Source organism: Pinus tabuliformis, chromosome X (assembly GCF_031772625.1).
Source record: "Pinus tabuliformis cultivar Carrire ecotype Pingquan chromosome X, CPIR1, whole genome shotgun sequence".
Taxonomy (NCBI): domain Eukaryota; kingdom Viridiplantae; phylum Streptophyta; class Pinopsida; order Pinales; family Pinaceae; genus Pinus; species Pinus tabuliformis.
The window spans coordinates 531,126,773-531,198,861 of NC_142308.1; the positions used below are offsets into that span (position 1 = coordinate 531,126,773).

Consider the following 72,089-nt stretch of genomic DNA (forward strand, 5'->3'; position numbering starts at 1 on the left):
CGGATTCACCTCCTTCCCAGGAATTCCAAAATCCACTATTAAGATCAAGGAATGCCTCTAATGTCCAACGCTACAATCCTTGCACTATTTTCTCTCTCAGTGAACAATTACTAGCTCATTATTTTCAGGCACAATCTCAATGTGCTTATGATTCCAATCAACAATGCTAGTGACAAAAGAAGAATTATTCCCCGAACTTCCCTTCTATGATTTCTAGTCCCTTAGGAAATCCAATCACCCACTTCCATGTAGTCACTTACCTTCCAAGTTCCTCAACACCCCCTTCTATGCTTCCCAGTCCCTTGGGTGATCCATCCCTTGGCAAGGTTTCCTCGCTTCAGAAGGTCCAAAAACCGGGGCATACCCTTGCCTCAAAAAAATTATACCCATCATAGCATGCTTATGGAAATCAATAGACACTATTGGGTAGCAGTGTCCCACAATGGCTCTGCTCTTGAATGCTTTAGAATCATATTGTTGCATGTTCCAATTTATTTTGCTGTTGCTACTAACACTCTTGTAGCTAGGTCCAACCATCCATGCTAGGTATTTTCCATGCTAACATGTACCAAACACATAATTTTCATTAGAATCAAAAGGAATTGTAATAAATTAAAATCATCCTCATTGGTAGCTCAACGACAATTCTGTTTGATTAAAATCATACTTGCAATTCTGTTTGATTCTTGCCACAACAAGTCAAATTAGCTCCTTGATCAAATCATAAAAATATCACGTCTAGTTAGTTCAAAACTCAACCATCATAAATTAGAATCCTAGATTATGTGCATAATTTTAAAATTAAAAATTGAAATAAAATATTGATACTTATTTTCAAGTTCTTTGCTTTTTCCTTTGTGCTTTTTCTTTCTGTACACACATTGGATCAATTACCAAACCTAGCAAGCACCCAATGCCTTTTCTTCTATTTGATCATGTATAGACACTAGATCGGTTGTCAAGCCCCGAAAAGCACCCAATTCCTTCTCTTCCATATGTAGTATCAACAACAAGGGCACCTAGAGACTATACTACCTCTACCCTCAATATCAACAACAAGGGTATCCAAAGACTATACCGCCTCTACCCACAATATCAACAACTTAAGATTGGTCTCATCCCAAGATGTCTAGGGCTCTTGGTACTACTATCTCAATCCACAACCTCCATGGAACCCAAGTTTTCTAGGGATCTTGGGACTACTAACTCAATCCACAGCCTCTAGGGAACCCAAGCTGTTACAGGGCTCCAACCTACAACGTCCATGGAACCTAGGCTGTTACAGGGCGCCAACCCACAACTTTCAGGGATCTCGAGAACCAATCCACTTCACAACACATACACATGCACATACACAATGTACAACATAACACATATACATACACACAATAAAACACACGAGTTCACATGACACAATACAACAACTACACAATACACATGACATAGTACCACTTGTACACAACACAACATGTACAACATGTACACAACAATAGTACTGCACATCCAGAGACTACACCATCTCTATCAAACATTCTTGTATCTAGTGTCTTTCCCACACCTTACTTCATGCATCCATGACCCAAGTCCTAGGTTTGTGGCTCTTTCCACTATCCATGCTTGTTCCAACATGCCATAGATCACACTACTTTCATTCCATTAGAATCAAAAGGAATTGTCATAAATTAAAATCATACCTCATTAGTATCTCAACAACAATTTTGTTTGTTTATGTTTGATTAAAATCATACTTGCAATTCTATTTGATTCTTGTCACAAAAAGTCAAATTAGCTCCTTGATCAAATCATAAAAATATCACGTTTAGTTAGTTCAAAACTCAACCATCATAAATTAGAATCCTAGATTATGTGCATAATTTTAAAATTAAAAACTGAAATAAAATACTCATACTTATCTTCAAGTTGTTCTTTTCTTCTGCCTTTGTGCTTTGTTCTTTCCGTACACACACTGGATAAGTTACCAAACCCAACAAGCACCCAATGCCTTTTCTTCTCTTTGACCACGTATAGACAGTAGATTGGTTTCCAAACCCCGAAAAGCATCCAATTCCTTGTCTTCCATATGTAGTAACAACAACAAGGGTACCCAAAGACTATACTGCCTCTACCCTCAATATCAACAACAAGGGTATCTAGAGACTATACCACCTGTACCCACAATATCAACAACTTAAGATTGGTCTCATCCCAAGATGTCTAGGGCTCTTAGTACTACTATCTCAATCCACAAACTCCAGGGAACCCAAGCTTTCTAGGGATCTTGGGACTACTATCTCAATCCACAGCCTCTAGGGAACCCAAGCTGTCACAGGGCTCCAACCTACAATGTCCAAAGAAGCTAAGCTGTTACAGGGTGCCAACCCACAAATTCTAAGGATCCTAAGAACTAATCCCCTTCACAACAAATGCACATACACAATGTACAACAAAACACATATACATACACACAATACAACACAACGAATACACATGTCACAATACAACAACTACACAATACACATGACATAGTACCACTTGTACACAACACAACATGTACAACATGTACAAAACAATAGTACTGCACATCTAGAGACTACCCAATCTCTACCAAACATTCTTGTATTTAGTGTCTTTCCCACACCTTACTGCATACATCCACGACCCAAGTCCCAGGTCTGTGGTTTTTTCCACTATCCATGCTTGTTCAAACATGCCGCAGATCACACTGCTTTCATTGCACTGATGTAGCCTTCAACATTTCTTGCCATAACATAAGCATATAAATAGTTATAAGCACATAATATAAAAATCATATCCACATGATACTAACCTCGTAGGCCTTCCAGGGCTACTCTGCCCACTTGATTGCTTATAAAACTAGGAACCTTTTCATGCCATTCACCTACATAAAGCAATTATTCTTCCACAAGAATGATTCCTAATGACTCTGTTAGACATTGACATTCACACACACACACACACACATACACACACATACACACTAGCATAATCATAAACACAATGCAATTATCTGTGTTCATAAGGTCAAGGTTAAGAGGACTTCCTTTATTTGTGCACAACATTCATAACATTGAGAACAACAATTCCCAACATAGACAAGGCATCTGTTACCTCAAGCCCATTTAATTTTCCTTTCTTATCACCTTTCTCATAACTATCTGGCCATTGTCCATTTACCACAATGGACCCACGCAACCTAACCCACTATCATATTCTTACCTTCAAATGCCATTTACTCATGCATCAGGCTTCGTTTAGGTCTTATATTACCTGTTGTGTTTCACTTAGCTCTCCCAAGCTCCATTACTTTCCTCTTTCCCTAATTAATTCCCAATCCCTCAAAACATAAAAGGCAAGAACAAGAAGGAAAGATAAGGAAAACATAAAAATCCAAGCAACCACAAACAAAGTGGCATGTCCATGCACCAATCACAGTAAAAACCGCAAATAAAGCACAAACAAATCATAAAACATAGAAAGAAAAAAACTTTCAACATACACCGTGAATCAATCCCTATGGTTCCCAGTGCGTCCAAGGATTCATGAGTGAAATCTCAGCTCAAGCCTTCTGCAAGACCTATGTCAGTATCTTTTACCATGCAATTCCATGTGTCATACTTCCATAAAAACATAATTGTCAGTGCATAAATAAATATATCAATAGACAATTAACTTTCCGTACTGTACCCAACGCACTTCCTTGCAATTGAACACCTGCACATATCATCTCTCAAGGGACTCCAATTCCCTTGACGAATCAAGCTATAAATGAAAACCTGCATCTATGCCTACATCTGATCAACCATCTTCCATGTAGCTTCCTCATCCCAATGTGATTCCACACACTTTAACTTGCTCTATTGCTCGGTCCCAAAGCATGAGCTTATTCTGCTGCAAGATGTATTAAGTCTTTTTTTGGAACTCTCCCTCTGGTTCCACCTTCCATCTCGATAATGGATGCCTGATGATTTTCCCACCTGTAATCCATTGTTGCATATATTGGGGGAATTCTCTGACCTACATCCCTAATTGTCTGCACCTCCTAAGCACTACAACTATGAGGCCTAACACACATCCACTGCACCACTATGATACAAGGGAAAAACAAATTAGCACAATACAACATCACAAACATGCCAACTTATACATGGATAGCATAACCATTAAAATAAATAATCAACATGCATGCATGATAAATGTTGGGTTGTGTTATATTCTTTTCACGACTAGCCCACATAGTTTACGGGGGCGAGGGGGAGTTAGATGGCGAGCGGAGCCCCCCCTTTGTTGCACTGACTATGCAGCGAGGAGGTCACAGGGGGTTTGAGGGGGGTGGTTAACCCCCCTATACGTGGTTCAGGGCAGTGCCCCAGGGAATTTTTTTTTTGGACCCTATATTAGGTTGGGCGAACCTACCTATGGTTTTGTGCATGGTTTTCGCACATGGTTTTGGATGCGATGGTTTTCGATCCATGGTATTGGATGATTTGGCATGTATAAATATGTATTGTAACATTGAAAGGAATATAATGAAAAATCAAGCGGTAGTCCCGGTTTTGGGATCTAGGGGAAAATCTCTGTGTATATGTGTTTTATATGTTATGCTCTCGCATTATTTATTTTCTGTGTTTTAGAATTTGTATTTAGGTAATTTTTGTACGGGGTTAAAACCTACATTTGGTATCAGAGTTGTTTTGGCTTCAAGGGGACGCCTTTATCATTGAGGGGTTTCGCTCGGGCCTGTGGTAGACCTTGTTTAGTGGGAGATCTGCAGGATCGATTTTGGTGGTGAAAGAAGATGGTGAGTAGTGGAAAGATAGAGATTAAGAGATTTAATGGTCAAATTTTTGAGTTATGGAAACTCAAGATGGAGGATCTGTTGGTGGATAAAGATCAGTGGATCGCAGTAGATCCGGGTACTAAACCAATGGGAGTGTCCGATGAAGAATGGAAGAAGTTGGATTGGAAGGCAAAGAGCACAATACGATTGTGTGTATCAGATTCAGTATTGCTGAATGTATTTGGGGAAGCTACAACTAAGGCTTTGTGGGACAATTTAGGGACTTTGTACCAATATAAGTCTCTGGTGAATAAAATGTTCCTACAGAAAAAGCTATATAATCTGAGGATGAAAGATGGAGACTCGGTGACATAGCATCTGAACGCATTTAATACTGTGGTAAGTCAGTTATTATCTGTTGATATTAAAATTTCAGATGGAGATATGTGCATCAGTTTGTTGTGTTCTCTACTCGATTCGTGGGATAGTCTGGTTATTGCAATAGGTAGCAATGCAACTGCCTTGCAGTTTGATGAAATAGTCTCATCCTTGCTGACGAAGGAGATAAGACAGAAAAATATGGAGAGCCAGAATGGTGATTCCTTGTCTATACGAGGACGGTCCTAGAACAGAAACAAAAATAAGTCGTCAAGTGGGAGATATAAATCTAGAGGGAGATCTAAATCTCCAGGAAAACTTGTAAAGGTGGTTTGCTAGAAATGCGGAAAGGAAGGGCACTACAAAAGGGAATGTAAATATAAATCTCCTGACAAAGGAAAGGGATTTGATGATGCTCCTTCTGCAGAGGCGAAAACCACCTCCGATGAAGGTGGGGATGTGTACTTGGCTTCTTCAAGTACACATGTAGATCATGAGGCATGGTTGATTGACTCAGGTGCATCCTTTCACTTCACTCCTCACAGAGAGTGGTTTTGCGAGTATGAGAAATACGATGGTGGTGATGTCTTCTTAGGGGATGATAGGAAGGCTAGAATCATTAGTTGCAGAAAATTAAAGTTGAAGTTGCAAGGTGGAAGGGTTAGAACACTTCCGGGTGTTCTTCATATTCCTGCATTAGCTAGAAATCTGATTTCTATAAGCAAGCTGGATGATGCAGGTGTAAAAACAGTGTTCGAGAATGATACCTGCAAGATGGTTCATGGAGCACTGGTATTGATGCAGGGATTTCGGATTAGAACTATGTACAAGCTGCAAGGTAGCAATGTTGTTGATGGGTACAACAGTTCTGTGGCATCAAAGGCTTGGACATATTGGAGTGAAGGGCCTTCGAATAATTCATGGTAAAGGTATGAGTAATAGCTCTCTGGATTTTGATTTCTATGAAAATTGTGTATATGGGAAGCAGAATCGGGTGAGTTTACCCTCTGGTGTTAAGAGGGTGAAACAGATATTAGATCTTGTGCACAGTGATGTGTTTGGACTTGTGAAGGTTCCATCACTGGGTAAGTCTGTGTACTATGTATCATTTATAGATTACTTCTCAAGGAATACATGGATATATTTCCTTAAGAAGAAATCTGAAGTCTTTGACAGGTTTAAAGAATTTAAGGTTCTAGTGGAAAACCAGACAGAGAAGAAGATAAAGGTGCTGAGGTCAGATAACGGTGGAGAGTTTTGCAGCAAGGAATTTGAAGAATTTTGTAAGAAGTGTGGTAGCACGGCAGAAGACTACTCTATACACACTTGAGCAAAGTGGAGTTGCAGAAAGAATGAACAAGACATTGATGGAAAGGGCAAGAAGCATGTTTAGTGGTGTCGAGTTAGGACAAGAATTCTGGGTAGAGGTGGTAGAGACATCATGTTACTTGGTCAATAAATCACCTTCATCAGTGTTGGAGGATAAGACTCCACAAGAGGTATGGACTGGTAAGAAACCCTCTCTTTCACATCAGAGGGTATTTGGATGTGATGCATATGTACATGTTCCAAAGGAGAAAATAACCAAGTTGGATAGTAAATCTGAAAAGTGCATCTTTATTGGGTATAAGGATGGTTTAAAGGGTTATAAGCTTTGGAACCCAGTAACAAGGAAGGTTGTGTACAACCGAGATGTGGTGTTCAGAGAGGTGAAAGATGTTATTAAACATGAATTCCCATCAAAGGAACCTAAGAAGATAGGGTTTGAGCTAAAGGAGGAAGAATCAGACTCTACAGAAGAAAAGGAATCAGAAGATGAAGAGTCGCAAACTCCGGTTGTAAGAAGATCAGTTCGAGAAAGAAAGTAGCCAGAAAGGTATAGTCCATTTGCTTTCTGTTCAAATCTTTCTTTATCTATTACTGATGATGATCCCAGAACTGTGAAGGAAGTAGTAGATTCAGAGGATGGCAAACTCTAGAAAGAGGCCATGGTTAATGAAATGGCATCTTTTCACAAAAATGAGGCTTGGGATCTGGTGGAGTTGCTGACTGGAAGGAAACCCATTGGCAGAAAATGGGTGTTCAAGAAGAAGACAAATGCAAAGGAAAGGTGGAGAAATACAAAGTTCGGTTGGTAGCAAAAGGTTATTCCCAGGTGCTGGGAATTGATTTTGGTGATATTTTTTCTCCTGTTGCCAAGGTAGCTTCTATTAGATTACTTTTATTTGTTGTTGCTGCTTTTGATTTTGAGGTAGAATAGATGGATGTGAAGACAAAATTTCTTCACGGGGATCTGGAAAAATAGATCTACATGAAGCAACCTTAAGGATTTGCATTGAAGGGTAAGAAAGAACTGGTATGCAAGTTAAAAAGTATCTGTATGGGTTAAAACAGTCACCAAGGATGTGGTATCAGAAATTTGATACATTTATATGGGGATATGGCTTCACTAGAAGCAAAGCAAATCACTGTGTGTATTTTAAATTAATTGGTGACCATGTTATTTATCTGGTCTTGTATGTGGATGATATGTTGCCGGTTGGAAATGACAAAGAAATTATCCAGGATTTGAAGACCCAATTGTCCTCCAAATTCGATATGAAAGATATTGGTGTTGCAAACTATATTTTGGGCATGGAAATTAAAAGAGATCGGGCAAAGAGGAAGCTCTGGTTAAACCAAAGGAAGTAGTCAAGAGAATACTGCAGAGGTTTAATATGTAGGATAATAAACTAGTGAAGGTTCCTATTCCTATTGGTGTAAAGTTATCTGCTGAATAGTGTCCCAAGACACAAGAAGAGGAAGAGGACATGTCCCGTGTTCCATATTCAAGTGCAGTCGGTAGCCTGATGTATGCGATGGTCTGTACTAGACCAGACATTGCGCATGTAATGGGAGTATTGAGCAAGTTTATGTCAAAATCGGGAAAGGATCATTGAACAATAGTGAAGCAGGTTTTCAAGTATTTTAGTGATTATGGTTTGTGCTACCAAGGAAGACCAGGATTGGATAGAGTTTTTGATATCCGTGGCTTTGTTGATGCAGAATGGGTTGGATATCTGGATCAAAGAAGATCTACAAGTGGGTATGTGTTTAACCTATTTGGAGGTGCAGTCATCTGGATGAGTAAGAAATAATTTGTAGTGGCATTATCAACTACAGAGGCAGAATACATGACAAGCACTCATGCAAGCAAGGAAGTAGTTTGGTTGCAGAGATTGTGTTCAAGTATGGGGTTAGTACAGGGAGCTATAAGGATAGACTGTGACAGGAAAAGTGCAATTTTCTTGGAAAATAACCCTGCTTATCAATCAAAGACAAAGCACATTGATGTTCAGTATCACTTTGTGAGGGATATGATAGAAGACAAAAAGGTGTTGCTAGTAAAGGTGGACACTTTGAAGAGTATTGCAGATGCATTGACAAAATCTGTGAGCTCTGAGAAGTTCTCTTTGTGTAGAGAAACAATGGGCGTTTTAGGGCTGGATAAATGACTAAGCTCTCCTTTGGAAAGAAAACAACAAGTGGGAAAATGTTGGGTTGTGTTATATTCTTTCCACGACTAGCCCACGTAGTTTACAGAGGGGTTAGAGTGGGGGTAGAGCCCCCCCTTTGTTGTGCCGACTGCGCAGCGGGGGGTTTGAGGGGGGTGGTTAGCCCCCTCTACGAGGTCCGGGGCAGCGCCATGGGGAAATTTTTTTGGACTCTATATTAGGTTGGGCGAACCTGCATATGGTTTTGTACATGGTTTTCGCATATGGTTTTGGACGCGATGGTTTTCAGTCCATGGTATTAGATGCTTCGACATGTATAAATATGTATTGTAACATTGAAAGGAATATAATGAAAAATCAAGCTGGTAGTCCGGTGTTGGGATCTAGGGGAAAATCTCTTATATATGTGTTTTATGTGTTATGCCCTCGCATTGTTTATTTTCTGTGTTTTAGAATTCGTATGTAGGTAATTTCTATACGGGGTTAAAACCTACAATAAACACATAGACAACTGACATGCATGCATAAAAATCCACATTTACCCCAAGGTCCAGTGCTACAACCTCGCTCTGACACCACTCTGTAACCACCCCATCCCACATTTACCCGCTTTTACAAGATCGCAAGGGTAAACATGAGTTGAGTGTTACTATGACACGACTCGACTTCCAAGTTCTAGTTATGGAAGTGGGGCTAATAACCTAAAACATAATGTCATCTCTTAGGGACACTAAATCACCCAGGTGACTGACAACAATCGGTGGTGATCAATTCCTGAGAAGGAACCTTCACTTCTCAGACTTTACACCCCAATCTCATGATTGACACATTATGCATGTGGTTGGAAGGCTCCAACCACATGCATAATCTTTCCTCCATGTTGTTATAATTGAAATTCTCCAATTCATAGGGCATGGTTGCAAGATCTGCGCCACGTTTTTAGGTAGGGCCTACAATCCACTACCCAGCACCACCTAGAACTCTTTCGAACTCATTCTAGAATGACAACATGTATGTTCAATGAATACTAAGGCTATAACTTGCTTAAACATGGCAGTCACATGATAAAAATTTCAGTAAACATGTAGTAAACGTAGTAGTTATAGGTCATGAATGCATATCTGATCAAAATCTTCTTAAATTCATCAGAGAATCATTGAGAAGGTTCAATTCCCTCTCAAGCTAGTAGCAACAACACTTGTTAGCCCTTGCATACATTAAACATTTAATAAATTCTCAAATCATGAACAAGATCCATAACAAGAACACATCGTTCAACTAAGCCTATAACCAACATATAACCAGAATATAATCCATGACAAACCAACATAAGATCAACATAATAACCAATACAAGTGCTCATCAATCACAATAATAAAATATTTCATGTTAATCATATTCAAAAGTCAACCAAGTCAGGGATTTCTATGTACAACCCCGCCGTAGATTGGGATGAACCAAATCTCTGTTTCAGCCAATCATCCCCATGCCATATTCCAAGCATGAATTTGGGATCACATGGGTTAAACCAAAATAAAGCAAACCAGGGATTCCAAAGACCAAACCAACTCAACCCTCGACCACGATGATTTCACCTAAATCGATATAGAAATCACTAACATCAAAACAAGCTTGGAAGCCTCTGAATTCCTTCACTAGCTCGAGAGAAATTTTTCTGTCCCCACCCATCCATCAAGAGTTCCAGGAGAAAGCCCATCTCCACCCTTGTCCCTTGGGAATTTTCTTGAGACCACCTCAACCAGGATCCAAGTTTATTGGCCATCTAAAGCTTAATCAAATAGAGAACCCCCCACATCATGGCTATCCAGGAAATGAGAAGGCATGACAAGTGTTGAGAATGCAACAAGATGATGGAGCTTAGTGGAAAGAAGTCGCCTTCACTAAGTGGGCCCACAGGCTATTTTTGGTGCAAAGTCTATTTTTAGACATATGGATCATGGTCTATGAGTTGCAGGATGCTATTTATGGATGATTGGTCATGTTGGGAAAAATAGATGGACTTCTATTTTTGGTTCACAGCGGAGTGATCAGAGTCTATTTTTAGACTGCCAGGCTAAAAATAGAAACAGTCAAATATTATTAGCCCTTAGTAATATTTGGACTCTAAACATTATCTTATTCTCTTGGAGCACTTCAGTTCAAGCTACGGATGTGGTACATGCAGTTGACAGAAGGAATCACGTGGTTTCTTATGTGTTAGTTGAGCTATTGAATGAAGGACTTCAGTTAGAACTCATGCATGTGAGTTCTGTGGAGTTGGATGTGGAGTTGATGGAGTTGTGTTCAGTTTGACTTGGTTGAACTAGTTGTATTTAGTCTAACTGACAAATAGACTAGTGATGAGTTGTGTGAATTAATTATTAATTAATTCACTAATTATTAACTCATAAATCAACTAAAGAATACATCAGTTAAGTCAGTGCATGGACAGTTCAACAGAGACAAGTGTTAGAGGTGAGTGAAAGGGTGAGACTGCTATCAGTTGTGACTATAGTTGTGCATGAGATTTGCACATGCATTGATTGAGATTGCCAATGATGCTCACGTGGTATAAGCCAAGGAAATACGAGTTTGCTTCAGCCATTCATCATTATTCTCATGCAGGATTGCGCAGTGGAGGCAGGCAAACAGTGGAGGAGATTTGAGGCATCAGATCTGAGCTAGTATGTGTGTAACAAGTGGAGATAGTACTGAATACTTGTGAGGAGTATTTCACTATGTATTGTTACATGTTCTCAATCATTATAATATACAGATAGTGTGGGGTTTTCAGCTGTATGCTTTCCCCGGGTTACATACTGTGTTAATGTGTGCATGCAATTGATGTTTCATTGTTTTTAATGCTGCTAAATTGATGATCAACGTAGAGGAGGTTATGTATTATGCATGCATTCTGCAATAGTGTATAATCGGGATAATCTTTGTGAATACGTGTCATATTATTCAAAATTTCTACATGGTATCAGAGCAAGTTGATTTGTAGAAGAAGTTCTACATGATACCAGAAGCTTCTTGATCATCAGATCTATTATTCAGAAAGTGATTACATTTTATTTCTTTAGGCAGAGTCTATAATCGGGCCAGGTAGCCTCTGGATTCATCCTTCTTTTGGAAGGTGAGATATCCGGTGAATGTCCATACAGTCAATCTCTGTATGAGAAATACTTTGTTCTCACGAATTTTAGATCAGAGGCGGTTGAGTTTTGAGCTAGTGGAATTCGAATTTGCAGCAGTGTTTTCTTGGTGTCGAAGTTGAAATGAATTTCAACGGATACTTGATGTGGAAAGCATTGACAGATCTATTCCAAAGCAAGAGCGACCAGAGGAAGTTGGCGCTCAAGGATAAACTCAGAAACATTAAGTGTGAGAATGGAGACAGTATGCCCAAGTATCTCACGAAGTTCACCCAATGCCGGGATGAGCTGGGAAGTGTGGGGGTGACTGTCGATGATGAGGACTTGGTGAGCTTGGCTCTTCTTGGTCTTCCGAAGAGTTGGCATTCCTATCAGGACTCTGTCAATGGTCGGGAGAAATTGCCAGGATGGGAGAGACTTTGGTCGGATCTTGTGCAAGAGGAGATCAGACGGAGCACCAGAGACAGTTCTTCATCCATGCATGATGAGGAGAACTGTGCCTTAGCGAGTAAGGTGAAGAAGGGGAAGGAGAAGGGTTCTCTTTCCGAATCCAGTTCTTCCAATGATGGGAAGAAGGTTGACAAATCTAAAGTGCGATGCTTTCATTGTCATGAAGTGGGCCATTATGCTTCAAATTGTCCACGGAGGAAATCCAAGAAGAGATCCGGGGAAGGATATGAAGGTGAGGCACTTGCTTCACAGTTTAAGTTGGATTTCACACTCTTCACATGCATGGTTTCATCCCTGGTGGGAAGTGGTTGGTTTCTTGACAGTGGAGCTTCTTTCCACATGACCAGTGACAAGAGTTTGTTCAGTACTTTGGAGGAGAAAGATCTCCAGATACTCATAGTTATGGGTAATGATGAGAAGTATAGTGTCTCAGGTGTAGGCACGGTTATTTTTCAGAGGGAGAATGGAGCTCGCCTTACCTTAACCGATGTCAAGTATGTATCAGGACTGAAGAGAAACTTGGTGTTGATTGCGATGCTAGAAGACAGAGGCTATGATGTAGTCTTCAGTAAGGGAAAGATTTTCCTTAGACACATCATCACTAGACAGGTGAAGCAGATTGGTTCACGGGTTAAGAACCTGTATGATCTTGAGGTTCAAGATGCATGCAAAGCCTTGAGCAGCGAGGCAACTGATGGAGACTTGGTGGTTGAGAGGGAGTGTATATTACCTCTCAACATGCAGAGCCAGAAGAAGTCTTAGACGATTGTGGAGGAGCCACGATTGGTGCAGCAGCTTCAGGAGGTTGTGGAGCAGCCACAACAAGGGAAGCTGAGTGGAGATCGAGCAGAGACATCTACTCATGCAGAGACCTCCAGTAGGGGGAAACTTCGAGCCAGGTGGGCAGAGGGATCGCATGCAGCCATACCTCCAGGTAGGAGGTGGGGTGATGTGGATTGATTGTCCCAAGGAGGAGGGGCAAGACCTGATGTGGAGTAGCAGGAATTGACTGATTGGGTACAGACAGATGCAGATGGAGTGACAGAAAGAGCGACAGTGTAGGGAATCCCAGGACAGCGCATAGCTAGCAAGCTGCAACAATATGAGAGGCACAAGTGTTTTGCACAGTGCTAGGTGGCACAAAGAGGTGTGCAATGGTGCGAGATGCATGGAGATGTTGCAGTAGCGCAGATGTCAGAGAGGGGGCACTTGTTAGCAGCAGGTAGACCTTCAGCATTAGAGTATGTTCCTAGCACAACAGAGTGGTCAGTTGGGATTATTTTTGTTCCAAGTGTTGTTGGCGCAAGTGGACCGGGCAAATGTGTTGCATGCAGAACATTCCAGAGTTACAGGATAGGGGTTGCAGATAATCCATATCTTGTTGAGAGGGAGCGTTGAGAATGCAACAAGATGATGGAGCTTAGTGGAAAGAAGTCGCCTTCACTAAGTGGGCCAGCAGGCTATTTTTGGTGCAAAGTCTATTTTTAGACATATGGATCATGGTCTATGAGTTGCAGGATGCTGTTTATGGATGATTGGTCATGTTGGGAAAAATAGATGGACTTCTATTTTTGGTTCACAGCGGAGTGATCAGAGTCTATTTTTAGACTGCCAGGTTAAAAATAGAAACAGTCAAATATTATTAGCCCTTAGTAATATTTGGACTCTAAACATTATCTTATTCTCTTGGAGCACTTCAGTTCGAGCTACAGATGTGGCACATGCAGCTGACAGAAGGAATCACATGGCTTCTTATGTGTTAGTTGAGCTATTGCATGAAGGATTTCAGTTAGAACTCATGCATGTGAGTTCTGTGGAGTTGGATGTGGAGTTGTGTTCAGTTTGACTTGGTTGAACTAGTTGTATTTAGTCTAACTGACAAATAGACTAGTGATGAGTTGTGTGAATTAATTATTAATTAATTCACTAATTATTAACTCATATATCAACTAAAGAATACATCAGTGAACTCAGTGCATGGACAATTCAACAAAGACAGGTGTTAGAGGTAAGTGAAAGGGTGAGACTATTATCAGTTGTGACTATAGTTGTGCATGATATTTGCACATGCATTGATGGAGATTGCCAATGATGCTCACGTGGTATAAGCCAAGGAAATTCGAGTTTGCTTCAGCGATTCTCATCTATTCTCTTGTAGGATTGCGTAGTGGAGGCAGGCAAACAGTGAAGAAGATTTGAGGCATCAGATCTGAGCGAGTTTGTGTGTAACAGGTGGAGATAGTACTGAGTGCTTGTGAGGAGTATTGTACTATGTATTGTTACATGTTCTCAATCAATATAATATACAGATAGTGTGGGGTTTTCAGCTGTATGCTTTCCCCGGGTTACATACTGTGTTAATGTGTGCATGCAATTGATGTTTCATTGTTTTTAATGCTGCTAAATTGATGATCAACATAGAGGAGGTTATGTATTATGCATGTATTCTGCAATAGTGTATAATCGGGATAATCTCTGTGAATAAGTGTCATATTATTCAAAATTTCTACAAGTCTGAAACCACTATCAATCTAGGAAAATCCTATGCCAATGACAACAACATAAGACCATAAACCAATGCATGCACCATGCACCAAATCTCTACATGCTAAATCACACATGCACATTATCACCTGCAAATCCACAATTATTTTCTTCTCCTCATTGCTACTATCCAAACTTCCTCTTGTGCACCATTGCTTTCCTTTGCTTGATCTCTCTTTCTTGGAGTTCGATTCCTGAAACTAATCAAAGGCTATGAAAAAGTTGTCAACTATTTCTTAGGTGCCTTTTTATCATTGATGTCTGATGTCTTTTCCTTTCCCTTTCCTCTTTTCTTTCATTTTCCTCTAATTTCTCTCTAATTTTCTTTACAAGCACATTCTTGTCTCTTCATCTTCCTTTTCTCCTATTTTCCTTTATTTCCTTAGTTAAATGCCAATTATTGCCTCTTTGCCTTGGCTGATGCCATTTCCAATTTCCACAGCCAATAACAAACCATAAGTGGCCCCCAATGTGATGTTTCTCCCCCTCATTCAACTTGGAATATGTGTCCCATGAACTAGGTCGATTTTTGCCTTTTTACATGGAAATATAACCGGGACTGTTATAGGAGCATTGTAGAATGCATATGGGGTCATAAGAGAGGCATCATGTCACCATACTAGGGATATAAATATAAAGCGGTGTAAAAAATGTTATTGAAAAAATGGATACCTACAATATTTAGTGAAAGTAGGGGTTTTTTAAATGGGTAAGGTGTATTGGGTTTGTATTGATAGAGGGTTAAATAAAGTGTTTTTTAGAGGTATTTTCCAATATGTAGTCAGATTAAGGGTATTGTTTGGTATGTCACAACCACACGTGCTATGTCAGAGGTTCATTGAGTGAAGCCCCCATCATGGGGGGTCAGGGGTGCGGTGGGGGTTGGGGGGAGAGACTGACATTTCGTTGTATAACGACACTTACATTGGTTGTAGTACATTGAGGCTCCTTGATTGAAGACTCCTCCTCTCACATGCACTTACAATCAAGCTTCACTACATGCATGCTTATTTCAAGTTGGGGTTCTCTTGTCACTCCTACAACATAATCTTATTTTTCACTCTATTTTTCTTTTGCTTCATGGTGGAGGCTTGATTTATAGTTAATCTGACAAGGTTGAGGGGATGGAATTAGGCATTCTTGACTTGTCTTGACATGGTTTTGTCATCGCTATCCTCCTTTTGCTCACTATTTGACCTTGTCAAACCCTTATCCTCATTCTAGCAACCCTAACCTCTTGAATTCTCTTTGCCCAAAGTGTAGAAGCATTCAACACTTTCTGTTAAACCACTAGAAGCATGCAATGCTTTGTGCCAATGTCTCAGAAGCATTGAAGGGATAAATTTTCCCATTTTTAGGGTCTTCCCATGAGGTAGATGCAACATACTTACCATACTTTACAATGCTTCTCTAATGGTTTCAAAGGAGAGTGAAATTGAGACACAACATATGGGGTACTTAAATACTAGACTCTACACTGTCTTCAGGAAGTTAGAGCCTTGAAGCTTTAGTAAAACTAATAAGCTTTAAACTTAGTTCTAAAGGTTGAAAAAAACCTTTAAAATATTCATACTTTTCTAGTATTGTGATATACCATTCGATGCTTATTATGATCACTTTCCTTCATTCTAATTACAACCTAAAGTGTTATATACAGAATATAAAAAAAACTTACCCCCTCTGATGTTAGTTATATAGCGTTAAATGAAATTCTATTGTATATAATAGAGCTGTATCCATAAATAATGTTTGTGTTTACAATTATAGAGGTAATCTATGATTAAAGTCACACTCATATCAAGGTGTTTGATTTGATTGCTTAAGGAGATTGAAAGATCAATCTATGATTAAATTCACATTTAGGAGATTGATTTGATTGAGGAAAGGGATGGAAGACATGACATAGTCTATATTATCCTTGACAATTTCCACGAAATTGGGTGTCAAAATCAATATGCTAAGCATGATAAACGAAGAAGAAAATAAAAAGTTTAGAATCATTAAACTAATTACGAAGTTTCAAAATATTTAAGAGGAATTTATCTGTTCATTACATTAAAATAATGTTAAGTATTAATAATTACTCATACCAAGTCTATTCATTTTATTATCAAAGACTGACTCATACCAAGTCTATTCATTTTATTATCAAAGACTGACTCATACCAAGTCTAAGGCTGTGGATCACCGCAAATTTCGAAGTCAATGTTTCAGTAGTTAATTACTCACTGTGATTTTATCATCAAAGACTTCCGAAAAGTTGAAAGTTATGGTTAATTAGTTATTGTATTTTATGATCAAAGATTACATCCAAGTCCAACTTTGTGGATCCACTGAAGTTGAGTGTGAAATGGTTAATTATGAGTATTTTTATTATATTTGTGTGGGTTACAATTAATGTAAATTTAGAAGTTTTTGTCATATGTAGTTTAATTTATAGGTGAAATAATATTTTTCACCAGAATTCACTAAAATCTGATAATATAATTTCAAGAATTTTTGTTGTTTAAAATACATTTTAAACAATTTAAATTTAAGTTTTTAAAAATACATTTTAAACAATTTAAACTCAAGTTTTTAAAAATCTGTCAGTTTTTGATTAAAATTAACTAGAAAAATGTCGCGGAAAAAATTATTTAATCTATAAATTAGACTAAGCCTTTAACAAATCCTCTTTATGAACCTTTCCATATAATTTTTAAACATTGTTATATTTTATATTTTATGTAATATCTTGATATGCATCTTGAATCAAAGTTATCCTCACATTATTTCTAAACAATATTATATTTTATATAATATTTTGGGTAGATTATCCTTGAATTATTTCTAAATAATGTTATATTTTATATAGTAATGTTTGGAGTTTTATGTATAAAGTTATTGTTTTGTAAAATATTAAGTATTATGTAGCTAATTAATAATTAGTTTATTGTTTTTTTTATCTTATATATTAAATATTATATTATTTTTATGTAAGAGATAAGATGATGGGCATTGGAGATAATGTTTCTTGAAGGAGCATCCATGGCGATCAGGGTTTATGGCACTCAGGATATCAAGATCTCTGCGCATGTAGGTGTCGGCACTCCCCAGGTCGGCGTTGAGGCTTTACACGAGAAGCCACAATTAGTATGGAAGGAATTTGGAGGCCGTGGGGCTCCAGCGTGGGACCTGAATATGCACAAGCTGCTGTGACCCGATCTCCCTTTTGCTCATCCCCAGAGCGTGATGGCTTTGGTGGAGAACAATGTGAGCGTCGAAGGGGCGAGTTACGGAAATCGAACCCCTGATCTCTCCCGGGCTGAAAAGAACGGCGGATTCAATGGCGACATGCGGGAGCTTGTAGATTTGCTCTCCAAACTGAATCCTTTAGCCGAGGAGTTCATTCCTCAGCCTCACAGGTCGCCTTCTTTTATTTTTAATGGCAATGGCAGCTTCGCTAATAACGGCAGGAGGTCTAGGGTTACTGCATAGTCTGCGGTAGTCTAGAACCCAACTGAACAGGCGAGGGTATATGCCAATGAACTGAAGCCGGGTATTTCGGAGGCCCGGATCTTCCTGCTGAATACAAATACTCTTGACAGAGCGGATGGATCTCTGACAAACGATCCCTATAAGCCAAATCCGGAGAGACCAAGGCGTAGACAGGATCCAAAGCTAAATGGTGCATTTGGGTTCACAGAGGAACTGCCCGATCCAATAGAGCGAGGCCCCAAAAAGATCGATCCACTCTGCATGGATGAAGATCTGATACAAATCTTTATCAAAACGATAGGGGGTAGACATTACTGCATGCCGCTCAGTAAGGGGATGAGTACCCATGCTTTAAGAAAGGAAATACAGGTTCAACTTGGAACCCCAACAAAACATCAAAACCTGATATATACAGGACATAGTCTGCAGGATAACCAAACTCTTCAGCACTACGACATCATCAAAGATTCAACAATCATTCTAAATCTACGACTGCATGGCAGATGCAATGGAGCCAGCTCAAAAAATACAGGTTCCTTTCGGGATGCAGTCAAAGGAAAGGAAAAAATGCAAAATAAACCAGCACCACCACCAGAGCTACCAGGCCCCTACATTGTCGAACAAAAACCGGAATCACCAACGCTACAAGTATCTTTGCCGGAGGTAACTAATCTACACACAGATCTATCCAAAAATGCAGTTATTTGTAGATTTAATGGGTTCTGGCCAAAATCAGATGCTCTGCACCAATGGATCTTTTCAACATGGACATCTAACTGTGAAATTTACCTATGCCCAAAAGGGTTTTTTATAGTTAGATTTAACACAAAACAAGAACGAGATAGCATTATCAATCAGGGGCCTTGGTTTTGGGGCAGTGCTGGCCTCTTCACCACCCCCTGGTTTCCTGATTTTGATGCCAATACAATGAAAGTCTCAACAATGCCTGTTTGGGTAAGGCTACATAGTCTCCCTCTACATTTTTGGCATCACAAAGTTTTAATAGCCATTGGGAACTCCTTGGGGAAATTCCTAAAAATGGATGAAGACAGAGCTATCAGGGGAATATTCACATTTGCCAGAATATGTGTAGAAGTGGACCTGAGTCAGGGGCTACCTGATCACATCACTTTGAACTTCAATAATTCTCTGTGGATACAACCGCTTGACTACGAGAACACAACATTCAGATGCCGGGGTTGCATGCAAACAGGGCACCTTCAATATGCCTGCCCACTGGCTCGAAAGGACCCCAAAAGGAACAAGAAACAACAAAAAAAGCCCAAAGGATGGCAGCATACCGACCTGTTGGAAGAAGAGGACATGAACACAGATCCTACAGAGAACCAGACAGAACCTGACACTCAAATGAGACAGAAATACACACAGGAAGAGAATGCCCCAGTTACTCATTTGGGGCCACACAATTCAAAACAGCAACAAGAACCACAACTGGAAGTGAGCGGCATCAAACGAACTCATGGATCCGAGGGCTCGGAATCTGACAAAGAACTTCCAATGATCACAATGGAAAACCAGCTAGCTATTATTGCACCCACTCCCGACCCCGGAGGTTGGCGACGAGTGGAGAAGAAGAAGAGCAGAAAAGTATAGGCTAGCTGGAACTTATTTTTTTCTCTCTTTTTTCTTTTGATTCCTGTCATTACAGGAACAACCATCTGCATATGCTTCAAGCATCTACAAAATATAATTTTTTCATATAAATAAAATTACAACTTTTTCTACTGGAAAAAAACAAACAGATAATATGATAAGATGAAAAAAAGTAAATTAATAATGAATTTACTACATGATGATTAATATTAGTGATTATTGTTGATAAATCAAGTGTAAGGTTCATGAAACCTTATTGTTCAAAAATCAAATTTATTTATGAATAAGTAAGCAGAAACCGGTAAACTTAACTCAGATGGGAGATTCAGAACAGATCTAAGTCCACTAGTAAACTTTAGACATACTCATTGGATTTTCTAATATCTTATTGAGATAACCAGTAAACTTTGGACATACCCATTGGATTTTCTAATATCTTATTGAGATAAGCATGTGATAAGATGGAAAAGTAATGATTAATTCATTGCAAGGTGCCTAATATTTGTTATACTATTCATAAATCAAAAGCATCAAAAGTTTCATGGCCATTATTGTTACTATTCAGAAATCAAGTGTGCGACCCTAACTCTATTCGGACACAGACCTAAGTCAGTGGTTAGAGTTCTCTCATACCTATTGGATCCTAGAATATGTAATCAAGATAATCTTATTTAACTAATAAGATAAAAAATTAACAAATTAGTGATCTGACTCTTAAATTTCTTATTATTATTATTTAAGAATGAAACGCACTCTTAAATTTTTTATTATTATTATTTAAGAATGAAACGCACTCTTAAATTTCTTAAATTTTTTATTATTATTATTTAAGAATGAAACGCACTCTTTGGAAATCAAACACGGAAGCCCATGAAGTTAAACTAGATTGGAGATTAGGACACAGATACAAGTCCATGGTCTGACTTTGGAAATGCTGGACTTTTCCCATGGCTGTTGGATCTTAGAATATCCAATGGTGATAAGGATGCCCGATAGAAGGGCCTTGCTTCGTGGGCAACTTGCTGTACAGGAAGCAACTAGGTAGAAAGTGCCAGGCTTGATTCAGAGCTTTTTTATGATTATTAACTATTGGGTCTTTTTCATGTCGATTTATCTGAGAGTTTTAATATCATTTGATTACGTATAAACTATAGCTGTCATGTCATAATGCAATTTTCAAAGTTGGCTGAAAGAGTCGTGGGAGGCTTACTGTTCAGAAAGTAGGTAGGAGTACAAGTAGAGAACATTACAGGGTCATGGATGAGGCAGCGTACTTGTTGGAAACCCGCCATGGCTGAGGCGAAGGAGAGATTAGTGACTGTTATTATTGCAAGCACTATCCTTTTTCTTGCACAGGCAGACATGGGCTTCGACTTCACCTCTTTTACTGAGAGCAATATGGAGGATATTGTTACTCAACTGGATGCAGTCAGAGATCCATTGGATAGAATCCAGCTTACAAAGAGCAGCTTCGATGATAATTTTAGTTGGAGTTTGGGTTGGGCAGTATACAAAGATCCAATCAGACTCTGGCGTAAACGCTCAAAGGGCAGCTTTCAAACTCAGTTTCAGTTCGAAATAGCAAAAGGCCCACCATCTCCGAATGCGACCTTCGCAGACGGGCTTGCTTTCTTCATGGCGCCATTCGGGTCTGCACCACCTGTGAATGGCTCCGGCATGTGGTTAGGTCTGTTCAATGAGACCGCCAATGGCAAAAACTCTACACAGACCGTCGCTGTTGAATTCGATACGTTCAAAAATGCAGAACCCGATCGACACTTTACCACGAATCCCCATGATCCGGATGATAATCATGTTGGAATTGATGTCAACAATATTACTTCTGTGAAGACCTACTCGTTGCCCTCGGGCCTGCGGCTTAATGGCAATATAACATGGAATGCATGGGTTGACTATAATGGCACAGAGAGGATGTTACAGGTGTTTCTGGCCGCCAATGATAGTTCCAAACCCTCGGACCCGATTTTGTCCTACGGAATAGATCTTTCAGAGTATCTTCCTGAAAAGGTTCTGGTTGGGTTCTCGGCTTCAACGGGGCTTTCCCACCAATTACACAAGATAATTTCATGGAGATTTTCAATCCAGCTCAGCGATTCCGAGGGTCCCAATAAAGTCATGATAATAATAATCCTCGTTTGCTGCTTGGCTGCGATCTCGGTGATGGCGCCTTTCTTGTTCTTTGGCCTTCGCAAGCTCATCATGGAAAAAAGATCCAGAATTGTTCAAGATACCAAAACCCTAAATCGTGTTATACAGTTCAGAGTACATGGTGGTCGTCCCCGGGAGTATAGATATAATGAGCTCAGGGCTGCCACAAATAACTTCAGCGAAGACCAAAAGTTGGGCGAGGGAGGTTTTGGAAATGTGTACAAAGGGGTGTTGGAGGATAGTACTGAAACAGTCGCTGTCAAACGAATTTCTGCAGGATCGAGACAAGGAAGCAAAGAGTATTTGTCAGAAGTCACCATCATTGATCAGCTCAGGCACCGGAACTTGGTTCCGCTATTGGGATGGTGTCATGAGAAACCCGGCGAATTGCTGCTCCTTTACAAATTCATGTCCAATGGAAGTCTGGATAAGTATCTCCATAGATCATCAGAAAGTGCAGACCGGCCAACGCTGGAATGGAATATCAGGTATGGAATAGCCTGTGATTTAGCATCTGCTCTGGTCTATCTCCATGACGAATTCGAACACAGGGTGCTGCATCGAGACATAAAATCCAGCAACATAATGTTGGACTCGGAATTCCGAGGCCATCTCGGGGACTTTGGCTTGGCACGGGTAATAGAGCACGGTCACAGCTCGCATTTCACTGTGCCTGGCGGGACTCGTGGGTACCTTGCGCCGGAGAGTGTGATATCTGGAATTGCCAGTGCCGGGACCGATGTGTTCAGCTTTGGGGTTGTTGCGATTGAAATAGCCTCTGGAAGACCGGCTACCTACGCGGTCGGGCAGCTGTATAAAGATTCTTGCTGGCCGCTGGTTGGATGGGTGTGGGATTTGTATGGCAAACACTGTTTGCTGGATGCGGCAGACAATAGATTAAATGGAGGATTCGATGCCAGAGAAATGATACGGCTCATGGTTGTTGGATTATGGTGCTGCAATCCTGATTTGAAACAGAGGCCCAAAATGATACAAGTAATTCAGACATTGAAGTTTGAAGCTGCGTTGCCTCGCCTCCCATCCATGATGCCCCGATTCACTGTTCTCCAACCGGAATTGCATTCAGATCGATATTATTCGTCAGAATTTCTTCATTCAGTGCGCGAACCTGCGACAGAACCCTGTGTGACAGCGCACCAAAATGTGGAAGAGCTGTTTGTCCCGGTAACTCTCTGATTATCTCTGTAACTATTATTTCACATTGTGTGGAGGCTAGTCAATGCTCACAGCACAGCTTTTACTTCAATTTCGTCCTTTTCCAACTGTAGGGTTGGAATTCTGTAATATAATGGTGGAAGGAGTGTGGTCTTTGATTGAATTTAGGTTTTTCTGATCTCTATTATATGTGTTAATTTTAGGATGGAGGATGAAATACATTGATTAAATCTTAATTATGTGATTATTTTGAAAAACATTTATTTACAATATAGATTACAAAAATCTCAGATCTAATACATTAGAGATATTTCATCTAGCTTTTTCGAACCATTTAACGTGATTTATGGTCAAATTGTGCAAAAATATTGTTCTAATAAATTCAAATATGGCACAACTTTCAAGTGAATATTTCTTTTCTAATATTAAAAAAATATTGTATAAATGATTTAATTCAATAAAGTAAAGTTGAAGTTGCAAGGTGGAAGGGTTAGAACACTTCCGGGTGTTCTGCATATTCCTGCATTGGCCAAAAATCTGGTTTCTGTAAGCACGCTGGATGATGCAAGTGTAAAATCAGTGTTCGAGAAGGATACCTACAAGATGGTTCGGGAAGCACTGGTATTGATGTGGGGAGTTCGGATTGGAGCTCTGTACAAGCTGCAAGGTAGCACTGTTGTTGATGGGTGCAACAATTTTGTGGTTCTTGAAAGTGGAGCAGAAAATCTAGTGGTCTCTGGAGAGAAGACCATGCTGTGGCATCAAAGTATTGGACATATTGGAGAAAAGGGCCTTCGAATACTTCATGATAAAGGTATGGTAGAAGGTATGAGTAATAACTCTTTGGATTTTGATTTCTGTGAAAATTGTGTATATGGGAAGCAGAATCGGGTGAGTTTCCCCTCTGGTGGTAAGAGGGAGAAACATATATTAGAGCTTATGCACAATGATGTGTTTGGATCTGTGAAGGTTCCATCACTGGGTAAGTCTGTGTACTATGTATAATTTATAGATGACTTCTCAATAAATACATGGATATATTTCCTTAAGAAGAAATCTGAAGTCTTTAACATGTTTGAAGAATTTAAGGCTTTGGTGGAAAACCAAACAGAGAAGAAGATAAAGGTGCTGAGGTCAGATAACGGTGGAGAGTTTTGGAGTAAGGAATTTAAAGAATTATGTAAGAAGTGTGGTATAGCACGACAAAAGACTACTCCATACACACTTGAGCAAAGTGGAGTTGCAAAAAGAATGAACAAGACATTGATGGAAAGGGCAAGAAGCATGCTCAGTGGTGCCGGGTTAGGACAGGAATTCTAGGTAGAGGCGGTAGAGACAACATGTGTTATGAAACCAGCTCACAAAAAGATAGAAAAGAGAGATCCACGCCTTAGAATTCAGCCTCTTCGAGGGGGCAACCTCCTTTACATTACATAAATGAACAATTCTTCGATGATACAATTGAAAAGACCTCCTTTCTATATATAGGAGTCTAAGGGGTTATAACATAATCAGAGCCGACATAACAATAATAATGTAAGGGCACAATAATAACAATAGTGGGCTTCTATGGGGCACAATAGTAACAATATGGGCACTACATGGGTACATCAATATAATAAGTGGGTTATACTAATAACAATAAGGGGTTACACTAGTAGTATAGGGGCCTAACATGCCCCTCTCCTTCAAAAAGTGTTGTCCTCAACGCTTGAGTAGTTCTTGATGCTTCTGTATAAAATTCTTGTCCTCTCATGTGGAATACTCAGCGGGTAAGTTCTTCCACTTGATGAGATACTCTGAAATTGATCGATTTCGTAGCTATCTGGTTCTTGTTTCTGCGACTGCTCCAGGTTCCAATATGATTTTTCCTTCCTCTTCAATTTCTGGCAATATTGCTTGAATTGGGATCTTTTGCAACTTTTGAATAAGTGGCCATACTTCTTCGTCCTTCTTCCGTTCATCCCTTGCTTCGTTTATCCAATCTGGTTGGATAATATAAATAGCACAAAACAATGCTTCCACATCCTCATCCTTGAAGAGTCTTCCCATTCGGTAAGGTTGCCATTTTTTAAGTGCATGTAGTATTGCCAACATTTCCTTCTCATAAATAGCTTGCTTGAGATGTAGCAGTAAAAATATCCAATCACCTACATCAAAACATTTTTCACTACGATGTTGATCTACCTGTTGTTTCGTTTGATTTTGCACCAAAGTGGCGTTATCCTTTAAAAGTTGGAGAACTTGCTGTTGATGTTCGATGTGATCTTTCTCTGCTTGAACCTTTTTCTTCTTGATATGTCCTTCTATCTTTTGAGGAGTGGTAATTTCTTCCAGTCCTTTACAAGATATGGTCGGATTCATTTCTTGATGCTCGATGTGATCTTTCACTTCTTGAACATTTTTCTTCTTGATGTGTCTTTCTATCTTGATAGTTTGAGGAATGGTAATTTCGTCCATTGAATTACAAGATATGGTTGGATTCATTTCTTCTTTCTCGGTGTGATCTTTCACTTCTTGCACCTTTTCCTTCTTGATATGTCCTTCTATCTTGAGAGTTTGAGGAGTGGTAATTCTTGCCAATGCTTTACAAGATATGGTGTGATTCGTTTCTTCTTTCTCTGGGGTGGGGTCCTGACGTATATCTTCTTCTTTTGATGTTTCTTGATCCTTTTCTTCCTCCTCTTCATATTCTATGTAAAATAATTTCTTCTCAGCACACTTATGACCTTTAGTGCATTTGCTATCACAATTGTAACAAAGCCCTTTTTCTCTTTTTTCTTCCAATTGTTGCGGTGTAACCTTTGTAAGTTGTGGAAGGCTAGGAGAAACAACACTTCCATCTTTATAGTTGTGAGGGGTATGCTTCCTGATTTCCATAATTTTGCTTTCCACTATGTCACAAAGCCCTTTTACTCTTTCCAATTGTTGTGGTGTTGCTCTTTGTATCCTCATAATGTGCTATCATTTCCTCCGTGAAAATTGACCACGTAACAAGTTGTTTACGAGAACAAAGCCCTTTGTACCATAAAAATTGATCTAGTTCTAAATATGAAGATGCAATACATACCTTTTGTAACAGTTGTACACCATGTAGATCAAAATATTGCTCCATCTGAAGTATCCAATTTATCGGATCCTTGCCATCAAACTTCCTCATCTTGCTTTTTCTTGATTTTAGGAGCTCGACCTTGAAACGACCGTAACTTTGTACTTTTGGATTTTTAAGTTCTGAAATTGCGACCTGTAGTAGCCTTCTCGGTCCTCTTTCCAATGCCACTATTCTGATCCAAATTGGATTCTCCAAGAAAGAGTTATGCACAATCTCCCGCAGTGACCTAATTGTAGACTAGTTCAGTAGAGTGAACTTGTATGAAGTTCCACGTGTCGTTGTTTCAAGCTTTGACTCTAAAAAATATATAAAATAAAACTACAGCCCATCCTTTTTCTGTACCTTCTTACGAAATTTCAATCCGATGCTCAGAAAGAAAGTTATGATGATTTTCCCCAGGTCACCTGTTTTGAATGTAATTTTAGGAGTCTGCAAAAAAACCAACTTCCTCAGATCATATCTCTTCAAATATCGCGTGAAAAGATCTGAAATTCGGACCCAAGGTTCAGCGCGATTTCTTCTCAAATGGGTTTTTTTTGCGACTTCTGAAACGTCACAGAAAAAATGTTATAGCGAAAATGCCACGATGACCTGTTTGGAGCAGCGAAACCCTAGAATCCAAAGCTCAGATACCAAATGTTATGAAACCAGCTCACAAAAAGATAGAAAAGAGAGATCCACGCCTTAGAATTCAGCCTCTTCGAGGGGGAAACCTCCTTTACATTACATAAATGAACAATTCTTCGATGATACAATTGAAAAGACCTCCTTTCTATATATAGGAGTCTAAGGGGTCATAACATAATCAGAGCCGACATAACAATAATAATGTAAGGGCACAATAATAACAATAGTGGGCTTCTATGGGGCACAATAGTAACAATATGGGCACTACATGGGTACATCACTATAATAAGTGGGTTGTACTAATAACAATAAGGGGTTACACTAGTAGTATATGGGCCTAACATGCCCCTCTCCTTCAACATATCACTTTCATCAACGTTGGAGGATAAGACTCCACAAGAGGTATGGACTGGTAAGAAACCCTCTCTTTCACATCTGGGGGTATTTGGATGTGATGCATATGTACATGTTCCAAAAGAGAAAATAACGAAGTTGGATAGTAAATCTAAAAAATGCATCTTGATTGGGTATAAGGATGGTTTAAAGGGTTATAAGCTTTGGAATCCAGTAACAAGGAAAGTTGTGTATAGCCGAGATGTGGTGTTCAGGGAGTTGAAAGATGTTATTAGACATGAAGTCCCATCAAAGGAAACTGAGAAGATAGAGTTTGAGCTAAAGGAGTAAGAATCAGACTCTACAGTAGAAGAGGAATCAGAAGACGAAGAGCCACAAACTCCGGTTGTAAGAAGATTAGTTTGAGAAAGAAGGTATCCAGAAAGGTATAGTCCATCTGCTTTCTGTTTAAATTTTGCTTTATCTATTACTGATGATGATCCCAGAGCTATGAAGGAAGTAGTAGATTCAGAAGATGGAAAACTCTGGAAAGAGGCCATGGTTGATGAAATGGAATCGTTGCACAAAAATTAGGCTTCGGATCTGGTGGAGTTGCTGACTGGAAGGAAACCCATTGGTAGCAAATGGGTGTTCAAGAAGAAGACAAATGCAAAAGGAAAGGTGGAGAAATACAAAGCTCGGTTGGTAGCAAAAGGTTATTCCCATGTGACGGGAATTGATTTTGGTGATATTTTTTCTCATGTTGCCAAGGTAGCTTCTATTAGATTACTTTTATCTGTTGTTGTTGCTTTTGATTTTAAGGTAGAAAAAATGGATGTGAAGACAACATTTCTTCACGGAGATCTGGAAGAAGAGATCCACATGAAGCAACTTGAAAGCTTTGCGATGAAGGGTAAGAAAGAACTGGTATGCAAGTTAAAAATGTCTATGTATGGGTTAAAACAGTCACCAAGGATGTGGTATTAGAAATTTGATACATTTATACGAGGACTTGGCTTCACCAAAAGAAAAGCAGATCACTGTGTGTGTTTTAAATTAGTTGGTGACCGTGTTATTTATCTGGTCTTGTATGTGGATGATATGTTGCTGGTTGGAAATGACAAAGAAATTATTCAGGATTTGAACACCCAATTGTCCTCCAAATTCGACGTGAAAGATCTTGGTGCTGCAAACTATATTTTGGGCATGGAAATTAAAAGAGATCGGGCAAAGAGGAAGTTATGGTTAAACCAGAGGAAGTATGTCGAGACAATATTGCAGAGGTTTAATATGCAGGATAGTAAACCGGTGAAGGTTCCTATTCCTGTTGGTGTAAAGTTATCTGTTGAACAGTGTCCCAAGACACAAGAAGAGGAAGAGGACATGTCCCATGTTCCATATGCAACTGCAGTCAGTAACCTGATGTATGCGATGGTCTGTACTAGACCAGACATTACACATGCAGTGGGAGTATTGAGCAGGTTTATGTCAAAACCGAGAAAGGACCATTGGACAACAGTGAAGCGGGTTTTCAGGTATTTGCGTGGCACTAGCGATTATGGTTTGTGCCACCAAGGAAGACCAGGATTGGAAAACGTTTTGGATATATGTGGCTTTTTTGATGCAGACTTTGCTAGAGATCTGGATCAGAGAAGATCTGTTGAGATTGCAACAAGATGATGGAGCTTAGTGAAAAGAGTCGCCTTCACTAAGTGGGTCCGCAGGAAAATTATGGCGCAAGTTCTATTTTTGATCACAGTGTGGGTGACCACAGTGTGAGTGATCACAGTGTGAGTGATCACAATGTGGGTGACCAAAGTGTGGATGACCACAGTGTGGGTGATCAAAGTCTATTTTTAGACTGGCTGTCAAAAATAGAAAAGTCAAATATTATTGTCTCATAATAATATTTGGACTATAAACTTGATCTTATTCTCTTGGAGCACTTCAGTTTGAGCTACAGAGGTGGCCCATGCAGCTGTCAGAAGGAAGTACGCTTTTCTTATGAGTCAGTTGAGTTGTTGCATGCATGACTTCAGTTAGAACTCAATCAGTTGAGTTTGGTGGAGTTGATTGTGGAGTTGATGGAGTTGTGTTCAGTTTGACTTGGTTAAACTAGTTGTAGTTAGTCTAACTGCAAATAGACTAATGATGAGTTGTTAAACTAATTATTAACTCATAATACAACTATAAAATACATCAGTTAACTCAGTTGCATGTCAGTGCATGTTTAGTTCAGCAGGGACAAGTGTTAGAGAATCAGATTGCTATCAGTTGTGACTATAGTTGTGCATCAGATCTTGCACAATCAAGGGATTGAGTATGCCAATGAGTTTTCTCACGTATTTGCCCAGTTTGTAGCTTCTGCTCACGTCTTACACATTGTGAGTGATTCTTTGGAGGTGAAATACGAATTTGGTAGACCATTCTCATTCATTCTTGAGCAGGTATTGAGTAGTGGAGGCAGGCAAGCAGTGGAATAGATTTGGAGATCAGATCTTAGCTGTATTGTGTGTAACAGGTAGAGCTGGTACTGGATTGCTTGTGATAAGCATTGTACTTTGTAATGTTACATGGTCTCAATCATTAATATACAGTTAGTGTGGGGTTTTTAGCGAGATGCTTTCCCCGGGTTACATACTGTGTTAATGTGTGAATGCTCTTGATGTTTTATTGTTATTGATGCTGCTATATTGATGATCAACGTAGAGGAGCTTATGTATTGTGTATGTATTCTGCAATAGTACATGATCAGGATAATCTCTGTTGAATATGTGTTAAATTATTCAAAATTTCTACATGGTATCAGAGCTGCTTGATTTGTAGAAGAGATTTTTACAGGATATCAAGCGAGGATTGATCATCAGATCTACTATTCAGGAAGTGTTTACATTCTATTTCTTCAGGCAGAGTCTGTAATCGGGCCAGGTAGCCTCTAGATTCATCCTTCCTTTGGAAGGTGAGATATCCGGTGAATGCCCATACAGTCAATCTCTGTACGAGAAATATTGTGTTCTCACGAATTCTAGATCGGAAGCGGTTGAGTTGGAGCTGGTGGAAATTCGAATTTGCAGCAGTGTTGTTGAAAATGTCTTTCAACGGATTGCAAATGTTATTCCAAAGCAAGAGCGACCTAGCGCTCAAGGATAAACTTATAAACAATAAAGGTGAGAATGGATCTTCATCAAAGGTATCTGATGAAGAGAATTGCGCTTTGGCTGCCAAAGCAAAGAAGGGGAAGAACAAGAAAGCTTCTCATTCCGGTGCGAAAGGCAAGAAGCAGGATATGTCCAAGGTGAAGTGTTTTCACTGTCACCAACACGGACACTATGCCACTAATTGTCCGCAGAAGAAGAAGAACAAGTAAGCTGCTGGATCTTTAGCAGGAGAGGCTCTAGCCTCACAGTTTGAGCTTGATTTTTCATTGATCGCATGCTTGGTTTCAAGTGTGATGGGATCAGTGTGGTTCTTGGACAGTGGTGCATCTTTTCACATGACGGGAGATAGAGATTTGTTCTCTGATCTGGAGGAAAAAGATCTTGGAGTGCACATCGAGATGGGCGATGATGGTAGATACAGTGCGACCGGTATCGGTACCATTTCCTTTGAGAGGGAGTCTGGTAAACCCTTCGTATTGAAGGAAGTCATGCATGTTCCAGGATTGATGAAGAATCTCATCTCAGTGGCGATGTTAGAAGATAAGGGGTATGATCTTGCTTTCAGAGAGGGAAAGGCTTTCCTGCACAGCAAGACAACTGGTGAGACCCGGAAGATAGGGGTTCGAGTGAGGAACCTTTATCAATTGCATGTAGATGGATGCGCAGCAATGGCGGGCAAGGCAGAAGGATTGGTGAGCCGGGATGATGGCGAGTTGTGGCACAGGAGATTGGGTCACCTTCACCATGGAGCCTTGAAGATACTGCAGCAGATCACTACAGGGCTTCCTAAAGGCACACTTGCGCAGTCAGATCAGTGCAAGGGGTGTACTTTGGGGAAGTTTGTGAAAGCCACCTTTCACGAGAAGGATAATCGCGCCACGACGATCCTTGAGAGAATTCACACAGACGTGTGTGGACCTTTCTCAGTTGCTTCGACAGCAAAACAAAGGTATTATGTGATTTTTGTTGATGATTTCTCTCGTAAGTGCTGGATCTTCTTCATGCAGAAGAAGAGCGAGACATATTCAAAGTTCTGTGAATTCAAAGCACTGGTCGAGAAGGAGTTGGGGAAGAAAGTGAAGGCTCTTAGGAGCGATAATGGTGGTGAATACATCTCGGACGAGTTCAAGGATTTCTGCAACGCAAAAGGGATTCATAGAGAGCTCATAGCTCCCCATAACCCATAGCAGAACGGGGTAGCTGAGCGGAAGAACAGAACGATTATGGGTGCTGCACGGGCAATGTTGCATGATCAAGGCCTACCCCTTCACTTGTGGGCAGAAGCATGCAATACAACAGTTTATGTGCGGAACCGTTGTCCTCATAGGATACTTGGCATGAGTACACCTGAGGAGACTTATTCTGGTAAGAAGCCTGATCTTTCTCATTTGAGGATTTTTGGTGCTAACATTTACATGCATGTGACGAAGGATGCCAGGAAGAAGTTGAAGCTGACTGCAGAGGTTGGGATATTTGTGGGGTACACTGATACGCCCCACAACTATCGTGTGTATTTGCCAGACAGTGGTAAAACAGTTGTGCGACGGGATATAAAATTTTAGGAGGAGAAAGCCATGAAGTGTTCGCTTGAGAGGGAGCTACACTTGCATGCAGATGAGGAGCTATTAGTTCCTAAGGATGAGCTTCAGGACATGGATCAGCCATAGGAAGAAGTTCATGGAGTGGAAGAGACCACTCATGCAGCGCCAACCATCAGAGGGCGAAAGCGCTTGACAGAAGCTGAGTGACTGGCTCAAGATGCAGAGAAAGTTGTAGGACCACCTACAGCCCAACGCAAGCAGAGACAGTCACCTGATCGGTACACTGGATACATGGCTCTGATGAGCAAGTGTGTTGTGACTGAGCCATCCGCTTTCGAGGAAGCTGTGGAGGATCCCGCATGGGTAGATGCCATGGTGGAAGAGTGTGATTCTATTGTCAGAAACAGTGCATGGGAGATTATTCCTAGACCGGAAGGGAAATCAGTGGTGGGTTCGAAATGGATCTACAAGGTCAAGCAGGCAGCTGACGGGAGTGTGGAGAAGTACAAGGCAAGATTTGTTGCCCGAGGCTTTTCACAGATAGAGGGGATCGATTATGAGGAGACCTCTGCACCTGTCGCAAGGTATTCTTCCATACGGACGATTCTTGCTCTCTCAGCGCAGATGGGATGGAACATTCATCAGATGGATGTGAAGACTGCGTTCCTCAATGGAGTCATTGAGGAGGAGGTGTACATTGAGCAACCCAAAGGCTTTGAGGTCTTCAGCAGCGAGTCGCATGTGTGCAGGCTCAAGAGAGTGTTGTATGGGTTGAAGCAATCAGCACGTGCTTGGTACACATGGATAGACAACTATTTCACAGGACTTGGATTCTCCAAGAGCGAGGCGGATCCTAACCTATACCAGATTGTGGTGGAGGGTAAGTTGCTTATCATTGTACTGTATGTTGATGATTTGATTCTAACGGGTGATGAGCTGTTGATACTGTCATGCAAGAAGGATCTTGCTACAGAGTTTGAGATGAAGGACTTGGGCCTCCTTCACTATTTCCTAGGATTGGAAATATGGTAGCGCAGTGGTGGATTGTTTGTTTCTCAGGGCAAGTATGCTCGGGAGATACTAGAGAAGTTCAACATGCATGGCTGCAAGCCTGTTGATACTCCTCTTCCTGGAGGTTGGAGGAAGGAGGATGCCACTTCGGGAGAAGAAGTGGATGCCACTGTTTATCGACAGTTGGTGGGGTCGCTGATGTATTTGGTCAATACACGACCTGATATATGCTATGCAGTTAACCAGCTTTCACAAGCTATGGTTAAGCCTACCAAGCTCTTCTGGAACGCGGGCAAGCATGTATTGCGCTACTTGAGAGGCACATCAGGATATGGTTTGTGGTACAAACAGGAGGATGAGGTGAAGCTATGTGGCTTCACAGATGCAGATTGGGCAGGGAGCCCAACGGACAAAAAGAGCACATCAGGAGGGGTCTTCAGTATTGGATCGACAACAGTTTCTTGGTACAGCAGGAAGCAGAGATCCGTGGCACTCAGTTCAGCGGAGGCCGAGTATATGGCAACAAGTTTGGTTGCATGCGAGGCTATATGGATGAGGAAGATCCTGGTTGGTTTGTTCGGTTCTCATTTGGATCCTACTGTGATTTACTGTGATAACCAGAGTTGCATTAAACTCTCGGCTAATCCTATATTTCATGATAGCTCTAAGCATATTGACATCAGGTACCATCATATTAGAGATTGTGTGCAGCGGAGGATCATGTTGCTTTCATACATTCCAACGGAGGATCAGGATGCTGATATTCTGACGAAGGCTCTCACCAGGAGCAAATTCGAGTACCACCGACGCAGGATAGGGGTTGCTGATAATCCATATCTTGTCGAGAGGGAGTGTTGAGATTGCAACAAGATGATGGAGCTTAGTGAAAAGAGTCGCCTTCACTAAGTGGGCCCACAGGAAAATTATGGCGCAAGTTCTATTTTTGATCACAGTGTGGGTGACCACAGTGTGAGTGATCACAATGTGGGTGACCAAAGTGTGGATGACCACAATGTGGGTGATCAAAGTCTATTTTTAGACTGGCTGTCAAAAATAGAAAAGTCAAATATTATTGTCTCATAATAATATTTGGACTATAAACTTGATCTTATTCTCTGGGAGCACTTCAGTTTGAGCTACAGAGGTGGCCCATGCAGCTGTCAGAAGGAAGTACGCTTTTCTTATGAGTCAGTTGAGTTGTTGCATGCATGACTTCAATTAGAACTCAATCAGTTGAGTTTGGTGGAGTTGATTGTGGAGTTGATGGAGTTGTGTTCAGTTTGGCTTGGTTAAACTAGTTGTAGTTAGTCTAACTGCAAATAGACTAATGATGAGTTGTTAAACTAATTATTAACTCATAATACAACTATAGAATACATCAGTTAACTCAGTTGCATGTCAGTGCATGTTCAGTTCAGCAGGGACAGGTGTTAGAGAATCAGATTGCTATCAGTTGTGACTATAGTTGTGCATCAAATCTTGCACAATCAAGGGATTGAGTATGCCAATGAGTTTGCTCACGTATTTGCCCAGTTTGTAGCTTCTGCTCACGTCTTACACATTGTGAGTGATTCTTTGGAGGTGAAATACGAGTTTGGTAGACCATTTTCATTCATTCTTGAGCAGGTATTGAGCAGTGGAGGCAGGCAAGCAGTGGAATAGATTTGGAGATCAGATCTTAGTTGTATTGTGTGTAACAGGTAGAGTTGGTACTGGATTGCTTGTGATAAGCATTGTACTTTGTAATGTTACATGGTCTCAATCATTAATATACAAATAGTGTGGGGTTTTTAGCGAGATGCTTTCCTCGGGTTACATACTGTGTTAATGTGTGAATGCTCTTGATGTTTTATTGTTATTGATGCTGCTATATTGATGATCAACGTAGAGGAGCTTATGTATTGTGTATGTATTCCGCAATAGTACATGATCAGGATAATCTCTGTTGAATATGTGTTAAATTATTCAAAATTTCTACAAGATCTACAAGTGGGTATGTGTTTAACCTATTTGGAGGTCAATCAACTGGATGAGTAAGAAACAATCTGTAGTGGAATTATCAACTACAGATGCAGAATACATGGCAGCCACTCATGCAAGCAAGGAAGCAGTTTGGTTGCAGAGATTGTGTTCAAATATGGGGTTAGTACAGGGAGATATAAGGATAGATTGTGACAGCCCAAGTGCAATTTTCTTGGAAAAGGACCCTGCTTATTATTCAAAGACAAAGCACATTGATGTTCAGTATCACTTTGTGAGGGATATGATAGAAGACAAAAAGGTTTTGTTGGTAAAGGTGGACACTTTGAAGAATACTGTAGATGCATTGAAAAAATCTATGAGCTTTGAGAAGTTCTCTTGGTGTAGAGAAACAATGGGCGTTTCAGGGCTGGATAAATGAATAAGCTCTCATGTGGAAAGAAAACAACAAGTGGGAGAATGTTGGGTTGTGTTATATACTTTCCACGACTAGTCCACGTAGTTTACGGGGGGCTTAGAGGGGTGGCGGTTAGTCCCCCTCTACGGGGTCTGGGGCAGCACCTCAGGGAATTTTTTTTTGGACCCTATATTAGGTTGGGTGAACCTACCTATGGTTTTGTGCATGGTTTTCGGTCCATGGTATTGGATGCAATGGTTTTCGGTCCATGGTATTGGATGATTCAGAATGTATAAATATGTATTGTAACATTGAAATGAATATAATGAAAAATCAAGCTGGTAGTCCCAGTTTTGGGATATAGGGGAAAATATCTGTGTATATGTGTTTTATGTGCTATGCTCTTGCATTGTTTATTTTCTGTGTTTTAGAATTCGTATGTAGGTAATTTCTATACGGGGTTAAAACCTACAATAAACACATAAACAACTGACATGCATGCATAAAAATCTGAATTTACCCCGAGGTCCAGTGTTGCAACCTCGCTCTGACACCACTATGTAACCACCCCATCCCACATTTACCCGCTTTTACAAGATCTCAAGGGTAAACATGAGTTAAGTGTTACTATGACATGACTCGACTTCCAAGTTCCAGTTATGGAAGTGGGGCTACTAACCTGAAACATAATTCCATCTCTTAGTGACACTAAATCACCCAGGTGACTGAAAACAATCGGTGGTGATCAATTCCTGAGAAGGAACCTTCACTTCTCAGACTTTACACCCCAATGTCATGATTGACACACTATGCATGTGGTTGGAAGGCTCTAACCGCATGCATAATCTTTCCTCCATGCTGTTATAATCGAAATTCTCCAGTTCATAGGGCGTGGTTGCGAGATCTACGCCACTTTTTTAGGTATAGCCTACAATCCACTACCCAGTACAACCAAAACTCTTCTGAACTCATTCTAGAATGAGAACATGTCTGTTCAATGAATACTAAGGCTATAACTTGCTTAAACATGTCAGTCACATGATAAAAATTTTCGGTAAACATGTAGTAAACATAGTAGTTACAGGTCATGAACGCATATCTAATCAAGATCTTCTTAACTTCATCAGAGAATCATTGAGAAGGCTCAATTCCCTCTCAAGCTAGCTGCAACAACAGTTGTTAGTCCCTGCATACATTAAACATTCAATAAATTCTCAAATCATGAACAAGATCCATAACAAGAACACATCATTCAACTATGCCTATAACCAACATATAACCATAATATAATCCATGACAAAACAACCATAAGATCAACATAATAACCAATACAAGTGCTCATCAATCACAATAAGAAAATATTTCATGTTAATCATATTCAAAAGTCAACCAAGTCAGGAACTTCTACTTACAACCCGACTATAGATTGGAATGAACTAAATCTCTGTTTCAGCCAATCACCCCCATGCCATATTCCAAGCATGATTATGGAATCACAGGGTTAAACCAAAATAAAACAAACCAGGGATTCCAAAGACCAAACCAACTCAACCCTCGACCACAGTGATTTCAACTAAATCGATCTTGAAATCACTAACATTAAAACAAGCTTGGAAGCTTCTGAATTCCTTCACTAGCTCGAGAAAACTTTTCCTATCTCCACCCATCCATCAAGAGTTCCAGGAAAAAGCCCATCTCCACCCTTGTCCCTTAGGAATTTTCCTGAGACCACCTCAACCAGGATCCAAGTTTATTGGCCATCCAAAGCTTAATCAAATAGAGAACCCCCCACATCATGGCTATCCAGGAAATGAGAAGGTGTGACAAGTCTGAAACCACTATCAATCCAGGAAAATCCCATGCAAATGGCAACAACATAAGACCATAACCAATGCATGCACTATGCACCAAATCTCCACATGCTAAATCACACATGCACATTGTCACCTGCAAATCCCCAATTATTTTCTTCCCCTCATTGTTGCTATCCAAACTTCCTCTTGTGCACCATTGCTTTCCTTTGCTTGATCTCTCTTTCTTGGAGTTCAATTCCTAAAACTAATTGAAGGCTAAGAAAAAGTTGTCAACTATTTCTCACGTGCCTTTTTATCATTGTTGTCTGATGTCTTTTCCTTTAGCTTTCCTCTTTTCTTTCATTTTCCTCTAATTTCTCTCTAATTTTCCTTGCAAGCATATTCTTGTTTCTTCATCTTCTTTTTCTCCTATTTTCCTTTATTTCTTTAATTAAATGCCAATTATGGCCTCTTTGCCTTTGCTAATTCCATTTCCAATTTCCATAGCCAATAATAAACCACAAGTGGCCCCCAATGTGATGTTCCCCCCCTCATTTAACTTGGAATACGTGTCCCATGAACTTGGTCCATTTTTGCCTTTTTACATGGAAATATAACCTGGATTGTTATAGGGGCATTGTAGAATGTATGTGGGGTCATAAGAGAGGCATCATGTCACCATACTAGGGATATAAATATAAAGCGATGTAAAAAGTGTTATTGAAAAAATGGATACCTACAATATTTAGTGAAAGTAGGGGTTTTTTAAATGGGCAAGATGTATTGGGTTCGTATTGATAGAGGGTTAAATAAAGTGATTTTTAGAGGTACTTTCCAATATGTAGTTAGATTAAAGGTATTATTTAGTATGCTGCAACCACACGTGCTATGTCAAAGGTTCATTGAGTGAAGCCCCCGTCATGGGGGGGTGGGGGCAGGGGCGGGAGGGGGGGGGGGGGACTAACATTTCATTGTATAACGACACTTACATTAGTTGTAGTACCTCTAGGCTCCTTGATTGAAGACTCCTCCTCTCACATGCACTTACAGTGAAGCTTCACTACATGCATGCTTATTTCAAGTTGGGGTTCCCTTGTCACTCCTACAACATAATCTTATTTTTCACTCTCTTTTTCTTTTGCTTCATGGTGGAGGCTTGATTTATAGTTAATTTCACAGTGTTGAGGGGATGAAATTAGGCATTCTTGACTTGTCTTGACATGGTTTTGTCATCGCTATCCTCCTTTTGCTCACTATTTGACCTTGTCGAACCCTTATCCTCTCATTCTAGCAACCCTACCCTCTTGAATGCCCTTTGCCCAAAGTGTAGAAGCATTCAAAACTTTCTGTTAAATCACTAGAAGCATGTAATGATTTGTGCCAATGTCTTAGGAGCATTGAAGGGATAAATTTGGCCATTTTTAGGGTCTTCCCATGAGGTAGATGCAACATACTTAGCATACTTTGCAATGCTTCTCTAATGGTTTCAAAGGAGTGTGAAATTGGGACACAACATTTGGGGTATTTAAGTACTAGACTCTATGCTGTCTTGAGGAAGTTAGAGCCTTAAAACTTTAGTAAAACTAATAAACTTTAAACTTAGTTCTAAAGGTTGAAAAAAAACTTTAAAATATTCATGCTTTTCTAATGTTGTGATATAACATTCGATGCTTATTATGATCACTTTCCTTCGTTCTAATTACAACCTAAAATGTTATATACATAATATAAAAAAAACTTACCCTCTCTGATCTGATCTCAGTTGTATAACCTTAAATGAAATTCTATTGTATATAATAGAGCTATATCCATAAATAATGTTTGTGTTTACAATTACAGAGCTACGATTAAAGTCGCACTCATATCAAGGTGCTTGATTTGATTGGTTAAGGAGATTGAAAGATCAATCTATGATTAAATTCACATTTAGGGGATTGATTTGATTGAGGAAAGGGATGGAAGACATGACATAGTCTATATTACCCTCGACAGTTTCCACGAAATATGAAAAAATATTTAAAAAAACTGTCTGCCTTTTCCACGGAATGAAAACCCAATGCCACCATTTCCCCGAAATAAAAGAAAATTGATGGAAATTGGATCAATACTTTAAACACCATTACAAACAAGTTATTCCACACAATTAATTGGGTGTCAAAAGCATGATAAACGATGAAGAAAATAATAATTTTAGAATCATTAAACTAATTACGAAGTTTCAAAATATTTAAGATAATCTTAAGTATTAATAATTACTCATACCACGTCTATCCATTTTATTATCAAAGACTGACTCATACCAAGTCTAAGACTGTGGATCACCGCAAATTTCGAAGTCAATGTTTCAGTAGTTAATTACTCACTGTGGCTTTATCATCAAAGACTTCCGAAAAGTTGAAAGTTATGGTCAATTAGTTAATTAGTTATTGTATTTTATGTTCAAAGATTACATCCAAGTCCAACTTGGTGGATCCACTGAACTTTGTGGATCTACTGAATTCTGGAAGTTGAGTTTGAAATGGTTAATTATTAGTATTTTATTATATTTGTATGGGTTATAATTAATGTAAATTTGGAAGTTTTCATCATATAATTTTTTTTATGTAGTCTAATCTATAAGTGAAATAGTATTTTCCACCAGAATTCACTAAAATCTGACAATACAATTTCAAGAATTTTTGTTATTTAAAATACATTTTAAACAATTTAGATTCAAGTTTTTAAAAATACATTTTAAACAATTTAAATTTAAGTTTTTAAAAATCTGTCATTTTTTTATTAAAAGTAACTAGAAAAATGTCGTGGAAAAAATTATTTAATCTATAAACTAGACTAAGCCTTTAACAAATCCTCTTTATGAACCTTTCCATCTAAATTTTAAACATTGTTATATTTTATGTAATATCTTGATATGCATCTTGGATCAAAGTTATCCTCACATTATTCCTAAACAATATTATATTTTATATAATATTTTGGCCAGATTATCCTTGAATTATTTCTAAATAATGTTATATTTTATATAGTAATGTTTGGAGTTTTATGTACAAGGTTATTGTTTTGTAAAATATCAAGTATTATGTAGCTAATTAATAATTAGTTTATTGTTTTTTTATCTTATATATTAAATGTTATATTATTTTATGTAACAGATAAGATGATAAAATGAAAAAGAGTAAATTAATGATGAATTTACTAAATAAGATGATAAGATGGAAAAACGTAAATTAATGATAAATTTACTGTTTAATATTAAATACTTAATATTAGTAATTATTGTTGATAAATCAAGTGTAAGGTTAATGAAACCTTATTGTTCAAAAATCAAATTTATTTATGAATAAGTAAGCAAAAACCTGTAAACTTAACTCAGATGGGAGATTCGGCACAGATCTAAGTCTACTAGTAAACTTTGGACATACTCATTGGATTTTCTAATATCTCATTGAGATAAGCATGTGATAAGATGGAAAAACAATGATTAACTCACTTCCAAGGTCCTTAATATTTGCTATTACTATTCATAAATCAAAAGTATCCAAAGTTTCATGGCCATTATTGTTACTATTCAGAAATCAAGTGTGCATAAGCATGTGACTGTAACTCTATTCGGACACAGATCTAAGTCAGTAGTAGTAGAGTTCACCTATTGGATCTTAGAATATGTAATTAAGATAATCTTATTTAATTAATAAGATGAGAAATTAACAAATTATTAATGTAACTCTTAATTTATTATTATTATTTAAGAATGAAACACACGATAATCTTATTTAATTAATAAGATTGAGAAATTAACAAATTATTAACCTAACTCTTAATTTTATTATTATTATTTAAGAATGAAACGCACTCTTTGGGAATCAAAGACGGGAGCCCATGAAGTTGAACTAGATTGGAGATTAGCACACAGATACAAGTCCATGGTCTGACTTTGGAAATGCTAGACTTTTCCATTCCCAAACACAGAAGCCCGTGAAGTTAAACTAGATTGGAGATTAGCACACAGTTACAAGTCCATGGTCTGACTTTGGAAATGCTAGACTTTTCCCATGGCTGCTGGATCTTAGAATATCCAATGGTGATAAGGATGCCCGATAGAAGCGCCTTGCTTCGTGGGCAACTCGCTGTGCAGGAAGCAACTAGGTAGAAAATGCCAGGCTTGATTCAGAGCTTTTTTATGATTATTAACTATTGGGTCTCTTTCATGTCGATTTATCTGAGTTTTAATATCATTTGATTACGTAGAAACTATAGCTGTCGTGTCATAATGCAATTTTCAAAGTTGGCTGAAAGAGTCGTGGGAGGCTTACTGTCCAGAAAGTCGGTAGGAGTACAAGTAGAGAACATTGCAGGGTCGTGGCTGAGGCAGCGTACTTGTTGGAAAGTCGCCATGGCTGAGGTGAAGGAGAGATTATTGACTGTTATTGTTACAAGCACTATCCTTTTTCTTGCACAGGCAGACATGAGCTTCAACTTCACCTCTTTTACTGAGAGCAATATGGAGGATATTGTTACTCAACTGGATGCAGTCAGAGATCCATTGGATATAATCCAGCTTACAAAGAGCAGCTTCAATGATAATTTTAATTGGAGTTTGGGTTAGGCAGTATACAAAGATCCAATCAGACTCTGGCGTAAACGCTCAAAGGGCAGCTTTCAAACTCAGTTTCAGTTCGTAATAGCAAAAGGCCCACCATCTCCGAATGCGACCTTCACAAATGGGCTTGCTTTTTTCATGGCGCCATTCGGGTCTGCACCGTCTGTAAATGGCTCCGGCATGTGGTTAGGTCTGTTCAATGAGACCACCAATGGCAAAAACTCTACACAGACTGTCGCTGTTGAATTCGATACATTCAAAAATGCAGAACCCGACCCGTACTATAGGACGAATCCCCATGATCCGGATGATAATCATGTTGGAATTGATGTCAACAATATTACTTCTGTGAAGACCTATTCGTTGCCCTCGGCCCAGCGGCTTAATGGCAATATAACATGGAATGCATGGGTTGACTATAATGGCACAGAGAAGATGTTACTGGTGTTTCTGGTCGCCAATGATAGTTCCAAACCCTCGGACCCGATTTTGTCCTACGGAATAGATCTTTCAGAGTATCTTCCTGAAAAGGTTCTGGTTGGGTTCTCGGCCCGGCTTTCCCACCAATTACACAAGATAATTTAATGGAGCTTTTCAATTAACAATAAATTTAGCCATTTTTAAGGTCTTCCCATGGAGCAGATGCAACATACTTAGCATACTTTGCAATGCTTCTCTAATGGTTTCAAGGGAGTGTAAAATTAAGGCACAACACATCGTGGGGAAGTTAAAGCCTTAAAACTTTAGTAAAACTAATAATATTTAAACAAGGGAGTGTAAAATTAAGGCACAACACATCTTGGGGAAGTTAAAGCTTGGAGTGTAAAATTAAGGCACAACACATCTTGGGGAAGTTAAAGCCTTAAAACTTGAGTAAAACTAATAATATTTAAACTTAGTTCTAAAGGTTAAAAAACACTTTAAAATATTCATGCTTTTCTAGTGTTGTGATATAACATTCGAGGCTTATTATGATCGCTTTCCTTCATTCTAATTACAACCTAAAATGTTATATACAGAATATAAGAAAAACTTACCCCCTCTTCTTAGTTATATAGCCTTAAATGAAATTCTATTCTATATAATAGAGCTATATCCATAAATAATGTTCACAGTTACAGAGCTAATCTATGATTAAAGTCGCACTCATATCAAGGTGTTTGATTTGATTGCTTCTAATCTATGATTAAATTCACATTTAAGGGATTGATTTAATTGAGGAAAGGGATGGAAGACTATATTGAATTCACATTTAAGGGATTGATTTAATTGAGGAAAGGGATGGAAGACTATATTATCCTTGACAGTTTCCACGAAATATAAAAAAATATTTAAAAAACTGTCTGTCTTTTCCATGGAATGAAAACCCAATGCCACCATTTCCCCGAAAGACAAGAAAATTGATGGAAATTGGATCAATACTTTAAACACCATTACAAACGACAAGTTATTCCATACAATTAATTGGGTGTCAAAATCAATATGCTAAGCATGATAAACGATGAAGAAAATAAAAATTCTAGAATCATTAAATTAATTAAGTAGTTTCAAAATATTTAAGAGGAACATATCTCTTCATTACATTAAAAAATGTAAGTATTAATAATTACGTAACTTATTCATTTTTTATTATCGAAGACCGACTCATACCAAGTTTAAGACTGTGGATCACCGCAAATTTCGAAGTCAATGTTTAAGTAATTAATTACTTACTATGACTTTATCATCAAAGACCCCCTAAAAATTGAAAGTTATGGTCAATTAGTCGATTAGTTATTGTATTTTATGATCAAAGATTAAAGACAAGTCCAATTTTGTGGATCCACTGAATTCTGGAAGTTGATGTTTGAAATAGTTAATTATTAGTATTTTTAATATCAAAAACTGTATTGGTTACCATTAGTGTAAATTTGGAAGTTTTTGTTATATAAATTTTTTTTATGTAGTCTAATTTATAGATGAAATAGTCTTTTTCACAGGAATTCACCAAAATTTGGTAATACAATTTCAAGAATCTATGTTATTTAAAATACATTTTTGAACGTATAAATAGACTCAACACCCTGAAACACCTTAAACATCCATAAGACACTCAAATTATGCAGATTAAACAATTTAAACTCAAGTTATTAAAAATCTCTCTTAGATTTTGATTAAAATTAACCAAAAAAATATTCTGAAAAAAATCATTTAATCTATAAATTAGACTACATCTTTAACAAATCCCCTTGTAAACTTAACCTTATAAATTTTAAACATTATTATATTTTATATTTTATGTAATATCTTGGCTCAAGATTATCCTCATACTATTTCTAAACAATATTATATTTTATATAATATCTTCGGTGGGTTATCCTCAAATCATTTCTAAACAATGTTATATTTTATATGATAATGTTTGGAGTTTTATTTATAAGGTTTTGTTTTGTAAAATATTAAGTAGTATGTAGTTAATTAATAATTAGTTTATTGTTTATTCTTTTATGTATTAAATATAATATTATTTTTATGTAATAGATAAGATGATAAAATGCAAAAAGGAGTAAATTGATGATGCACACACTACATGATGTTTAATATCAGTGATTATTGTTTATAAATCAAGTGTGAGGTTCATGAAACTTTATTGTTCAAAAATCAAATTTATTTACGAATAAGTCCTAAAGGTTAGATCAACTGGTGGAGTCTCATTGTTAAGTACCCAGCGAATTTGGAAATCATAAGATCAATTCTCTTTGATATCATTGGTATTAAGTGACTTTAGACATACTCATTAGATTTTCTAATATATTATTGAGATAAACATGTGATAAAATGGAAAAACAATAATTAACTCACTTCAAGGTACTTAATATTTGCTATTACTATTCATTTGAGGTGACTTTGGACATACTCATTGGATTTTCTAATATATCATTGAGATAAACATGTGATAAAATGAGAAAACAATGATTAACTCACTTCAAGGTACTTAATATTTGCTATTACTATTCATAAATCAAAAGTTTCATGGGCATTATTGTTACTATTCAGAAATCAAGTGTGCAGAAGCATGTGACCCTAACTCTATTCGGACACAGATCTAAGTCAGTAGTTAGAGTTCTCTCATACCTATTGGATCTTAGAATATGTAATCAAGATAATCTCATTTAACTAATAATATGAGAAATTAACAAATTATTAATCTAACTCTGTAGATGATGTTAAATGTTTTTTTAATTATTATTTAAGAATGAAACACACTCTTTGGGAATCAAAGACAGAAGCCCATGAAGTTAAACTAGATTGGAGATTCGGATACAGTTACAAGTCCATGGTCTGACTTTTGGAATGCTAGACTTTTCCCATGGCTGTTGGATGTTAGAATATCCAAGGGTGATAAGGATGCCCGATAGAAGCGCCTTGCTTCGTGGGCAACTTGCTGTAAAGGAAGCAACTAGGTAGAAAGTGCCAGGCTTGATTCAGAGCTTTTTTATGATTATTAACTATTGGGTCTCTTTCATGTCAATTTATCTTAGTTTTAATATCATTTGATTACGTATAAACTATAGCTGTCGTGTCATAATGCAATTTTCAAAGTTGGCTGAAAGAGTCGTGGGAGGCTTACTGTTCAGAAAGTCGGTAGGAGTACAAGTAGAGAACATTACAGGGTCATGGCTGAGGCAGCGTACTTGTTGGAAAGCCGCCATGGCTGAGGCGAAGGAGAGATTAGTGACTGTTATTGTTACAAGCACTATCCTTTTTCTTGCACAGGCAGACATGAGCTTCGACTTCACCTCTTTTACTGAGAGCAATATGGAGGATATTGTTACTCAACTGGATGCAGTCAGAGATCCATTGGATAGAATCCAGCTTACAAAGAGCAGCTTCAATGATAATTTCAATTGGAGTTTGGGTTGGGCAGTATACAAAGATCCAATCAGACTCTGGCGTAAACGCTCAAAGGGCAGCTTTCATACTCAGTTTCAGTTCGAAATAGCAAAATGCCCACCATCTCCGAATGCGACCTTCGCAGATGGGCTTGCTTTCTTCATGGCGCCATTCGGGTCTGCACCACCTGTGAATGGCTCCGGCATGTGGTTAGGTCTGTTCAATGAAACCACCAATGGCAAAAACTCTACACAGACTGTCGCTGTTGAATTCGATACATTCAAAAATGCAGAACCCGACCCGTACTATAGGACGAATCCCCATGATCCGGATGATAATCATGTTGGAATTGATGTCAACAATATTACTTCTGTGAAGACCTATTCGTTGCCCTCGGCCCAGCGGCTTAATGGCAATATAACATGGAATGCATGGGTTGACTATAATGGCACAGAGAAGATGTTACAGGTGTTTCTGGCCAATGATAGTTCCAAACCCTCGGACCCGATTTTGTCCTACGGAATAGATCTTTCAGAGTATCTTCCCGAAAAGGTTTTGGTTGGGTTCTCGGCTTCAACGGGGCTTTCCCACCAATTACACATGATAATTTCATGGAGTTTTTCAATCCAGCTCAGCGATTCCGAGGGTCCCAATAAAGTCATAATAATAATAATCCTCGTTTGCTGCTTGGCTGCGATCTCGGCGATGGCGCCTTTCTTGTTCTTTGGCCTTCGCAAGCGCATCATGGAAAAAGGATCAAGAATTGTTCAAGACACCGAAACCCTAAATCGTGTTATACAGTTCAGAGTCCATGGTGGTCGTCCCCGGGAGTATAGATATAATGAGCTCAGGGCTGCCACAAATAACTTCAGTGAAGACCAAAAGTTGGGCGAGGGAGGTTTTGGAAATGTGTACAAAGGGGTGTCGCAGGATAGTAGAGAAACAGTCGCTGTGAAACGAATTTCTGCAGGATCGAGACAAGGAAGCAAAGAGTATTTGTCAGAAGTCACCATCATTGATCAGCTCAGGCACCGGAACTTGGTTCCGCTATTGGGATGGTGTCATGAGAAACCCGGCGAATTGCTGCTCCTTTACAAATTCATGTCCAATGGAAGTCTCGACAAGTATCTCCATAGATCATCAGAAAGTACAGACCGGCCAACGCTGGAATGGAATATCAGGTATGGAATAGCCTGTGATTTAGCATCTGCTCTGGTCTATCTCCATGACGAATTCGAACACAGGGTGCTGCATCGAGACATAAAATCCAGCAACATGATGTTGGACTCGGAATTCCGAGGCCATCTGGGGGACTTTGGCTTGGCACGGGTAATAGAGCACGGCCACAGTTCGCATTTCACTGTGCCTGGTGGGACTCGTGGGTACCTTGCGCCGGAGAGTGTGATATCTGGAATTGCCAGTGCCGAGACCGATGTGTTCAGCTTTGGGGTTGTTGCGCTTGAAATAGCCTCTGGAAGACCGGCTACCTACGCGGTCGGGCAGCTGCATAAAGATTCTTGCTGGCCGTTGGTTGAATGGGTGTGGGGTTTGTATGGCAAACACTGTTTGCTGGATGCGGCAGACAATAGATTAAATGGAGGATTCGATGCCAGAGAAATGATACGGCTCATGGTTGTTGGATTATGGTGCTGCAATCCTGATTTGAAACAGAGGCCCAGAATGATACAAGTAATTCAGACATTGAAGTTTGAAGCTGTGTTGCCTTGCCTCCCATCCATGATGCCCCGATTCATTGTTCTCCAACCGGAATTGCATTCAGATCGATATTATTCGTCAGAATTTCTTGATTCAGTGCGCGAACCTGCGACGGAGCCCTGTGTGACAGCGCACCAAAATGTGGAAGAACTGTTTGTCCCGGTAACTCTCTGATTATTTCTGTAACTATTATTTCACATTGTGTGGAGGCTAGTCAATGCTCACAACACAGCTTTTACTTCAATTTCGTCCTTTTGCAACTGTAGGGTTGGAATTCTGTAATATAATGGTGGAAGGATTGTGATCTTTGATGGTTTGCAACTGTAGGGTTGGAATTCTGTAATATAATGGTGGAAGGATTGTGATCTTTGATGGTTTAAAATGTAATATAATTGAATTTAGTTTTTCCTATGGGTTGAATTTTTTTTGTGAGAAATTATATTAGAGATAGATAAATGGTTTTCGGAATAATCATTTTGTTTTTAGGCTGGAGGATCAAATACATCCACTAAATTTTAATAATGTGATTATTCTGAAAAAAATTTATCTACAATAAAAATCACAAAAATCTCAAATCTAATACATTAGAGATATTTCACAAAGATCTCAAATCTAATACATTAGAGATATTTCATTTAGTCTTTTAATACATTAAAGATATTTCATTTAGTCTTTTAGAACCATCTAACGTGATTTATCATCAAATTATATAGATTATAGATTATTGTATAAATTCACATCCTTTATTCAACAAAAATATTGTTCTAATCACAACTTTCAAGTGAATATTTCTTTTCTAAAATTTAAAAAATATTGTATTAAACGATTTAATTCAAATTTATTAATTTTGCCCTAGGCTTTTAGCTCAAGCCTTTTGGTGAACAAATTGTTTTTTTCCGTTATATAGGTTTAAGTATCCAGACACAAATGATAGAACAACTTTATTGATATTTATAAATAATTGTATTAATGACGATTGATCTATCAAAGTTACTCATTCTCTAAAAACAATTTATTATTATTACAAATAAAATTTATAATTTTAACTAATAGAAATTTTCGAAAACAAATGATTCAAAAATATAAATAACACTAAAATTATTAAGCTACATCAAAATTTTTTGCCAAATATATTTCAAAGAATCATTAAATCACGGTTTGTTTCCTCAAAACACTCTAAAGAATTGGCGATTCCTATTTCAGACCTTATAGCAATATTAATGCGGTCTGACATGGGGTCGATATAACACGATACAACACGCCGTTATTTTTTTCTCTCTCATCACCACGCGGCGTGTTGTATCGTGTTATATCGACCCCATATTAGACTGCGTTAATATTGTTATAGGGACGACGTGTTGTATCTGTTATATCGGTCCCATGTTAAACCGCAATAATATTGCTATAGGATCTGAAGTAGGAACTGCCCAAAAAATTTAGACTACGGCATTTTTCGCTAGAAAAAGTCAGTAGAATCGTTCGGCCACTGTTTTTCTGCCGACATATTCGCAAAATGTAAATGATTACCACGTGGTTTGCGTAAGCATTGTCGTCTGCATCAATGACGATCGGGAATATGTTTTCATAAAATGCTTCTGAACTATGCGTCTGTGTATGTGCGGAGCTCAAAACATTTTGAATTTGAAATTTACTAAAAATTGAGTGCAGGGAAATTTATTTTGTTTTGAAAATGAATTATATAGGTTGATTGGAATTGATTTTTTTGAAAATGTTTTATATATTCAAAATATAGATCACAAAATTTTGAATTTTAACATTAGGAAATTATTAAAGTTATGTGTATGGGAAAATTATAAAATAAATTGAAAATTTTAATAAAAAAATTATTATTTTTATTAATTATGTTAAGATAATTATTTATTTTGCAACAGTGCTTTTATAATCTTAATTTAAATATCAATAATTATTAAGTGAATAATGAAAATTTCACTTTTATAGAATATTTTAAGAGATTCATAGTTGTATACATAAATTTATGATTAAAATTTATCTCCAAAATAATTATGTTCTTTTTATCTTTTCAATAAAATTCATTAACTAAAACAACATTTCATATTAACAAGTGTTGTATGGAGTGAGTTATGGTTTTTTGGGCATGTGATATGTATCAACCCATGTTATTGTAACTAAGCCTATTTATAAGAATCTTAAAAAGTGGATGCAAATCTCCATAATTAAGAATTTTGTTAGATGTTTTTAAAATGTATATATGTTTAATTTATATATTAATTATTTTCATAATTAAGTGCATCGAGAAACACTCTCGAATCCAAGTAATGTCCTGTTTAATATTTTGACTAAGTCAAATTACATAAAAAATAAAATTAAATAAAAAGATAAATGTAATGAAACAAATTTAACTTAGTCAAAATAAAATTAAAATAAAAATAAATATGAAAATAACTTTATAAAAATAAAATAAAAATAAAAATGGCCCATTGTATTGAGTACCTATGGTATTTACCAATTGTGTTCATGTGGAATATAACCTATTTTAAGGGGCAAATTAAACTAGTCTAGATCCATCTTAACTCAGGATTCATGTGGAATATAGCCTATTTAAAGGGGCAAATTAAACTCAACTAAGTCCATCTTAACTCAGGATCTAAAGCGTTGAGAGATATCAACTCTTTTGATATGCAAACGGTACTCTCTAGCCAAGTATGGAAGAGATATTGTATTAACATGTTTTGTTATTGTTATGCTAGGTTATCTAAACATTTTGAGGAAATCAAATTACATAAAAATGTAATTATATTTTAAAATAATTAATAATTAAAATAAATTTGAGGTAAAATAGTCAATTTGTTGTTATTCTTCAAATGGTATTCTTGTGCAAAAAGAATATATATATATATATATATAACGAGCCCAGATCCATCTTAAGTTCATATCTACCAAGTACCAAGAGGGATCAAATCTCTTTTCACTCTAAAAGACGTTTGGACATCAAGTGATTTGATGCTTGGTAGATCTAGAGTTAAGATGGATTTAGGCTAGTTGTGCCTAGAGGCACTCTTAGCCTAGTATGTAAGAGATTAATGTCTGGTTATGTTATGTTATCTAAACATTTTGAGTCGATCAAATTACATAAAACTAAAAATAAAATTAATAATTATATTTATTAATTAAAACATTTTGACCTCGTCAAATTACATAAAAATAAAAATATAATATAATATAATATTATATATTTTCTCTCTCTATATGTATATTCTACTAGCCTAGATCCATCTTAACTCCAAATCTACCGACCACCTTGAAAGACCAAATCTGCTTTGAAGTTATAATTTAATTAGTTTTTTTTATGATTTTTTAATTTGCATAAGATGAGATATACCCTGAAGTGTTTTGATGTTCATTATGGATATATCATGAAGTGTTTTGATGTTCATTATGGATTGATGGCAATCAAAATTTAAAGATATGTCATGAAGTGTTTTGATGTTCATTGTGGATATATTATGAAGTGTTTTGATGTTCATTCTGGATTGATGGCAATCAAAATTTACTAACCATTAAATTTATATGACCCCGCTAGTCTAAATATTTTAATTTTAGATTAAGTCTATTTTAAAATTTATCTTTTTTGTAATAAGTTTATTTTTTCTAGTATGCAAATATAATTATGTTTTAGTGTTGTAGTGAGAAATATATTTTGTCAATTTTAAAATTGGAATTGAAAAATTAAAAATCATGTAAATGTATTTTTATTATTAATAAGAAGATGGATAATTTTAAAATCATGTAGATGTATTTTGATAATTAATAAGAAGATTTTTGAACAATTAACTAAAGGGTGGAGCAGTGGTACTACCCAAGATACCAACACCAGTCAAATGAGTGAGGAGGTTATGGAGATTACCTTCATTGAAAATCCATAATACTCTATTGCCAAATTTAAATTCATTTTCCCCCTCTTTCCATTTCCTTAAAATCAATTATTCAGAGAGAGTTGGGTGGAGGGGTTACAAACAACCCATATTATCATGGTATGCAAGGTGTATGAAACAAAGGAGAATGTTAGAAAATGGCACAACTACTTAACCTAACTTCGAAGGTTGGTGCAACAAGTACCCAACCTAATTTCCAAGGTCGACACAACTAGTATCTAGCCTAATTTCCAAGGTTAACCCACAAATTCCTTTACTGCAAGCAAGAAAATTATGAACCTTCTCGGGAAGAAGGAGGGAAATGCACATGAGGTTCAAAGAGATATTCTTCCATGTACGTGAGTGTTCAGAACAAATAATAGGTGCTAAGGAAGAGTTTCCATGAGTTGTGGAAGTATGCATGAGTTGAGAAAAATAGAATTGTCAGTGGGTTTTTTCCTAATATTTTACAAGTAAATGAAACTTGTTTGGACTACCAAAATTGCGCACAAGGATATTGAAGTCGAGCTATGTTAATTACTAAATAGTTGGGCCAATTAAAGCTTGAATTTTACTATTGAATTTGGGTAGAGAAGCCCAAACCCAACATGGGAAAAGAGGGTTGCAAATTTGATGATTGTTAGGAAAGTAATCACTGAGAGGGGATGACATTGTTAGCAAAGGGAATCTATTGTGTTGATGAAAACCAAATGTGAAGGGGCATGTAGAATTTGTGGAAGTCTTGGGATCAGTGGGTAGATGGATTTCTACCATCTCAATGCTTGTGAAGAAGAGTGCCTTCACACCCATCATTTTCCTTGAGAAACCTAAGTTCCCCAATCACATCATGGCTTGGTTAGTGGGCAATGACCTATAGAACGAGATAGGCACAACTGAGGCTATGGTTGGATATTGATTAGGTTAATGAGAAGTTAGTCACCTTGCCTCATTGACATGCTTGAGAACATCAGTAGGTTGAAGGAATAAGGCTATGTTGGATTAGATAAAATGGCGAAAAGCTCTGGCCTTGTCTTGTTGAAGTCTTCATAAGCTATTACACTAGTATGAGAGAACATGTTGAGGGTAGAGCCTCTTGGCTTCCAACTATGTTAATTCATTGAGGCTTTTTCAACTAGCATATATGTGTGTGTGTGTACACATACATACACAATTAGTGATAGGTTGTATGCAAGGGTGACCCATTGGCCACTATATAATTCTCATATGTAGTACACACACACAATTAGTGATAGGTTGTATGCAAGGGTGACCCATTGGCCACTATATAATTCTCATATGTATGTGATTGGGTACATAGCATGAACAAGAATTAATTGGAGTAACCAAAGAATGGTTTGAGGTTCCTAACCCAATTATTTTCTCATAGACAAATGACTAACTTACATGCAAACATGATGGCTACTATGTGTCTCTAATGGTAATATTTCATGGTAGTTATATATGCAAATAAATAAATCTTTTGATCTAGGTGGATATTGGAGGCCACCTACCTATTCCACTAGCTCACAACACATTTTTCTATTTCAACAATTTTTCCTATAGTTTTTAAACTTGAACTTTCATAACTATTTTTTGAGGCCCTAAATGACATTTTTTAGGGAAACAAGCCAACAACAATCATATATTGTTGTCAGCAGTAAAACATGTACTTCTCGGATATACCTTTATGACAGGATATTTTGCACTTGTGGTGAAATCACAACCCCCCATTTTTAACTTATTATTTTTATAATAATAATGGGGACCTTTTTTGTAAATTTTGGCTAAATCGCTTTTTAATATTTTCATTTGGTTAAATGTGTGATAATTTTGGGAGTTTTTTTTGTCTTCAAATATCCATTATGATTACATCATTGTATTTGATTTTTCACTAGCTTTCCATCAATTCTCTTTTCATCTCATTTGGATTCACGATTTACAAATAACACTATTGAATTTTTTATTAATTTTTAATTAAATTATTATTTTATTACTAACCATTCTACAAAACCACCGTAACCGAAAACTAATATATATATTTTAAAAATTCTTAGATTTAATCGAAGGGCCTTTCTAATTTCGATTTTATTTTAATAAAAATTCCGAGAACTGCAATCCCAATAATCTTAATATAAGACAGTGGGTGTAACTTTTGTGATCAAGACTTAATATAATAATCTTAATATAAGACAGTGGGTGTAACTTTTGTGATCAAGACTTAATATAATACAGTGGTCCTCCTCACCTTACCTCACTTCTTTTCTTTGGGCCTTCTACTTCGCGTAACCCATTTCTTAAAGCTTCCGACATCTCCCACCTCGGAAATCCTCAATACCCGAGACTCCTTATCCCTCCTCCTTACCTCGGTCCCACCTCACTTGGGAGCTCATGCTTTTCATAACTTATTTTAAAACGTCCAAAATCATCCACCCGAAATCCCTTGGGACATTACAGCTTTTTTATATCGTAACAGTGACTCCTTATAACTCTCAAAATTCCTCACCCCCGAAATTTTCCATATACCTCCCACTTTGATTCACGATGGCCCATTACATGGAGCTAAAACAACCACTATAATATTTTTTTAATTAATTATTTTTAATTTTAATTAATTTAATATATTTTGTAATATAATTAATTTATTATTAATTAATTAATCAATTAATTTAATTTGTATATATTTAATTAATCTAACAGTTTTAATTAATTAATTAATTATAATTATATAGTTAATTACAATTTTTAATTTAGTTTAGATTAGAATTTTTAATTAAAATTGTTTAATTTTGGCTTATGTATCCATTTTTTTCCAGAATTTTGGTAATTTTAATACTTTAACTTTGGAAAAGCATATCTCAAGATTTCGTTGACAAAATGAAGCTCACAATAGCTTGTTGGAAAGCTAAGACCGAGGAGAGAGAATAATCTGTGAATGATAAGTTTAGTAGATTTGATCACTTAATGACCCAAACATTTAGCGGAAGACAAAGTGACAAATTTGCAACAACAATTGGTTTTTCTTAATTTGATTTGGGAAAAATTCATTGGCTTGAGAACACTGTTGTCACTAATTCATCGTCCAACATTGCTAAAAAACTAATCAGATCCATTAGAAGAAATCATAACGTGGAATTTCTTTGGATTTTATTTATTTTAATTTAGCAATTTCATGAGTATATTTTTTTGAATTCTAATATGCATTTTAATTTATTTTATTTTGGTTTTGATTAGTTTGTAACATGAGATCAGTTGGAGAAGTTCAGATTTGAGGCATTTTGGAGCAATGGAAAGAGTCTAAAAAAGAGAAAAATGAAGAATTTGCAGCTCTAATTCAGGATTTGGAAAATTACTCTCAACAATTCTCCATTGTTGGAGATTCTTGTAATTATTAAATAGCAGTCTTGAGACTAAATAATAGGTTCCCCTTCCTTGTAATTATAGGCTCTAAAAGCACTATTATATAGGGGTTTATAACTGTAGGTGAGGGGAAAACTTCAGATCTGAAGTTTGGAGAAAATTCTGTGATTTTTCTTGCTATACATTTTCACTTCTGTAATGTACTGTGTGTTGAATTATGGAGATACAAATCATTTAGAGTTCTGAAAGAGAAGATTGTTTTGCACTACTGTAAACAATTTCTTCAAGGAGCTGAAGCTGCTCATGGAATGCAAAGTTTGTAATGAAGTTCTGGTATGAGTTTAATAAGTTTTCATTTCAATGCACTCTTGTTTGGATGATAAGTAATTCTGCTATTGCCATAATTTCTCTAATTGATTTTAATTTTTGTTCTAAATAGTGTATTGCATTCTAATATTGAGAAATATTTTGTATCAATTGTTTTATGTTATTGAATTTCAGTAGGAGCTATCTCTGAGGAGCACAAAATAATTAGAATTAATATGAACTCATTGAAATAGGATTGCATTGAGTAGTAACTATTTATTGTTTAAATACATTCACATTTTCTTTTCTCTTTCATTAATTAAATGAATTACTTCTTTAATTAATAAAAATCATATAATGAATTACCCCAAGCGAGGTTGGAACGGAGGACCATGAGCTGCAGGAAATTCTTGAAAGGGAGAATCTCGATCTAGAAAAGTTCCTGGAGCAGGGAACCACCAAAGGGGTTGATTCCCTACCACAAGAGGAGTATGACAGAGTACAACAGCTCTTCCTTTGGAGATCTCAAGCAAAGGGCTCTGGAGTCAAAAGAAACCATGATAGCTAGGAAAACAGAGGGGTTAAAACGATGGAGGCAACATCGGGACATGCTCCCAAGAATCTAGGCAGGAAAAGAGGAAGAAAAAGATAGAATGAGCTGCTGATAGAGTGTGGGAAACTCATGATCAACTCAGGTAAGATGAAAGATCTTACCAGTTACTCTTTTACAAACCTTTCTTAATGAAGCTTACAACCTAGAATATTAGGGGACTAGGAAGTAAAAGGAAACAAAGAAATCTTAGCAATAGAATAAAAGAAGAAAAAACAAATATGATGTTTATCCAGGAAACAAAATGTTCAATAGATAAAATAAGAGAAATACACAACAAATGGCTCATCAAGTATGAATATCTAGAAGTTAAAGTAGACAACACAACAGGAGGAATTCTTACACTTTGGAACCCCCAGAAACTTGGAATCCTAGATGCTGAAGCATCCAGGAACTACCTATCGATGGTAATCCAACCTTTGGGTGACAAGGAAGTCTATTTGTTCACAAATGTATATGGTCCTCAAAAACTTGAAGACAAGCTTAGGCTTCTCATCTCACTGGAGGAGCTAAGAGAAAGATATCCTGATATGCCCTGGATTCTGGGAGGGGACTTTAATATGATCAGATCTCTTATGGAAAAAAAAGGTGGGACCAAAACACTAGGCAGAGACTCCATAGCCTTTCAGAACTTCCTAAACGACATGAGGCTAGTGGACATAGAGACAAAAAATGGTACCTTTACCTGGAATAATAAATGGGGAGGGGCTTCTCAAGTTGTCTCTAAGCTTGATAGATTCATAATCTCTGAGGACCTCATTCTCACAGGCCTTGACTTGTTTGCTTTAATGCTCCCTTTTGGAGGCTTGGATCACTGGCCCATCCAACTTGAAGCTTCTTTTATAGGCACTTCGAGAAACAGACCTTTTAGGTTTGAGAATTTTTGGCTCACCCCCCCTGACTTCATCAGCAATATTGAAAAATGGTGAGCAGAAGATATGCCCATCAGGGCACTAATATGTTCCTTCTGCATCAGAGATTGAAACACATCAAACTCAGGCTAAAAGATTGGAACAAAAATGAGTTTGGCAATCTCTTCAAAGCCAAAAAAGAAGTTGAACAAAAACTACAAGGAATTAACTAGGTCCTCATCTCAGATGGTTTTATCGAGGAAAGGAAAATACAAGCTGACTCTTTCCAACAGGAATGGGAGGACAATGAAAGCAAGAGGAGATCTTCTGGAGACAGAAATCGAGAGTGCAATGGATAAAAGAAGGAGAAAGAAACACAAAGTTTTTTCACAAGTCAACCATGGATCACAAGTCTCATAACAGGATTTCAAAACTCAGAGATACTCAAGGAAAATAGCTCAGCACCCGCAAAGAAATAGAATCTACTTTGGTACAACATTTCCAAAGTATAGCAGAGGAGCCTCTCATAGACAGATCACAATTTGCCAATAACTTCACAAAGCACATTCCTAAGCTTGTAACTAGAGAAGACAATTACAATCTTAACAGGCTAGTGACTAATGAGGAGGTCAACAAAGTCATCAAAGAGATGCAAAATGGGAAAGCTCCAGGCCCGGACGGGTTCAATGTAGACTTATTTAAAACATGTTGGGAAATAGTCAAATATGATATCCTTGATGTAGTGGAGGATTCGAGGAGAAACAAAATTGTTTTGAGGGCGCTTAATGCCTCTTTCATAACTTTGATTCCAAAGTAGGAAAAAGCTGTGACACCATATAGATTTAGACCCATAGCTTTATGCAATGTAGGGTACAAAATTATATCCAAAGTAATTGCAAACAGGCTCAAGCCCCTTCTTCCAACTCTCGTGTTTGAGGAACAAACTTGATATGTGGAAGGAAGGCAAATTCTAAATAATATCATTCAAGCTCACGAGGTGGTACATTCTCTCAAGAGCAATAAGCAAGCAGGTATGATCATACAACTTAACCTAGCAAAAGCTTATGATAAGCTAAGTTGGGCTTATATCAGGGAAATACTAAAAGTGTATGGCTCTGACCACAACTGGATAAGATGGGTAATGGCCCTTGTTAACACAGCTAGTTTTTCAATCCTGCTTAATGGCTCAACATCCAGAACCTTTAGGCCTTCGAGAGGCCTCAGACAAGGTGATCCACTCTCCCCCTTCCTCTTTATTCTCATGATGGAAGGTTTAGGCAATGCGATAAAATTAGCCAAAGTAGAATGAAAAATCTAGGGTCTCAAACTCACCACGAATGGGGATACCTTGACTCACCAACAATTTGTGGATGACACTATGTTGCAGGGTACACCCACGGACAACAAAGCTAAAGCTCTTAAGCAAATCCTGAATGACTTTGCTATGGTTGTTGGGACTGACGTAAGTCTTACCAAATCAAAGATCTTTATTTTTTAACACTGACATTGCTATTCAGAGAAATCTCACCAGAATTCTTGGCTTTCAAAGAGAACAACTACCCTCCAAATATCTGGGAATTACCCTAACGGACAAATCTCTGAGTAAGGCTTTTTGGGAGCCAGTCACTAATAAACTCTAGGACAAAGTCCAGAAATGGACAAGCAGGTCTTTGAATTTAGGAGGACGGTTAGTGCTAAGAAAAGCTGTCCTACAAACTGTTCCCATCTTCATGTTTTCAGCCCTTCCTGCTCCTAAAGGAGTTGTGCAACATATCAGAAATATCCACAGAGACTTTCTTTGGGGCAAAGGGGAAGAGAAAAATAAATGGGCTTTGGTAGCATGGGATAAGATCTGTAAACCTAAGACACATGGAGGTTTTGGACTTCATGACCTTGAAACACTAAGCAGAGTTTTGGGGGCAAAACTATGGTGGAGATGGCTAAAGGAATCGGTATCCCCGTGGGCCAAGATCTGCAAACAGAAATACGCAAATGTTTGGCAAGAAAGGGATCTCATTCGAATTTCTGGGCTCATCAAAGGCTCCCATATTTGGAACAAAGCATGGGAGAATAGAGCCATTGTTCAAAAACACAGTTTCTGTGAGATCAGAGATGGTAACCTAGCTTGGTTTTGGGAGGACAACTGGCAACATGAACCTATTCTGTTAAGAGAAGAACTAGCCAATCTCAAGAATGACACTGATAATAAAGGTCTACTCAGGGTAAGTGACTTCTGGGATCAGGCTAGGAACAAGGGCAAATGGAGAATATGGAAGGACCTGGTTTATAGTGAAGAGACCCCTCTGAAGGCCCAGGCAGAAGCTCTTGCAGTGATCTTGGAACAGAGAAAGATTTTGACATCAACATCGTCAGACCAATTGAGATGGGGAAGAAACAATGAAGGCAACTTCAACCTTAAAGAAGCCAAGAGAATGACCCTAGGGCTTGACTTTCCAAACCCTAATAAGGTATGGAAGGACCTATGGCAGAACTCGCACTGGATGAAAATCAAAATGTTCATGTGGTTGGTGCAACATAAGAAAATTCTGACTTGGGATAACCTTCGGAGAAGAGGTGTAGTAGGTCCATCTAGATGCCAGTTATGTGAATTACAAGAAGAAACAATGGAACACCTACTCAATCTCTGCCCTTTCACCTCCACCTTGTGGAATTGGGTGGATTCAATCTTCAGAAAAATAGATAGGGACATTTTGAGCATCACTGGAACTTTGAAGAATTGGAGGAGAAACTTCTTTGAATATGAAATAACCAACAAAGCTTGGACTCTGGTTCCAGGCTTTCTAATCTGGGATGTCTAGAAAGAATGCAACAATAGGATTTTCAAGAACAGAATTGCCTCATCCCAGAGCATCATAGCTCAGATCATTAGACAGCTCAAAGAGACTGTAGGCACCCTTATAAAGAAACCCCCCTAGAACCCACCTCAAGACCAGGATGTACAAATACTTTTGTTTCTAGGTCTACAGGTGCCTTTCCCCTAGGGAATAAGCAAGGTTGTAAGTCATATAACAGCAAATAAGGACTTCTGGCACCTCCTCCTCATGGATTTTTGAACTTCAATATAGATGGAGCCTCTAAAGGAAACCCTGGGGTGGCTGATTATGGCAGAGTCATAAGAGATGAGCAGGGATACATAAAAGTGATCTTTCATAGTTATTTGGGGAAGGCCACTAATAATATGGCGGAACTCATGGCCCTAGAGCAATGCCTAGAAATCTTGATTGAATCAAATTTACATAATACCATCATCGAAGCTGACTTTGAATTGATAATCAATTCGGTCAAGAAAATATGCAATGGCACAACACCAGAAAGAGTTTCGAAACACTGGCGATTATTGCAGGTATATCAATGTATACAATCCCACCTGAGAACACTGAGAACCCTCAATTTTGTTCATGTATGCAGAACTGCTAACAGGCTAGCAAATCGTTTGGTGAATGAAGGAGTACTCTGTTCAAAAAGTAATCGAAGATATGACTGGATGTTGACTCCCCCCAGAAAATTGCGCAAAGACTATCACAAACAGGCTACCAAAGACTGGGAGTACTTTCAAAGCATGAGAAATAAGCAGAGCGAAGACTAATGGAAACTGAAGAAAGAGGACCATTCACAGGGAAGGAGCAGAAGGTAAACAATGGGCAGGTTGGCAGGTACCTGACCAAAGATTGCCCTGATCTCCATCATCCTATGGATTTTGGGCCGGAAAATGCGCGTAGGTTAATTCTACAAACGGACCCGAAAAAATATAGATTGGTGGCCTATTTATTCTTCGAGTCTGTAAGAGAAGTTAAAGGGTGGGCTATTTACTGAGATCGCTGCCATCCTATGAATTTCAGGCGGAAATCTGCTCAATCTTTAATTTTCCAAATGGACCCAAAATATTATAGTGAGGGGGCTTATTTATTTTTCGGGTCCGTAAGGGAAGTTAAAGAGGGGGCTAGTTTCCGAGATCTCTTTGGTTCTCCTCCATCCTATGGATTTCAGGCGGAGAAACTGCGCAACTGTTAATTCTTCAATCGGACCCGAAAAAGTTTAGAGAGGTGGCCTAAGGTTCTCTTCGGGTCCGTAAGAAGAGTTAAAGTGTGGGCTAGGTGTCGGCCCGAAATCAGCGTGTGACCATTGGATCTTGGAAGGTTGGATTGCACGGTCTTCGGGTTAACAAGTTAAATTAAGATTAAGGTTGGTCTTTTGTTGCAGTTTTGTGGGCCTTCGGATCTGTGGGCCCCGTCATCAAAGGCGTTCAGGTTTTTATTTGATGCACGACAGTTCGACTAGCAGGTTTCCAGCTCGCTAGTTGTCCAGAGTGATGCCTTGAGGGCGGACTGTTAACAGCTCCTTTGTAGTCTTATTCGGGCTTTTCTTGGTTTTTGGAGTTAGGTTCATATTTTTTGCCAACCCAACTGCTTGATGAATTTTCACAGAGCTGGTGCTGCTCTATGTACATTATGTATTTTTTCTAGATTAATAGAAGGTCCCACTCTTACTTGATCAAAAAACGAAAACCATATAATGAATTCAATCATTATATAAAAAATCCTCTTCCCTTAGTTAGTTAGTTTACTTGATTTTGAATTGAGAGAAGACTATCTTTCCAATTCGAGATAAAATTAACTTTTTATTGTCATATTAGAGTAGATCTGCATTTAGATTTAATTCTGCATTCTAGAAGTCCCCTTAAGCAGGAGCATACCTTAGTTGTATCTTGGCCGAGCCATAAAGTCAACTTAAGCATTTTCTTTCTCACGTGTGCACAGCAAGAGGGCATATCTAATTTGTCTCTTTCTATTGGTAAGTAATATGCAAACTATAAGCCAACAGAGAGAGAGAGATAGAGGGTAACTGGTCCCAATTGAACTAGTCATAACCACTAAATCAAACAGATAAGGACTTAGTTGGGGATCTGACCAGGTGTTATGTCTCACATGTTGATGAGGTCATTTTTAGCCATCAACATGTTTGGCGCTAGAAGGAGGGCCACAGTAAATTGTTTATTTGAAGATTTTGTGCTTTAAAGTTTTATCTTATTACTATGGCTCCACCTAAAATATCACCTTGGAGTTGCTGTATCAGGATTACACCAACTTCTACTTTGATAAAGGTAGTTGAGACTCCGTCTAAGATCAAATTCGATGGTAAGACTTCTGCTTTTGATCATCTCCTTCAGTTTATTTTAAATTTTAATAATTTCAATATTAATGAAGGTGCTATTTGCAGGATCTCCACTCTTACCCTGACATGCCAAGCTAAAAACTAGTGCCAATGCTTGCCAGTTTCCTTTGCACATAGTTGGATGATTTTTTGAAGATTTTCCTTCACGCTTTTCAGGAATATGATTACGAAAAGGTGTGTGATCAGTTAGAAGAATTGCATATGATGAAAGGTGAGACTTTGGATAATTTTTACATTAGATTTAAATTAACTTTAATGCAATTTTGGTCCAAATATTTGCCTCCTCAATTCCAATTAATTGGATGGTTCAAACATTTAGTGTCTTTGTCTTGTGATAATTATGAAGAACCAAAAAACACATTCATTGTTGGTAAATAGTCAATTGCTCAAAATGAGAACGTTGATCCTCCACAAATTCAAATTACTGCTAAGCAACAAACATAAGTTGCTGCAACTCAAATAAATGGTGTTGGTATTAGAATTGATTCAAATTTAAATAATGTTGCTATATACGATGAAATTGAAAATCAACAAAATTCACAGTCTATTAGCAACAATAAAAAATAAATAATTCAACAACAATTAACTCAGCCAAAGAATGTCAAAAATATACAAACTGCTACAATTAATTTAATTTTATTTATTTATTGTTTAATTTAATTAATTATTATATCTATCTATCTATCTATCTATCTATATATATATATATATATATATATATATATATATATATATATTTTTTTTTTTTTTTTTTTTGCTAATAATTATCAATCTCAAACTTCAAAACAACCTAGCAACAATTTGCAAATCAATCCAACATATGGCAGATCTAATTTTTGTGAGGACATGGATCAACAATTCAAAGTCTACAATAATACAAATCAACAAGATTTTGAAATATCTATCTTGGACAATGAGCAAAATTCTTCAAGAAGGGAACTTTTCAGTTACATAAATTCAAATTCTCATTTTTCCCTCTACCCATATCTTTTTGATAATTGAATTTCATTAAATATTTTTTCAACAATATATTTTTCATTAATTTCAGAAAATAGAGAAGTTGTCATTAATAATGAATTGCTAGTTAATACTGGTTTGGGTGGAAAATTTAATTATCCATACTCTCAGCAGTCGTGGAAATTCTCTTCATGAATCTAATTTTTTTCCTGGTTCTGATTTACCTTATTCAAAGGAAAGGAATATTAATGAAATCAATTTTGATGATAACTTGAAAGATGAGAATATTGAGTCTCTTCATTCTTTGGAAAATGTTTTGTCAAATTCCCATAATTCCAATTCTTTAAGTCAATCTATTTTTGAAGATGAAGAAAACATCATCACAAAAATCGTTCCAGTATTTTATGAATTCAAAGCCCCCATACATTTTAATGATTTCAGTCTTTAGGAATCCACTCCTATTTATGATTCTTACGATGATGGAGTTTCCTTTTCTAATCATGAGCTTGAAATATTTTCATTTCCACGAGTTGATGCTAACAATAATTTTGATTTCATTTTTTCTGTTGGCACTTATGGGAAATAAATTTTTGCAAACAAATCCCAACTATGTTGTACCATTATTTGTAACATTGATATATATTATAATTTCCCTTTTCTCATTTTCCTCAGTTTGAGTTTGTTTTTCTTTCAAATTTCATTTTTGAATTTCTAAAAACAATACACCGAAACTTTGAACATTATGACTCTACACTCTCAAGTGCATTAATGAGCATATATAAAAATCAATACCAAAACTTTAAGCATGAACGTCACCTACTTCTTATGATGAAATATTATTTGTTCATGCTTGGCCAATTCATGTTTGGGTTTCAAATGAGTTCATCACAAATTATGGCACTTGAGATTGCATCATTACATTTTGGCCAACAATGTAACACTTCTAGAAATCTTCTAAATGTCCATCCATACTTTATTAATTTAATTGGAAAATATCTAGAAGTTCTAGTTCTCAAGAATATTTTTTGACATTTCCAGTTCTAAACAAGCTACAATATTTAAAGATATATCATTCAAGCCTGGCCTGATATATTTCCTCTTCTTATGAATTCCTTCCAAACATTGATAGAACTATATCCTGATTTTTATGAACCTATTGGCATATGGTTTGAAGAATTTCAAGGTAATATTTTTGTAAACATGTTTTGGTTGAACATAGATGTACATAGTAGGTTTAATGCTTCTTTTAATAATTTAGCTATAGTTTTATTTCTGTTGTTGATCCTTGACATTTTCATATGTGCAGGGATTAAAATGCTTGCATGGTTACACTAGAAGTATGACTATACTTAGTCATATGCTCTCTCAGTTAGTTAGGATAGGAATATAACTAATATAGTTAGTTTACTTTCTGTTTTGTTTCTTCTTTAATAATACAGGGAAAATAATAATAAGCAAGCAACTAGCATATTTAAAGTTACAAACATGTTCAGGGAAGTATTTCCTTTTTATCAGAATGAGTAATTTTGTGCTCTAAATTTCCTTTTCTTTCCAAAAATTGTGGGATGAGTCACCATCATAATTTTTCTTTCTCATAGATGAAGTTTAAATGAAATGCTTGACTTTTCTCATTCTAATTTTTCACTGGCTTATAGTTTCCTACATTTAAAATAGTTGATCAAAGAGCCTACGAGCAAAGGAAAATCACAAAATCATGCAACACTTATAAAGTACTCATATCCAAGATTAAACCTTTGCCCATTCCAAATCTATATTTGTTGGGTTGAGATGAGTCTTTGCACTACACTCGTTCATCTTATTATTATCACCAAAAAATGATCACCTAGCCATTTCTAACTGGGTGGATCGAAATACACCATGGAAGATTAATTTTACCATGGTAAAATCACATTCACTATGAAAAATAATTTAGTAAACCACTTTTATTAAATTATTTTCTGATTAAAAAAAAAAACAATGAAAATAATTAGATAGATCATTATTTATTTAATTTTCTCTAGGAATAATCATTAAATCATTGTTTAAATAATTATTCCTTGTCACATTTGACTAAATCCCCTAGGAATAATTAAATAAATCACTATTTATTTATTATTCCTTATTTTCATTATTGGAATAATTGTTAAATCACTATTTAATAATTATTTCGATTTCACACCATTCTTAATCCTTGCGAAATAATTAATAAATAATTTTATTTGTTAATTATTTCTAAATAAAGATATTTGGCCATTTTAAATATCTTTTCCCTCTGCAATAAATATAATAAAGTATTCCTAGTAGTTAGATCTTGATTTGGTCAATATTACTTTATTATTCTCCATTTTTGAGATTAAATCAATATTCTGTTATAAATATGAGGATTTTTCATTCATTCTTCACCATGATCATTATCATCGTCACCATTATCGTATCTTTTCTTTTGAGCTCCCATTTGAGTTCTTCACATTATTTGAGTTTTTCACATATTGAGTGTTGGGTCCCTATAGTACTAGTGATTACCCCATTACTATTGTAGTTATACCCCTTATTTATATTGTTGTGCCCCTATTACCCCCACGTTATTTCTGTGCCCCATAGAATCCCTCTATTGTTATTTTTGTGGCTTTATATTATTATTGTTAGGTCGGCTGGATTATATTGTGACTCCTTAGACTCCTATATATAGAAAGGAGGTTTTGTCATTTGTATCATCCAAGAATTGTTCATTTATGTAATGTAAAGGAGGTTGCCCCCTCGAAGAGGCTGAATTCTAAGGCGTTGATCTATCTTTTCTTGAGCTGGTTTCATAACATTTGGTATCAGAGCTTTGGATTCTAGGGTTTCGCTGCTCCAAACAGGTCATCGTGGAATTTTCGCTATAACTTTTTTTTTCTGTGACGTTTCAGAAGTCGCAAAAAAACCCATTTGAGAAGAAATCGCGCTGAACCTTGGGTCCAAATTTCAGATCTTTTTGCGCGATATTTGCGGAGATATGATCTGAGGAAGTTGGTCTTTTTGCAGACTCCTGAATTACATTCAAAACAGGTGACCTGGGGAAAATCGTCATAACTCTCTCTGGGTATTGGATTGAAATTTCGTAAGAAGGTACAGAAAGAGGATGCATTGTAGTTTCTTGTATGCATGTTTTAGATCCAAAGGTTGAAACAGTGACTTGTGGCACGTCGTACAAGTTCGCTCTACTGAATTAGTCTAAAAGCAAGTCACTGTGGGAGATTTCACATAACTCTTCCTTGGAGAATCCAATTTGGGTCAGACTTGTGGCATTGGAAAGAGGACGCAGAAGGCTACTACAGGTCGCAATTTTAGAACTGGATGATCCAAAATTACAGAGATACATCAGATTCAATATCAGGCTTCTATAAAGTGAAAAAAGGTGTGTAGTTTTTTTTTTAATTTTTGTGTAAGCTTGGTTTAACGGAATTCAAAGGGCATAGTAAAGAATTATTATCGGTAACTGATGCCCCGAGGAAAGAAAATGCAAACACCTAGTAAGGAACCTGAAAGCTCTAGCATGACTCATGAAGAAGAGGAAGAAATGCTACATGATATATCAAAATTACAAGAACAAGTGCAACAAATGTCACGCTCACAAAAGCTAACAGAAGCTAAGATAAATGGCGTGGAATCTAAGATAAATGGTGTGGAAGCTAAGATGGACGATTTGAAGATAGATTTGAAGACAGATTTGAAGATAGACATGGCAAATTTGAAGACAGATTTGAAGACAGACATGGCAGATTTGAAGACAGATTTGACAAATTTTCTACAAGAAATACTTACTAATGGTGAAAAGGTTGTAAAGGAAACTCATGATGTGAAAAAAAGTAATGTTAATCATGATTCCATAGACTCTAATGTTGGATCGAAGACCCACCATATTCCAAAAATCGATATGAGGAAGTTTGATGGCAAGGATCCCGCCACATGGATATTACAGATGGAGCAGTTCTTCGATCTCAATAATGTGCAAAACACACAAAAGGTACGTATGGAAACTGTATATTTGGAACCAAATCAGTTTGTATGGTATCAATGGCTTTGCTCTCGTAAACAATTTATCACTTGGGCAATTTTTACGGAAGAATTGATAGCACATTATGAAGATACAAAAAGCAACACTTTTTTTAGCCAATTGATAAGTCTCAAACAAAAGGGTTCAGTAATGGAGCACATTGAGGAGTTCCAAAAATTGAACATAAGGGTAAAAGATATTCCAGAGGAGCATAGGATTGATGTGTTCATAGGGTCTTTAAAGGATAATATCCAACATGATGTTCGCCTTTGGGAACCTGATTCATTAGAGAAGGCATTCAGGTTAGCAAGAAAAATGGAAAGCAAAATTATGGCAACCAGGAAGCATACCACTCACAACTATAAAGATGGAAGTGTTGTTGCCCTAGTCTTCCACAACCTATAAGGTTGACACCACAAAAATTGGAAGAAAAAAGAGCAAAAGGGCTTTGTTACAGTTGTGATAGCAAATACACTAAAGGTCATAAGTGTGCTGAGAAGAAATTATTCTACATAGATTGTGAAGAGGAAGAAGAAAAGGAGCAAGAAAGGTCAAAAGAAGAAGATATACTCCAGGAACAAAGCCTAGATGAAGAACAAATAAATCCGACCATATCTTGTAATGCATTGGCGGGAATTACCACTCCTCAAACCATCAAGATAGAAGGACAAATCAAGAAGAAAAAGGTAATAGTGTTGATTGATTCAGGAAGCACCCACAATCATTGTAGGGTAGCAAAAGAATTGAATTGCTTCCTATATCCAGCACCAGAGTGTCAAGTGATGATTGCAAATGGAGGAACAATAAATTGCTTTGGAAGGTGCCATAATATCAAGCTATCCATGGGAGAATATGTATTGACTAGCCCAATGCTTTCCATTCCAATGGGAGGTGCTGATGTTGTACTAGGAGTCCAATGGCTACAATCCTTGGGTACAATAGCTTTTAATTTTCAAGAACTTTTCATCAAATTTTCTATGGAAGGAAAGGAAGTTGAATTAAGGGGTATTGCAGGGAAACCAGGAAAGATAATCAGCTCTAATGGTATGACAAAGCTTCTAAAAAAGGAGCAAAGAGGTGTAATTGCACAATTATGTTCGCTAGATGTTTCCACATTGGAATCATCTATTTCTCCAGATCTCCAAAAAGTCTTGGACAATCATTCCAAGGTATTTGAGACTCCCAAAGGTCTCCCACCTATGCGTGATCATGATCATGCTATTCATCTGATTCCAGGAAGTGTTCCTCCAAACATCAGGCCGTACAGATATCCCTATGTCCAAAAAAGTGAAATTGAACGTATGGTTGCAGAAATGCTAGAGGCTGGTATAATTCAACCAAGTCAAAGTTCTTTCTCTGCTCCAGTAGTATTGGTGCACAAGAAGGATGGATCATGGCGCATGTGTCCGGATTATAGGGAGCTCAACAAGCTCACTATTAAAGATAAGTTCCCCATTCCTGTCATTGATGAATTGCATGGATCAATTTACTTCACCAAGTTGGATCTTCGTTCGGGATATCATCAAATAAGAATGAAGACATTCCGAAAACGGCATTTAGAACTCATGAGGGTCATTATGAATTTTTGGTCATGCCTTTTGGCCTTACCAATGCACCTTCAACATTTCAAGGTTTGATGAATTCAATTTTCAAACCATTCCTTAGAAAATTTGTGTTAGTATTTTTTGATGATATACTAATCTACAGCAAGTCTTGGAAGGATCATGTTGAACATGTTGACAGGGTGCTACAACTATTGGAGGAGAAACAATTATATGCAAAAAGATCCAAATGTTTCTTTGGAGTCCAGGAGGTGGAATATTTGGGTCATATTGTATCTCATGAAGGAGTTAAGGTAGACCCTAGCAAAATTAAAGCCATTAAGGAATGGAAAATCCCCACATCCATAAAGCATCTGCGAGGATTTCTTGGGTTGACAGGGTATTATCGCAAGTTTGTTAAGAATTATGGGAGAATAGCAGCACCTCTAACAACATTATTGAAGAAAGATGCATTTTCATGGACTCCGGAAGCAACAAAGGCCTTTGAACATCTTAAAGAGGCAATGTGCCAAGCACCGGTCTTAGCTACACCGGACTTCACAAAAACCTTTATTGTGGAATGTGATGCTTCAGGAAATGGAATTGGTGCTGTTCTAATGCAAGATGAAAGACCCATTGCTTTTGAAAGTCGTCCAATCAAGGGAAAGTTTTTAAGCAAAGCTATTTATGAGAAGGAAATGTTGGCAATACTCCATGCACTTAAGAAATGGCGACCCTACCTAATGGGAAGACACTTCAAGGTAAAAACGGATCATGATAGCCTTAAATACTTTTTAGAACAAAGATTATCCTCTGAAGAGCAACAAAAGTGGGTCACAAAGATGTTGGGTTATGACTTTGAAATCATCTACAAAAAAGGGAAGCAAAATGTGGTGGCAGATGCACTCTCAAGAAAGGATGAGGATGTGGAAGCATTGTTGTGTGCCATTTCTATTATCCAACCAGATTGGATAAACGAAGCAAGGGAGGAATGGAAGAATGATGAAGAAGTGTGGGCACTTATTCGAAAGCTACAACAAGATTCCAGTACGTCTGATACATTTAGCTGGAAAAATGATTCGTTATGGTACAAAGATCGCTTATACCTCTGTAAGAATTCCCAGCTAAAACAAAAGATTCTTATGGAATTGCACACTTCTCCCTTAGGAGGGCACTCAGGATTTTTAAAAACTTACCACAGGGTTAAGAAGGAATTTTTTTGGGATGGCCTTAAATCAGATATTCAAAAGTTTGTGGCGGAATGTTTGGTTTGCCAACAAAATAAAGTTGAAACAATTAAGACACCGGGTCTATTACAACCTTTATCCATTCCAAGCCAACGTTGGGAGGAGGTTTCAATGGATTTTATCACAGGTTTACCCAAGTCTGAGGGAAAGAGTGTCATCATGGTGGTAGTTGACAGACTTACCAAGTATGCACACTTTTGTGCATTATCACATCCATTTAAAGCCAGTACAGTTTCTACTGCATTTATGGAAACAATTCAAAAGCTACATGGAAACCCAAAGATTATTGTAAGTGACAGAGATCCCATTTTCACTGGAAATTTTTGGACAGAATTATTTTCTTGTCTTGGTACTCAGTTAGCTCATAGCTCATCTTATCATCCTCAATCTGATGGGCAAACTGAGATAGTAAACAAATGTTTGGAAGGATATCTTCGTTGCTTTGTATCTGATAAACAGACACAATGGGTCAAATGGTTGCCTCTGGCTGAATGGTGGTATAACACTTCCTTCCATACAGCAACAAAAATGACCCCATTTATGGCACTTTATGGGTATCAACCACCATCCATCACATCATATTTAAGAGAAAATTCTAAGGTTCAGGCAGTGGAACATCACATCGAACATCAACAACAAGTCCTCCAACTCTTAAAGGATAACCTCGTGTTGGCACAAAATAGAATGAAACAACAGGCAGATCAACATCGCAGTGAAAGAAGTTTTGATGTAGGTGATTGGGTATTCCTACGGCTACAACCATATAAGCAAATGTCCCTAAAGCAAGCTAAGAAGGATAATAAATTATCACCAAAGTATTATGGTCCGTACAAGGTGTTGCAAAAGATTGGTACTATGGCATACAAATTGGAGCTTCCTGCAGCTTCTCGATTGCACCCAGTTTTCCATGTTTCATGTTTAAAGAAGGTTATAGGCAACAAGCTCCCAGTTCAAACAATATTGCCAGAACTTGATGAGGAAGGAAAAATTATATTGGAACCGGAAGCAGTCACAGAAACAAGAACTCGACAGCTACGAAATCGATCAATTTCAGAGTATCTTATCAAGTGGAAGAACTTATCCGCTGAAGATTCCACATGGGAGGATGAGAATTTTATGCAAAGTATCCAGAACTACTCAAGCGTTGAGGACAACACTTTTTTGAAGGAGAGGGGCATGTTGGGTCCCTATAATACTAGTGATTACCCCATTACTATTGTAGTTATACCCCTTATGTATATTGTTTTGCCCCTATTACCCCCATGTTGTTATTTCTGTGCCCCATAGAATCCCTCTATTGTTATTTTTGTGGCTTTATATTATTATTGTTAGGTCGGCTGGATTATATTGTGACTCCTTAGACTCCTATATATAGAAAGGAGGTTTTGTCATTTGTATCATCCAAGAATTGTTCATTTATGTAATGTAAAGGAGGTTGCCCCCTCGAAGAGGCTGAATTCTAAGGCGTTGATCTATCTTTTCTTGAGCTGGTTTCATAACATTGAGAGATAATATCGATCACTAAAGCATTAAGGACATCAAAGGACCCAACCCACAAAGGGGGATTTGCAGACCCTTTTTGTAGATCTCCTTCACAGGTGTTATCAATAAATAATTTATTCAATTAAAGTCTTTCCATTTGGGTTATTGCAATGGATATCTTTACAATTGTTTTCTATTCTGGATCGTATATGTTTTTGTTGTAGGCTTTTCCACTTTTTTATTGCAGATATGAATCCTAAGAAACCACAAATTTTTGTTAGGGTGACTTGTCACATAGTGACTTAAGTGAAGTGATTTTGGTATACCTTCCAAGAAATTTCACATTAACAAAGGGTGACTCCACTAATGTAATAAAAATGTTCTTGGGTGATTAAAGTTTCAGTGAATTTTAGGGTTTTCTACAACTATTTTTAGCCTCTCAATTTTTATTTATAGTATTATTTCTTTTTTTGTCAAATTTTCGGATTTTGGTGGTTTTTTGGTTCTTTCCGTAGGTCACATGTACTAGCTGAGCAGGAGACGGTAGAATCTATGTAAGATATACTGACCGAGAGTCCCGAGAGAAAGTCACACTTTTCAATGCCTGATTTATGTTCCAGAGTGCACTGTTTGGCCTAGAAACTATGTTTTCCATTGTTCTAGGTCGTGCTCGCATTTTGGTATTTTTCCAATTTTATTTATTTATTTATTTTTTCATAATTACCAAGAGTGTTGTCTGCCGACTTGGTAGGGTACTCCACCTCTATTTTCAGTATCCCCTAGGCCTATATTCTCTGAGTTTTTCTCTTTGAGGAAGGAAAAAGGCCGCTAGGGTTTAGAGTACACTTCCACATTGTTAGGAAGAGATTGGTTGAGTGAGGAGTCTGATCCATTACTTTTCAACACTTTTGGATAGGTTTATTTTACCTTTTATCCCTTTTGAGTTTGGGTTTTTCCTTACCCCCTTTAAGATCCCCTTGAGCATCCTAGGTTTTTAGAGCTTCACACCTGTTATTCGCAACATTCTTCCCCTCTGATTTTTGTTGTTTGTCTGCACCATTTACAACATATTAGTGCCTCTAGATCTTAGTCCCTTGACATTAGGCGTTTTAGGAATTTTTATGTGCGTTTGAGTAGCTTGTTTTCCCTCTCTTACTCATCTGCTTGGTAACATTTGTGGGTGGGGTTTTGTATGCTTGATTGACTTTTTATTTTTCTGT

General features: G+C 37.5%; 3 protein-coding genes across 3 annotated transcripts; all 3 read left to right on the forward strand.

Annotated features, from left to right (window-relative positions):
- The first annotated feature begins 16,232 nt into the window (after positions 1 to 16,232).
- Positions 16,233 to 23,281, forward strand: LOC149141061 (L-type lectin-domain containing receptor kinase IX.1-like). The gene is made up of 7 exons (XM_089451136.1): positions 16,233 to 16,273; positions 16,401 to 16,463; positions 17,858 to 17,951; positions 18,045 to 18,284; positions 18,327 to 18,624; positions 19,390 to 19,904; positions 21,267 to 23,281. Exons 1-7 carry the CDS (start codon positions 16,233 to 16,235, stop codon positions 23,274 to 23,276), a joined length of 3,261 nt encoding a protein of 1,086 aa, XP_089307262.1. The 3' UTR covers positions 23,277 to 23,281.
- An 18,664-nt stretch (positions 23,282 to 41,945) lies between these two features.
- LOC149141062 (seed lectin subunit I-like) lies at positions 41,946 to 42,392 on the forward strand. The gene has a single exon (XM_089451137.1). The coding sequence runs from the start codon at positions 41,946 to 41,948 to the stop codon at positions 42,390 to 42,392; it is 447 nt and encodes a 148-aa protein (XP_089307263.1).
- A 3,126-nt stretch (positions 42,393 to 45,518) lies between these two features.
- Positions 45,519 to 47,680, forward strand: LOC149141063 (L-type lectin-domain containing receptor kinase IX.1-like). Its single transcript, XM_089448257.1, has one exon. It carries the CDS (start codon positions 45,570 to 45,572, stop codon positions 47,568 to 47,570), a length of 2,001 nt encoding a protein of 666 aa, XP_089304383.1. The 5' UTR covers positions 45,519 to 45,569; the 3' UTR covers positions 47,571 to 47,680.
- The last annotated feature ends 24,409 nt before the right edge of the window (positions 47,681 to 72,089 follow it).

Bases quoted from the DNA above. Each gene is read 5' to 3' on its own strand.
- LOC149141063 (XM_089448257.1), top strand. From the start codon at position 45,570: ATGAGCTTCGACTTCACCTCTTTTACTGAGAGCAATATGGAGGATATT.
- LOC149141062 (XM_089451137.1), top strand. From the start codon at position 41,946: ATGGCGCCATTCGGGTCTGCACCGTCTGTAAATGGCTCCGGCATGTGG.
- LOC149141061 (XM_089451136.1), top strand. From the start codon at position 16,233: ATGGTTTCAAAGGAGAGTGAAATTGAGACACAACATATGGG. The intron at 17,952-18,044 runs GTATGGAAGGAA...GCTCATCCCCAG, and splicing joins TACACGAGAAGCCACAATTA to AGCGTGATGGCTTTGGTGGA. The intron at 18,625-19,389 runs GTAAGGGGATGA...GAATATGTGTAG, and splicing joins ACATTACTGCATGCCGCTCA to AAGTGGACCTGAGTCAGGGG.